General features: G+C 40.1%; 1 long non-coding RNA gene across 1 annotated transcript; it reads left to right on the plus strand.

The window, feature by feature from the left end:
* The first annotated feature begins 5,282 nt into the window (after nucleotides 1-5,282).
* On the plus strand, nucleotides 5,283-59,558 carry LOC307182154. The gene is made up of 3 exons (XR_013827136.1): nucleotides 5,283-5,513; nucleotides 56,918-56,983; nucleotides 59,275-59,558. It is a non-coding gene; the product is annotated as an uncharacterized lncRNA (long non-coding RNA).
* Nucleotides 59,559-72,089: the final 12,531 nt, after the last annotated feature.

The following is a 72,089-nucleotide window of genomic DNA, read 5'->3' on the forward strand; positions in this document are numbered from 1 at the left end:
AAAAACACAGGGGGTTCTGGGCTTTTCTGTAAGGCCCCAGATTCTAGTCCTTTGTTTATCAGTAACTAACTGTGATTTTTGGCAAGTCACGCAACCTGTGTTTTGGTCTCCTTATCTTTAAAATGTGGGGTAATGCTATCTGATGTGCAGACCTCAAAGGTTTATTGGGAGGATCCAGTGAGGTGATGTATGGGGAAGCCTTCTGGAAAGTGCTATCCATATGTGAAGTATTATCATTCTAGGAGAGAAGGGGGACATGAGATGTGAGGGGAAAACAGGGCTTTCAACTCTAGCTGGCCTTGCAGATTAGGCTTGTGCAAACAAATCATGAAAATAAGGCCACAGGAAAGACATTATACTCTCTTTCATGAATAAGGGTAGGGAGAGAGAGAAAAGTGAGGACAGGGAATGCAGCCAGTAAAGACTCAGGGATGATACGGTGGTATGGCTTCATTTTTTCTGTATCACTGTTGTCCCCAAGGCCTGGCAGGGCTGCATCAAATATGAATACGTTGAAGAAGAAGAAATGTTAGGGCTTCCCTGGTGGCGCAGTGGTTAAGAATCTGCCTGCCAGTGCAGGGGACATGGGTTTGAGCCCTGGTCCAGGAAGATCCCACATGCCGCGGAGCAACTAGTAAGCCTGTGTGCCACAACTACTGAGCCTGTGCTCTAGAGCCTGCAAGCTACAACTGCTGAACCCGTGTGCCTAGAGCCCATGTTTCACAAGAGAAGCCACCGCAATGAGAAGCCCGCCCACCGCAATGAAGAGTAGCCCCCACTTGCCGCAACTAGAGAAAGCCTGTGTGCAGCAATGAAGACCCAACGCAGCCAAAAATAAAAATAAATAAAATTTTAAAAAATGAATAAAATCTATCAAAAAAAAAAGAAGAAGAAATGTTAGACAGCTGGGTTCCAAGGCTGTGAGGGTACATTAACTTATTCCTGATTGAAGGGGTTGGTTTTATCTATTGTTCAGTAGGAATCAGAATATCATACTTGCCTTTCTTCTCCTGTTGACTTTTTGTCAAGATTAAACAAAATCATTTACATAAAACTGCTCTATGGAGTATAAATTCCAGTAAAAAATAACTTCAAGGAATGAGTCTGTTGATACTAGTTATTATTATAGTAAGAGTCATATCTTTTTATTCAAAATGATTATCACTTCAAAAAATGTTTCTAAAAGTCACATGTGCTTATACAAACTTAGATATATGGAAAGGTGTAATAAAGGAAAGCCACACGTAATACTGCCACCAAGGGATAACAATTGACAATGTTTTGGTGAATACTCTTTCTGACTTTTTGGTATTTGTGTAAAATTTTTAAGAAATAAAAATGGAGTCTTTAACTTGCCCTTCATTCTTTAATTTGTTCATGATTATTTGAATATTGATAGATAGAAGGCTAGTAAGATAGACACCAGGTCCTTTTTCATGTGGTTTATACTTTCCTGGGGGAATACAGACCCATAAACAGATGATTATAATATAATGTGAAACGTGCCACAAGGAGGAAGCAACAGGTGCTTTGTAGCAGCATCTTCTAGGTTTAGGGAGTTAGGAGAGGCTTCCTGGAGGAAGAGATATTTAGGTCAAGGCTGGAAAGATGACTAGAGTTAACCAGACTGTCATGGATGTTGTGGTGTGTCACCCAGATCCTCCTTAAGGACTGAAACACTCATTCCCCTGCTGGCGGTAGTGTTGCCTTTTGATGATTCTCAGCTGAGGTCTTTCCCCGGGAATCACCCTTTGCTGAAGGAAGCTGCCTTGCTCAAGGTTCTATCTCTAGGGGCAGATGAGGTAAAAGGGCCATCTTCTTACCTTAATTCAGACATCTCTGAAGGGCCATCTCAGTTCCAGAGCTCCTCAGAAGATCAGCTGAGGCTTCAGTTGCACCTGCACTGCAGGTAAGTTTTTCCTTCTGCCCAATCCTGCTTCCCTCCCCATTCACGGGTATTGTTCCTAGGAGCACTGCCCAGTAAAAATCCTGCACGCAAATAAACCATCCTCTCAACATAGGCAAAGAGTGTGAGTGATCGTGGGGAGTGCAGGGAGAGTGTTACTAAAAGATGGAACATTATATCTAAGGCCTAGAGGTGTTGGAGGAGTTAAATGTTTTTTATAAAGTCTGCAGAGTAGTGAGTGTAGTCAGTAGAAGAGACATGATTCCAAGAGGGAGTCAAGCTCTTGTCATCCACGTCAAGAAGATCGAGAGACTGGACTCTATCCCAAGGCCAATGGGAAGCCCTAGGAGGTTATAAATCATGGGTGAGACATGACCTGGTTTTCTAATTTGTATTTTAGAAAGATCATTTTGGCTGCAATATGACACCATTAATTAAAGCTCATTATTGACATCACTGTATTTTTTATTTGAATATTGGAATGATTTGTGACCTCTTTCTGCACTCTACATCTTTACAGAATAAATGGTAAACCATATGTCCTCCAGCAAAGTCACGTAATGATCACCAGTATTGTAGCAGTATTGTGGAACTTTTAAAATTCTGAAGGGATTCAATTATAGTTCTTGAGGGTTTTTTTGGTAAACCTGATTCACACTTTTTAAGTATTTATTGAGCACCAACTACACGTCAGAATGCACTCTGCTATTGCCATGGAGGATCAAAGACAGAGGCTCCAAAAGGAGGCCATGACTGTCTCATTCATCACTCTGCCACTGCAGCGCCTGGTAAATAGTGAGTGCTCAATAAACAAATAAATGGAAGGAGGAGTCTCTGAGACATGGGAGAATAACTTAGTCCTCATGAGCACAAAATGGGGATAATAGTATCTTACCTCCCAAGGTTATTGTGAGAATATGTAGGTAAAACACCTACTCCAGAGGCTTACTATATAGTAAAAATTGTATTTATTGAAATAGTTCAAATACTGCTTGCTATTCTCAGTATTGATAGAAATAAACTAAGACCTTAAACGGTTGCAACCAAACTTCTGATATCTATTTCTCTCTTGTCCTCTTTACCCTGTAATATCACTTCAAAAGAAAAATGTGATTTGCCAACTACGCTAAAAGATTCAGTCACTCGTTAATTTATTCAACAGCTGTTTTTCGAGGTTATCTAAAATGCCAGGCATGGGTTATGCAGTGGTGAACAGAACAGACACAGTTCCCGTTCTTGTGGAGCTTATAATCTAGAAGGGAGACATTAAACAAAGAAAATCTCATGAATTATTACCCAAACAGTCTGTCATTAGAGAGAATATTAATAGAAGCTAATTTAGTAATAGAAAGGTAAGTCTTCTCTGAAGAAGTAATCTTTAAACTGGGAACTAAGAGTAGGAGTTTCATTAAGCATAGGGGATAAAGCAGCCCAGGAAGCAGGAAAATCCCGTGCAAAGGCCCTGCGGTAGGAAAAAAGCTTGGCTTATTGGAAGGATGGAGGGAAAGCCAGCGTGGCAGAGTGAAGGGAGATGAAGCTGGAAAAAAAGGCAAATCCTGAAGGGTCTTGGTTGCCACGTGGTCTTCTTTTATCCAGACCAAAGGATACACAAACTGCCTGAAATCTGACTGTTCTCTGGCTGTATCAGAGAGGTCCATGATGCCTGTGAAACAGGAGGACAGGTAAACTGAAGTCTTAATAGTCACATCTAAGCCTTGGGAAAAGTTGGTTATTTTTTCCCCTCTGGTTATCATGATAAATGAAGAAACATAACAAAGGCACCTAGCTGTTTGTTGACAGTGCTTATCTATTTTTAAAAAAATACATTTTTACCCCTAGGCAAAGTGGAACTATTAGAAAGCCTTTTTTTCTGCTTACCCCTTTTTTTCTTCCATGTGGTTCTTCCAAGGGAAACAACCAGTGGGAGCAGGGGACAATTTAGAACAGAGATGCTGTGGTGGTTCCCCAGGAGACATAGGGCAATTCTGGGTGTCATCAGTGTTTGAGTGGTGGCTTATACACTGGATTTGCTCAGAGAGGCCTCCATTTCCCTCTTAGTGATTAGAACAACCTGTGTTCTGGAACGCAGTATTTAAACAGCAAGATTGGCATTGCTATCTTCCAGGATGGTGAAGGCTTAATTAACATTTGAAAATGCTTCGAGATCTTTGGATAAAAGTGTTCTGGAAGCCTGAAGTGTTATTATCTTTGGAGTGATACAGGTCATGTGACACAGGAAGTGGCTTTGAAGGAAAGGAAAACCTTTCATCAAGCAAACTCCTTGGGGTGGTTTGAGCCTGTTTTGAGTGACTCAACATGCCCGTGTCATCTCTCCCTAGACTGTGAATGAAAGGAATAACTTGCTATAGCTTAGCAACTGCCACCATCGTTAACTGAAAGAATTTGGTGAGCTTATACATGAAACATACTACAAATTTGCAGAATCCTAAAGCATTTAGCACAGTTGTCCCTTATAAGCACTAAGTAAATATTAGCTGTTACTATTACCTTTCTCATCAATATAGTTTAAAATCTCTGGACTTGTTTTTTTCTGATCTTAATGCCTTTTAACCAGAGTTCAATGTTCTTCAGTGATAAACTAGCCTTACTTTCATTTTAAAGACTTGGTAAAGAGCAAAATAAATGAAAACCATTACTGTTGAGGCTCTAATGTGAGAGCTACAGATAAAGAAACTTCAGTGTCTAACACCCTTCCTGGCAGGTAACATTAGCTCAAAGCTGGGTACCTAGTCGTTCCCTTTCCCAACAAGAAGGGCTCAAAATAGAAATTGTGTTTCCTAACTTGTACTTTCCTGATGATTCCTCGGGGTCTTCAGTGGACAGGATTTCAAAAAGAACACTTTAAAGTAGTTCCAATTTCTTTAAGGGCAAAAGTGCAGAAAGATTTCATCCTGTCCCTTCCATTAACTTATACGTCTTCATAATACTTCCTGGAAAAGTAGAAGTCAGGACAGGGGTGGGGAGTGGAGAACAGGACTATGGTTCAGTTGAGAAAAGTATATTTTTGAGCCATATGTATATGTTCTCTCTCTCAAAACAAACCTGAGCATGTGTGTTGTGTTTGTTAAATTAATTTTGCTGGCTGGATGACTAGAAGTTTCTTTTTCTTTTTAAATACACACCTGCCTCAAATATGATATTTTGAGCAAGGGAAAGGTGTTTTGGGAAGTGGTACAGGAGGGAGAGAGAGAACAAGGGAAGGACGTAGGAAAGATATAAACCAAGTAGGAAAGGGGCGAGGGTGGAGGCGAGGACAGCCCTAGGGCATTCTGGGATAGCGAGGCCGCCCAGGGCATGCTGCGATAGCGAGGTCGCCCAGGGCATGCCGGGAAGGGTTCCAGCCCTGTTATCCGCACCTGTGGGTGGGAAGGTTCCTCAGACGCGGGCCCACAGGACCGTGGGGTGAAGCAGCGAGCTGACCTAATTAAAAGCTCGTTACACCAGCACATCCCCATTAACAGGCAGACCCACAAACAAATCCCTCAGCGCAGGAGGCCTTTCCTGCTTCCCAGACGGGATTCCAGCCGCAACCCGGGGGCCTGGAAACTATGGCCAGTTAAGTGACCTCCTCGTCTGTGACCCTCAGGTACAGTTTCTTTCTGGCTTATTTCACATTCCAGTAAATTAGTTTTATTCTCTCTGAACCACTGTAACAAAGAAAGCTCTCTGGTCATCATGGGTAAAATAACAAGGGATAAAAGAACGCGTACTTCACCTAATCAGAAACAAATAACTAAATCTCCCTTGAAAATCAAGCCTTTCCTGTCCCGCCCTTTTCTTTTCATTTATCTTTCACTGGTGGGATTTTGAAATTACCATTCTATAGGCAGACTCTGGTACCGGCCTTCCTCGCATTGTATTTTGTATAACTGTTGCTGACCCTGACAGAAGATCTCAAAACTTGTTTAAGTATGAAGTTCGTAAATGATCCTATTGTTTGGGTGGTGGGGGTGGAGATGGGGTGGGAACAGAGGGTTTATCTAGCCAAAAAAGAAAAAAAAAAAAAAGAAAAAAAAAAAAAGAGGAAAATGCACCTTAACCAGGCTCAAATTAACTGAAATGGATCAAAGTAAACAGAGACATCTAAAAGCTTTTGTAAGTTAAAAGTGGCTATCTGTTGCAGGTCTTGCCTCATTAACTGCTGATTGAAGCTCTGCTTGGCCCTCTGGGATACCTAACACCCCAGGCCTATCACCAGATGAACCCCAGTTAGGCGCTTTTGCCTTTCCCTGCGTTGCTTTGCACAGCTCCTTGACCTCAACCTTCATGCAAATGTTTATCCTTCCTACCAGGCAAAGGGAGTAAAGGGAGAATCTTTCTGGGAATGTCACTTCTAGCCAATGAGGACTTGCTGGAAAAGAGAAATGGAAGGCAGAGTTGTGGTATCTCTGCAGATCTGTATTCTGAAAGGTAGACTTGCAGCTCTGCTGTTTTAAATAGAGCTTCTGCACAAGAATATGTAGGGGAAAGAGAGTCCACCGTTTCTTTTCCCTTAGGTGTTGGCCTCATTTCCATATGTGAATGGTGAAAGGTGACGATTAGGCCATATGCTTTAAGATACAGATATCTCTTGGCTCCCATGGTCCCAGCCCTTCAGCAGGCCATTCAGCTGGGACAGGGAGCTGAAACTGAGAGGGTTGTCTAGGGGAGGAAGAAAAAATCGTGCTGGGGGTGACTTGTGGGGGGAGGGAGGAGCGGGGCTCTTTGAGTAGGACCAGATAGGTCTCTGTGTAGAGTAATATTACAGCTCTTTCTCTCATAAACAAGCTGCATGCCTGCTTCTAAAGACCCATCTGGCATAGCTTTGAGAATGGCAATAATTACAAGCTGATGATGGACATGGAAAAAAAGCCCTGCTGAGCTAACTCATAAGGAAGTACAGGCCAGGACTGCAGGGAAATTACAGGCTGAAAACCTTTCTAGTTTAGGCCTTTTGGTGTTCTTAATCACAGACTTTAAATGTTGTAATAAACACTGTTGCATTTTATTGACCAACTCCCATGACAGGCAAATCTTTTTCATTTTATTTTATTTTTACCATTTGCTCTTTGGAAAGCTGCTCAGCAGTGTCTGTCTAGGCCATGGCAATAGGTCTTTAATTTTTCTGCTTATAGGAAAATTAGGGAAATGGGTTGGCTTTTATTTAGTTAATAGAAATATATAAACTTTTTTCTTAAATTGCTCTCTGCGTTCTGTGGATCAGACTCAGTGCTTGGACTGTAGCTGTATAAGATATGGTTTGGCTGTTTCAATCAAGAAAATTGAAGGGGTAAAAAGAACAAACTTGGGAAGAATAATCTATAATTCTGTACAATCCAATAGTGTTTATGATATAGAAACAAGTAAAAATCCAAGTTAAATAATATACTGTCAGGTTCTGGACTTGTTTGTGGAGATGATCTTTATTTCAGGGATGAATTTGACATGGAAAGGATAATCCTTCTCAAAGTTTTAGAGCCTAATATTTTACAAGTGGATCTAAGACATTTTGTCCTCTCAGACATTTTAGATCATTTGATGGAGCAGATGTTTTCAGGAAATCTTCCTAGGAAGAACAAAATAGAAACACTGGAAATTTCCTTTCCTCAGAAACATGATTAACCTCAAAATCTATAGGTTAAATGTCATGGCAAAATTAGTCTTGAATATAACGTTACCAGTTGCTGTTATAATGAGATTGTGATACCTCATGTGGAGTTTATTCTACCTCAACACGTTACCAGTTTCCATGAAAATAATTTGATCTTCATTTTATACATTTTAAAAGTCTGAGGTTAGAAATGGTGAATAATGGTATGAATTGGGATTTTTTTGTGATCTAATTAACTTACACAAATAAGTCCTTGTTCAAAAGATACCTTTATGGATTTTACAGCAGAGCATGTAAAGTTCATTATTCTTTAAGCACTAGATACTGCTTTTGTAACTTATTTTCAAATCCTTTTCTTCTTTGCTACAATTTCTCATTCATACTCCTTAAAGCCTTGTATTTTATTCTTTGTGTTTTGCATACAGGCTTGGCTATCCCAGATGGATTATTTAGTTCTGTCCTTTTGCATTTGATTACTTGTTCAAGGACATAAAGTTTTGGGGTCTATGAAGTTAAAGCAATGAAATGGTTGTGCAATGGAAATTCACCAATATAAACTCAGTCTCTTGTCCTTTCATAAGCATTGCTTTACCTGAAGCTCCCTTGTCAATGAGAAATTATTTCTTTATATCTAACTGTCTCTTTTCCTATACAGGCTGGAATTGTTCCTAACAAAAGAAGCATGAATTGGTGGAAACTATATATTAAATGCAAGACTATTTGTCTAGTTTTCATTAGGTTGCTGAGTGAAAAGCCTTAATTCCTCTCTTTTCCCAAGGTACTCAGATATCCATGAAGGCCCCCTCATCTCACACTATCATTTCTCTCACTGGGCACAATCCAGCTTTAAAGAATTCAACACTTACTGGTCTTTAGAGAACTGTCAGCAATGACAGCAACCAGGGACACTGACATGTCTTATTGTTTACAAAGGATGAGCACAACAGGGCCTCTCGGATGACTTGATAAAGCCTTGCAACTTCTCTCTCCCTGATTCTGGCCTCTCTGGGCCAGCTGCCTTTTCATGGTCAGCTAAAGACACAAGTATCAAAACTTGATCTAAACACCGACAAGTCAGCAAACACAGCGCCAAAGATAAACTAGGGCTGCTCAAGGTTGCTTTGTAAACAGTGAAAACAGAAAACAAGAATATCTCAGTCCCTGATTCCTTAATGCATACGGTTTTCTTATGTACTTAAAATTTGATGGAAAAAATCCTGAAATAGCAGTAAAGTAAGTTCATGGATTATTATCGTGGTCTTGAATATTTAATCTCTTTTTCTCACTTTAGCATCCCTCCATTCCTCTAGAAATACCAGCCAATGTTGTAGTTAAATTAAGTTCAACTTTTATTTGTTGTTGTTTTGTTTTGTTTTTAGGTATTCTGAACATACTCTTTTCTGTTTAGGGAATCCTGAAATGTCTTAGAAATTGTATAAATGCACTTGCTTTTCTTCATTCCTACTTTGTGAAGTAGAACTTTCTTATCAGGAGGGGGATGACCCCGGGAAGTTGAAACTCCTTTCCTCCTTTCCTTTTGCTGCCATTCAGCATTGAACAAATGGAGGAAGAAAGGAAAGTTTCATGTGTTTATGTTTCCCTCACATCAATGCTTTTGTTAAATGGTATATATCCTAATAACTCCATCAGCTGTGTGGGATTTAGGAGTATTGTCTTCCTTAACTTCTTTGTAACTGATTGGGACAATGCCGTTACCTTCTTTTTTTTTTTTTTTTTTGCTGGATGCGGGCCTCTCACTGTTGTGGTCTCTCCCGTTGTGGAGCACAGGCTCCAGACGCGCGGGCTCAGCGGACATGGCTCACGGGCCCAGCTGCTCTGCAGCATGTGGGACCTTCCCGGACCGGGGCACAAACCCGTGTCCCCTGCATCAGCAGGCGGACTCTCAATCACTGCGCCACCAGGGAAGCCCAATGCTGTTACCTTCTAAAGGTGCTAGGCCATTCCCAGAAATGAGCTCTTCCAAGGTGCTTGGACAAAAGATTTTTATAAGAGGCCTTTTTTCCCCCCTTGTTTCCCCTTTCTTACAGAAATGACATTGTTGAAAATAATGTACACCACAGTCAGTAGAACAGAGCACCTTTCTTAATTTTAGTAATATGAAGGCCACAGCAGTCACAAACACTGTAGCTTGGTGTTGTCACAGAAAGGGATTTAATCTTGATTATGAAGCAGAATCTTCCTGGTCTCTGCTAACAATCTGCTCGGCTATTTCTGAACAGTTCTCATAAAATGTATGCCTAATTTTTACTAAAGCATCTGTCTGTAGAATTGGCTGCTTATATTATAAGTCACTGCTTCATAGCTCTTGAGTCTCAGAGTGCAAGTAAAAGTGGCTATTCCCTTTTTACAGATGGTGAAACTACAGTTCTTGGAACCATCTTGCTCTATGGGATACCATATGAGTGATATCATGAACCCAGGGCTATGTGCTTTCAACTTTGCTGTTTTCTCCTATGAGCCCACTTTGAAGATGGAGGCACAGTTCTAACTGGGACACTCAGAACAGAAGGCCCATTGGTAGAGGCTCTGACAGTGATAAGCAGTGGAATGCAAAACTGCAAGCTTACCACTATTTGCAAGCAATAGCACCATCTGAAAACACTGGAAACAATAGAGCAATGTGGCTAGGAAATGATACAGAAGACTGTTCACTCCAGGTCCGTGTTTGAGCCTATGGAATTATTGAATACTATTGATTCTGATGGTGACTGTACCCTTCTGTACCACCTTGACCTGCTGGGGCAATTTCCATCCTACACAAGTTAAGTGCATTTTTGTAATTTGATAGACTAAAGTGTTAACTCCTGTTGAAATATCTATATTTGGAGTTACTTGTAGATATGGCACAAATACAGTCTTTTCCATACACAAAGATTAACTTTCTTGAAAAATTATCCAAATAATTTATTCTCTCATCAGACCATCATTTTAGAAATAATTTTTCACTGGTACCAGATACAGAGTCGATAGAGATTTGTGCTCATATGGGATGCATTCTGCAGAGGTCTCCATGTATAGATGGAATCTACCAATGCTACTTCTAGCAAAATAATAATGCTACTAGTAATCATCAGAAAGAGGACTTCGTGGTAAATCAAGACTCAGAAAGTGATATGCCACGCAAGGGACGTAGTATTGTATTGTTAGCCTTTCTTCTCAAGCTCAACTATACCAGCTTCCTGTTGCTTCTTCTCTGGTCTGGCTGTGGCATTCAGATATTTGTTCAGTCCCAGGTTTTGTTTGTTTGTGTGTTTTTGGCTTGAGTAATTGTGTAGCTTGAGGTCCTTCAACTCTTAGCTCATCTTGAGTCCTTGTGTCATTTTCAAGACTGGGTTTCTTTCTTTCTCAAATAAATTCATTGGCCTGCCTGCGTAGCTTTAGCACAGTCCAGGCGTCTATCTACAGAGGTACGAGACCGTGAGATCTGCTAACATGCAAAACGAAGATAAAAGCATTAAAAAAAATGTCTTCCTGCGTACGGGCCTGCTTTATAATAAACCAGAACAGTGCATGAATTAAGATGTTGTTGAAATGCCTGAGTGTCTCTGCCCTTTTATTACATCCAGGGTGATGAGGTCATGGCTTACTGTTGGAAAATTATGATTTTCTTTTGGAAGTTTGAGTTCGTTTTTTCATTCCAGGCGAGAATAAGGACTGTAATTAGTCTGTCTCAGATTTCTTAGTAGCAGGGAATTTGATTACTTAATGCCAATAGGCTAAGGAGATGGTTTTACTTCTTGGCTTTTTTTCCCTTTTTGGAATGAAGGCAAAAATGTGAACTAAATATTTGTTTTATTATGACATCATTAGATCTCTGTGTGTAGAGCTATTTAAATGAAACAGTATCTCAGATGCGTGTGTATATATATAACATATATTATACTTATATATTTATTACATTTGTATTTTATATATATATATATATATAATTTTTTATTGTGGTGTTTATCTGTTGAGCCTTGATTGAACCCTTTTAAATGTAGCACTTAAGTCTCTACTGCTGAAAAAGAGGTGGTCTCTCCATTTGGTCAGGATGGTAGTTCTCAATCGGAGTCAAACCCTTCACAAGTATGTGTGAATTTAGAAATGTTGAGAAGCAATGGATTAGGTCATCTCTCTTCTTTTATGAAAGATATATTCCTTGTCCTCAGTTTGGGTGACATTTATTGAGGTTCCCTCCTTCCCACCAAGTCTTCTTGATTGTGATTCTCAACTTAGTCTTTCATCCATGGTTTAGCTTTTAGTGAAAATTCATAATTCCTATACTGGTCAATTCTAGTATAAGAACCATTTATGAAGTACTTGCCTTATTTAAGGCACCATGCTTGGCACCCAGGACCATCTTTAGAGGGATTAACTACTGTCTCTGTTCTTTAGGAAGAGATGGAAAATTCTACAATAGTGAATACAAGTCAGATTGGGACAAACATTATAACAAAGGGGTAAACAAAGTGTTATGTGTGCATTGAGGAGGAAGCAATCTGTTTTGCCTTGGAATCAGATAAGGCTTCCTCGAGATGCGACATTTGAATTAGTCTTTAGAAGAGAAGTAAGATTTGAATAGATGAAGCTAGAAGAAAAATACAAAGTTCTAGAAGTGTGAAAGTCCATGACATGATCTGAGAAAGGAGGTGAGTCTGTTTTGGGTAGAGCATTAGCTGTGTGTGAAGAGAAAATGGCAGGTAAGTTTTGAAGTATAGAACAATTTCAGTTTATTAGTAGCCTTGAATACTATGCTAAGAAATTTGACCTTTATTCTAAAAATACCCCAGAAAGCTAGTAAAAACTTTTGGACTAACAGGGTGTGCCATGATTATGACTGTACCTCGGAAAGGTAACTGTTAGGGATGTGAAAGAAGACTTGGGGCAGAGAGAAAGCAAGTGGTGACAGTGGATACATTGGGGGCTATTACAATAACCCGAGTATAGATGACATGACATAGGGCAGTGACAGTAGAAGCAGAAGTGAGAGTGTAATCCAAGAGATATTCAGAATCTAGAATTGGTTGTGGTGGGATACACAAATGACTCTGAAGTTTCTACTTTAGGTGATTGTAAATGGAGAAATCACGAGCTGAGATAAGCAAATTTAGGAGAAGGTTTGAAGGAGAAAGCAATGAATGCTTAAAGTGATATTTTTAATGCTTTGATTATATACACCATTTCTTTCATTTTTGAAGACAAGCTTGTTACAGTTATTTATTCTAGATTCCATTATTAGAACTATACCCTATTTTGCTTTTGATCTAGGATCTTGACACTTCCTGACTCCTCAGAGGAGGAGAAGAAAAGGTATATTTTCTTTTTGTCACTTCTGAACATATTTCTGTTTTACCCTAATCTCAAGGTATTTCTGAAGAGTATCTTGAGCCTTCCTTGAGATAGACTCTTTGACCTAAATCCCCTTTCTCCGGCTATACTCTTGAGGATGAGGCAATTTGAAATCCTTAAAAATGCTTATAGGATTCTCACAGTTAGACAGAACTGGCCTTTATAAGGCTAAACTTGGAGCCAAAATGGATTCTTGGATCACATATCTCCTGCCAGTTACGAAGCTGCCAGATTCCAATCCAGTGGGTGGAAATGGACACCAGCCCTGGAGGAAGTGATGGCTACACATGGGCATCTGCTACCTCTGCTGCTTCCTCTCCTTGAGAAGGAAGGAAACTGTGTGCTTTCCTAGGCATTTTTCTTGTTCTTTTAACACAGGGGGACTGAAGAGTCTTGGAGTTTGGATAGTGAACCTAAGGCTGGAGGGGTTTCCAGAGAGCAGACGGTTCCCATCTCTGAACTTTTGTGACTTTCTTTCTCCACCGCTTTTCCTGTGCTGTACAACTTACTCCATCTCCAGAATTCTGGTGCACAGTGTTAGAAAGTCTTATCCGAGAGCCTGGAGTTCAAAGACAATGCAAGGCTTCAAGGTGGAGACACCAAAATGGAAGAAAGGGACTATACCACTGTGCTTTCTTCCTGTAAATGAGATGTAACTTATATAAATATTCAAACTCTTTCCTAACTCATTTCTTTTATTATATTTGCATATCACATATCCAATGACTGGTCCTCTTCAAAGGTAGTGAAAAGTGTTACCAAAATTCCACATATCTACTTTTCATCTGCTAAAGCCATTCTGAAGTTTGCCATATGAATTTGGTTTGGTTATAATTCCCCAAATTAAATATTTAAAAATCCCAGGCAGCAAATTCAGCTCTGAATCTCTGGAAAACAGTGTATAATGGGTGGATCTAATTAGATTGTGAACTTAAGGCACCATGTGGTTTATATAAGCATTAACAATTTATTCAGGGCATTTTGGGTCCCATTTCCCACCCAAGAAAATGGAGAATATTATGCTTCCTTTTTTTCCCCAAGTTGTGGCACACAATTGCTTCTCCAGTTTCGATTCCTTTGATTATTTCAGCAGGAATGGGTAAGATAAAATAACTCTTCAAAAAGTACATAAATATGGGTCTTTCCTGCTGATAGTAGCCAAAAAGGATGTATTAAACACCTACCGTATACCCTGTACATTGATGGGTGCTGTGTGGAAAGAAGAAACAGGGCCTGTAGGAGATCATTTCTGAACAGGGGGGAGAGGGCTGGAGCTGAGGAAGGGGGAGAATGGCCCACCATACTTTCTTTGCTAGGCTCTGATCCCTTGAAGACCAAGCGGAGGGGAAAAGCTCAGAAGAAAAGCACATTGTCAGCCACCCTCCCATTTTAGAGATGGGGATAGCAGGGGTGGGGAAAGGATAGACATGGGGTGGCAGACTTTTACTTTCAACAGACTGGCTTTAGTTCTCCACAGTAGTGAGTTTGAGGGCAGCAATGCAAAGGGTGGCTTATTATTTTTTGATGTTAGCTTATAAGCAACTTTGACAGCAAAGTCCTCCTCTTTTCCATCTTTTTAACTCTCCATGGTATCCCCTCTAAAGGCAGCAGTTAAGTGCTGGGGTCCAGCCCTCGAAGAGGCTGATAATCTCCAGACATGTCCACAGACACTTGTAAGTTGAGAGCCGAATCCTCTGTCAGACACATTTTCCTGGTCAAATCATGCCTGTCCCACCTAACTGATACTGATAGTCCTGGGAGCCGGTTCTGATGCCAGCCTGTATTGAACTCCTAGACGTGAGCAAACTTTCTTAAAGGGCAGTTTGGGCTAAAACTTGACCTTTCGGAGCTCTGGAAGGTGGGCAGGGGAGCAGAGGGTTGCTGGGGAGAGAGAGATTTCCTGGTTATTGCTACAGGGAGTCTGTTTACTTGCCTTCAAGGGTCACAGCCATCTGAATGGGCTTTTCTGGCTCTGCTCTTGGGTTTGGTTTCAGAGGACCTGGTCCTGTGGAATTCCGCTCCTGGTTGGCCCTCCCCTTACTCTGTTAGGCATGGGACTTTTATGGTTCAAGCCTTCCCCAGGAACACTGCAGCTTGCTTGCAAGAACAGCAATTGGAAAGGCCGTTTTAAGTGGAGTTTACTGTTGTTGTATAAACCTTCATTTAAAATTGACTATAAAATGTTTCTGAACCTGCCAAACACACATTAAAATATTTTGCTCCATTTATGCCTATGTGTAACATTTGGTTTCTAAAGAGCTTTAATCAAGTAATCTTCAAGTAGGAAGTTATTCATCTTTATTGCCAGTCGGTTCTCAGTGGTGGTCGTGGCAACAATCTTTTTATTGCTTCTGTGTTTAGTTGTTCTTTGACATGATAGAAGTCAGCTGCAGTTCAATGAGCTCACTATTTGTGCAACTTAATTGCTTGCTTCCTTCAATACATACTCAATTTTTCCTTTTATGAGCAGGGCTGTTGGAAAAATTAAGCTTAGGGATATAGCCATCCACTGTTAATTAACCTCCTTCCCAAACACATTAGTAAAATAGGTCAAATAACTGCTGAGCGCTGAGTGTGCTGTTCCCAAGGTCCTCCTCGACTGAGAAGTGAATCCTGTATTAAGTGAACAAATGTTGGAACTTTGAGCATTTTCTGGAAATAGTGATGACGTAAGAGTAATGCTTTATAACACAGCATTCCCTGTTGCACCATCTTCTCGAAGTTGAATATATTGTTTGACTTTGTCTAGTTCTACTGTGAGTTTAGCTTGTTTTGTGTTATATCAACATTAAGAGAAATAAAAGGCAGTGGCAGCCTCCTTTATTGCTTTCTAGGTTATTGCTTGCTTTCAAAGGGGCATCCTAAATTCAGCTTTCCCTTTACATAGTGACCACCACTGTTATTTTGACTCACAATTCCTAGAACAATCTGAATCTTGTGAGGACGTATAAACATTTGTGATGAGTATAAAAATATGCTCAATTGAGGTAACTAATCTATCAAAATAGATTTATATAGAGCTCTTATAATTCCTCTCCATGTCAGGTTATATTCAGATGGAAAAATCACTTTAATTGCAGTGGTGAAGGGCCGACTGGAGCTTTGCCAACTTGACAGAAGACATTTTGAAGTTTATAGACTTAAAAAGAAAAAACAAAAAAAAAGGGAAAATTTGACAGTTCCTGAATTTGTTAGAAGGCAGAAAAACGTCAGGGTTCAGTTTATACTTTTAGAAAGAGGAAAGCAAATACAAATAAAATGGGAGGATGTGCCAGTCAGAGCTCAGAGCTGACGATCACATTTGTGATCTTTATCCTTTCTGTAGTTTCCGTGTTTAGCCTTTAATTGGGAAGGACTGGGGAAAAAGAAAGAAACCTAACCAACTCTCCAAATAAATCCTGAACTGTTAAATACGGAAACTTCTTTTCTTTGAAATTATTACTCAGTTGCAATCTAAATCTTGCAAGTATTTTTTATTTAGGTAGAGAATCTATATTTCTAAAATCATATGCTCTGATAAAATCATTACCAAATAATGGTTGGTTCAATACTCCTCCAAGCTTTTAGTGCCTCCCGACCTGGGCGTGTTTTCTGTTTTGCACTTACAGTCAATGAGAAGCTTCTTGCAGCATCTTTTTTCCAATGTCACTTCAGAATATCAATGACATGGAATTGATGTTGAAATGGGAACCTTTGGGTGTCTTAGTTTGCCTACCAGCTGGAGGGATAATGACCTTTTGCCAGTCTAGACTCCAGGGGCTAGTTAGGAGACTTGATTAGCTAATGCTTGTCAGGAGCCTTGAAGCAAAAATGTTTTCCCTGTGTGCTACTTTGTCCTACAGTAAAGCTTGCAAGAATGACCTCATTCATATTCATTAGTTTTGGGTTTCTAAAGGTTATCCTCTCTTATCTTTTGCCTGGCTGAGGCCTGAGATGCAAATGGCACATTGTTGACACATGGAAAATAGTTGAACCATCTGAAAGGTTGAGAATGGGAGGAGGGGCATTGCATTCACACATGCTTGTAGATGCTTTTGTGACTATCATTTGTGTGCTGGCTCTTAGATTCCAGGTTAAGGGAGGTGGGGCTGTAACTTTTGGTGGAGAAGGAACTGCTATGAATCAAAGTCAAGGGATTGAGTTAAAGCTTTATTCTCATCTAACCAATTATGATGGCAGATTTCGTATCTTTTAAAAGTAGAAGATACTTGTTTAAGAAAGGGAAAAAGTAGAAATCCTGGATTGGTGGGTACAAGAAAATAAAGAAATTTGGAAAATTTTTAATCCTTTATTTAGCCTTGCTCATCATTTTCTTTCTTCCTTTCCTTTCCTTTCCATTCTCCTTCCTTCCTCCCTCCTCCCCGCTCTCCCTTCCTTTCTTCCTTTTGTAAAAAATATTCTCACACAGACCCCTATTGCCAGCCTGCATGAAGCAAATTGCAAATACTCAGTTTAACTTTTAAAATATTGTCTTTAAAATAGCCAGACTTTTGTCTCAGGTGAATATATTGGGTCATATTAAACCTCCATGAATTGGTATCTCTCTCGTCTTAAGCGTATGTTCCTGTGGCTTTTCTAGCAGTCATTGATTGGCTTTAATTAAGTAAATTCCAGAAAGGAGAGCTGGGAGCCATGGAGATACTTCCTATAACCAGCAGGTGGCATTGTGGATACTACAGTGGTAAAGAAACGGATTTAGGAGGCAAAGATGAAAGGGGGAAAACTGGGATAATGAGATAACTTAAGCTTGTCTAAAGATCTTTGGGAGGTTAACAGGGCATCTCAGAAAGCTATAAACCAGTTTCTGAATGTGGAAGGTTGCCATGGATCGGCCTTATAAGAATATTTTCTCTGATTTTTAAAGTCTTCTTTCCAGCTGTATCAATTGATATCTGTTTAAATTCTCTATATATGTTATTGCCCAGACTTGAAAAACAAACTTGAAGGGAAGATTCTTAGGGAATTTTAGAAATCAACATTTACTCATATTCTAAAACTGCAGAATGTATTGAATAAAATGGAACTCAAGCTTTATGTGTTTATAATATAAAACTACATTTCATGCTCATAGAGTATTAACTAGGGAAACAGGTTAATTTGAATTAGTTATATTAAAAAGGCAGTGAGGAGGACATTTTCCTGGCCTCCCATTAGCCTCTGCACTCTCAGTCATCTATGACTCACTTTTCTTTAAAAAAATTATTTGGAAAAGACTTCTGTAAATCAGTTTTTAGAAGATATTTTGCTGTGTGTGGGTAAATTTTTGCTTCTCTGGAAGTTTATATAATGCTGCATTTAGGCAATCAAGTTGAGTAAAGAGATAGCAACAATTATTTACCTCCAGATGAAGCCTTCCTGAAATAGCAGGGATTCTCCAAACTTCCGGGGCTCTCTTGTGAGGGTAGGGGCTTGTCTCTCTTTTCCTGAATCAGAGGGGAACTCCTTCTGTAGCTTAGACCAGAGGCAGATGGAGGGCCTGGGAGGAAAAGTAACTTCTCTCAATGAACATTTCCTAAGCTGAGGCCTCTTGGGAACACCAGCCTTTCTACCAGAAATGTAGACTTCTCTCCCTGATAAGTTTCTGCTCTCTGGGGTTCAGGTTAGGGATATTTGGAATACTTTTTCTCTCTGACCCCAGGGCTAGAACACATGGGTATCCCAATGGTGGTAGAGCCCATCTTCTAAGGGGAGAGCTGAGGGGGTTGTGAACATGAAATCAGTATTGGGCCAGAAATCAGTATTGGGCGGATCATCACATCCTATGTGAGGACAAGGAACCAGGGGTGGAGGTGGCAAGAAGAAGAGTGAAGCTAGATTTAGGACAGGGTGGCAGAAATCAGTACCCAGGAGTGGCAGGATGGGATCTTAGGGGCCAGTTTTAGTGGCTTTGACCTCTCGTCCAAGTCCAGGACCTTACATGTCCAGTCTCCCCAGTCCAGCGGGAGCTGAGGCAGGCAGCTGGCTGAGTTGCTGAGGGAGGATGTCATGAGTGGTCTCTCCACATGACTGGAAAGTCTGACCAACGGAGGGGACCTGGGAATGGAAACCAGTTTACTGTATAGTCAGAAACAGGGATATTTCTGATTCACCAGGGCAGGCTCCTCTCTTATTTCTTGGAACAGATTGCTCTCTTCTGAGCCTGGAGCCTGGGCAGTGCTTGAGCGGCAACGAGGAGCATAAGTTTCCTGTCACTTCCTCTTTGGCAGGTTGTGTCTGCAGACACTGGCTCCCATACCCCATAATTACTTTTTCACATTTTTTAATATAGTAACACATGGTTGGGCTTGTGGTAGGGGAACCGAGTGATGCCTCCAGGCCATGAACACTATAAATAACTTCAGGGATCCGTTTTATATGGTTAGGGAAGGAAGCAGCTTCTTTCTTAAGAAATAGCTCCAAGCAAAGAAGCAGGGCTTAGGAACAAATAACTTTTATTTTCAGGAGCCCCTTTGCCTTTTTCTCTATAGATTAGAAATCTTATTGGTATTAATTTTTTTTTCTCACCATCTGTTATACCACTTTTTATCTTAGAGTGGTTATTGCAGCCATCTTGTCATGTAGAGAAAAGTACACATGTTTTGTTTATGAATGTGAAACGTAAAGCTATCAAGTCCATTATCCAGGGTTAGCTTCTGACTGTGAACTCCTTAACAGGCAGCCATCTGCTAGTGTATGTGTTGACTGAAGACCCATATTGTCGGACGGGACTACAGTAAGCAATCTAAAATCGTTCCTTATGACTCTGACAAAATTTTTAAACCATCTAAGACAGCCCAAACTTAGAGCTTCCTGGGGATAGAAATTTAGGACATTTGTTGTAGAGTCTAGTATTTACCATTCTACGTTGCCAAGAATTCTTCCTTTCGTCTAAACTTCCAATGTATTTAAAATTTTTTGCTTCTTATTTATTGACTGGGAGGTTGACAACAGCTGATTAAGATTACCTTTCAATAATTGCCTTTTATATATTTCAATGGCCTGGTCTCTAAAATTGCACATAACTTAATAATTAACACTTAAATAAAATAAACACTATTTTCTATTAAGTAGAAATCTAATAGAAAAATTTCTGTATATAGCAGAAATATTGTAAAAACACTTTGTAGGTTTCACTATAGTCTATCTGCTTTAGCTTAACTCATACTTGTACAAATCTAATTCTCACAATTCTCTTCTGAAGCAGAGCAGGTAGTTTGGATTTTCTTTGCATTGTGTATGATGTCTTTATATAATCTGTTTACATTACAGAAAGGCAAAGACACTAGCTCAATAAAGGAGATATAAAAGTGACCACCACTGTCCTGGGCATTAAAATGCTTTGTTTCACTCTTAGCAACATTAAGTCGCTGAAATAAAACTATGTCTGTAGGTAAATGAGGCCCATTTTACCTCTTGGAGCCTTTGTAAGTATTGCATAGTCAATTTGGGACCAGGGACTCAAATTGTGGTGAGAGTCAAGTCTGTGGGACTGGGCAAGGGGCAGTGGGACCATTCCCAGGGGAAAAGTAGGAGGAAAACCAAACTTCGTAGTGCTTCGTTGTTCTGGGTCAGTATTTGCTAAACTCACAGGGCACCTGGCACTGTGTTCCAGGTTTCCAATCTGACAGGCAAAGATGGAAATTTCTCTCTGTTGCAAAAGGAAACTTCATTTTACTTCTCTCCTGGAAATGTGTCTTGTAGACAGGAGAGGGCTTAACCTGCAGGGCCCCTAGCTCACGTGTACAACCAGTGCTGCGGTGTTTGTGTGCGTGATGAGTCCCAAAGTGACTGTGGTTGGATTGTCATCCTCAATAAATGATGCCGTTTGATAATTTTATTTTAGAGACTTCTCTAGTGCTGAGACTCTGATAGAGCATATGTTTTGATGTGGTGCGCTGACAGCCACAATATCTGTCAAAAGGAACTATGATGGATTAAATAGCAGAGTGCTTTTCTCTGATGATGTAGCAGCACGTATAAGGAAAAAATGCCTGTATTGTTTCTTGGGCCCTGTCCCCTGAACCCCTGCACAAGGCCCTATTGGATCAACAGAACTGCAAGTTCTTGTTAATCGTACATGCCCAAAAGATCCTAACACAAACAATACCTATTATAAAGTCTGCCCTTTACAAACATATTTCCAGAAAATGCTTGTACCTGTTCTCTGCCATGCTACATTTTTTGAGATGATTACATGCTTATGCTAGGGAATGGCATTTCGCCAAAAAAAGAGTCGGCTTGCTGGAGTTTCAATAGTGCTCATTATGAAGGAGAAGAAGTTTCTATTCCTACCCCTGGAAGGAAAAAGCCACTCACAGATAAAGTGTATGATATGATTACCGTTGCTTTAGATAACCACAAGTATTACTTCCGACATGATAAGGGATTGTTTTCTGTCTCGATCATTACAGAGCTTGGCTCAGCCCTTTTAAAAAGTAGAGGCATTTTTGAAGGCCACTTGATCAGTTTGGAAGCTGTGGGAGTGTGAGGTTGCCATGCAGATAAAAATCAACCCTGGTTTCGGCTACCACAGCAATTGCAGTGAGGGGCGGCGGGCAGGGGGGCTTAGGAGGTTTGGAAACGGGAGCAGAAGGCCCTAGTGCCTCTGGCAAAGTGATTTAGAGGCCTTGTGAGCAAACATCACGCAGATCAGGTTCTGTTAGATGGTTCCTTTCATTGTGCTAACATCATTCAGATTAAGTTCATCGCTGGAATGGTCAGCTTCTCAGAAAGGTGTATCAATGAGGCAAATTTACTTTTAAATAGTCAAGCAGGAGTGTTAGCTCTCAGTGCTTGATTTGGTGGAGGGGATATGAACATGGAAGTTATAGGACTGATGAGAATTTAATGCATTAAGTTGCAGCAAGGGAGTTACGGGTATGTTCCTGACAGCTGGGGTGCTATGCAAGCACAAGTATTGTTTCCCTCTTTCAGTAGCCTTTGGTGGGAAAACCAGACTAGAGGATAAAACTCTAAGTTGAAGAACATTGTAATTATCAAAAGGTAAGAAATGGTAGTTACTCCTTCCTGATACTTTGACAAGTAGCTAATGGATGGATTGTTGACTACAACTTAGTATTCAGAGGGGGAAGATCAGAGTAAAATCTGAGGGTTTAAGTTAAGTCCAAAGGCTGGGATGGTGTTTGTACGTATACACGTAAGCATGTATGTATGTGTGCATGTAGTCAAACAGAAAGGCTCCAATTTGAATATTTAGTCATTTCCAAGAAGCATCCAGAGATCAAAAGAGGCCAGATGTATAGAAGAGGCTCCTTAAAATGGAATGGGATGGGTACTTTGATGCATTTTGTAAGTATAAGAAAAGTTTAAGCATAAGTATGCCTACACAGTATACTTATACAGTGTAAGTATAAGAAAAGAGAACAAGGGATTTTAAATTTCTCCAGCTTTTCCACTTTTGTTCCCTATGGTTGCTGATACTACACCCTGCGGAATTGCATTTTTATGATCTCCTGGTATTACCATTGGTAGACAAGGGTGGAGAAGCAGGGGAATTTTGCCTATATGAACACTTGTTCTGGCTCATCTTTAATACTCAGAATGGCACTCAAGATACTAGTTCTCCAAGAGGAGAAACCTCTGTTTTGGGGAAAGCTATGCATCCCTGTAACCTGGTATCTTCAATTTTCTGTCCTTTATGGGAGATACAATTAAGTTTGGGAACTTTTCTTTTTGATAAGTAGGGATGTGATTATTTCACTTTTGGCAAAGTGCTTGGGGATTATCCAGGTGGAACTGCTATTTAAGGGCCAGGTATTAGGGTTTAGCCTTTTAAAAATGAAAATATCCGCAAATGAGCTTTAGTTGTGTTTCTCTTACAGTCCTTGGTATAGGAGTTGCCAGTGGTGGAAATATGGGTTCAGAGGTTTCTGGGTATGGGCCAGAAACCATGGGTAGCAGAATCTCCAGTCAAGGGCTTGGCCAACAAAGCTGCTATATACCTTTTTTCATTGTTAGCCCTCTCTTTGGTGCCTAGACTGAAGCCTGTATTCCTAGGTTTGTATTGGAATTAGGGCTCCCCCAGCATCCTACCTGCCTGTCACATGCCGAGTTTCCTGAGGGTTTTTGTATTGGGAGACCCTCTGACCTTAGGGAATCAGGAATTTGAGAAGACCCTTGGTTGTGTGGCTACCTACATGCCATTATGAACTGTGTATAACCCCCATGGAGTTAGTCTTAACTAGTCAGCTCTCAAGTTCTTTGTAAATTATATTTCATCTGTCTATTTTTAAAAAGGGATCTTGCTGGACATCATTCTTGTCACTTTCCATTCTATCTTTAAACTTCAGCTCCTGGAGTTTTCCCAGCTAGAGACAGGGACTCCCTCCCTTTCTTGGGAGGGGTTCAAGAGCTCACCCTACTCCAGGGTTAAGGCAGATTTGCTGTTGTTGCCGTTGCTGCTTTCTTTTCAAAGTACCGCAGGTCACATGATGACTTCCAGGCCCAGATGGGGAGATGATGTGGATAAAAGTATTTAGCAAGAGATCAAAAACTGGGCTGCACTTCTAAATGGCTTCCCTTTTAGAAAAAGCACATTAGCCTCTCACCCAGATGCGGTTGTGGGTAACTGTCAATACGGCACACAGGTGGCACAGTTATCTGGCCATTTACTGCCTGATGCCTTGGCGACTGCTGCCAGCCCTTCAGAAATAGGAAATGACTAATGATGTGGTGGAAATTATGAACCAGGATTAATAAAACTTGAAAAGAAACAGCCTTCAGTTTTTGATCCCCCTTAGAGGAAGTTAAGTCTGAGCCCTAGATTCTTTTCCCTGAGGTGTTCTTCTGATTTCTTCTGATTACTTGGCTGTAGTGGGAGTCTAGGCTAGAGCTGGGAACAATGAGCCAGATGGTGCAGGAAGCAAAGCACTGCTCCCCATCACTGAAGGTCCAGACACATGCACGGCTCTGCACCCCATCTGTGAAGAGTTCAGTTAAAGCAGCCGCAGAATCAAGCACAGAATAAAGATTTAATTTTTAAGCATTGAAATTTTGTGCCTGCTCACGAAGAACATTCTGGAAGAAACTTCATTCACTACCTGAGTGATTTCTATACTTTGTCATTAAAGATAGTTGTGGGAGTCTGACAAGGTTTCAGGGATTTGACATTTTTCTTTTTAGTTTGGGAATCAGAATGCCTTTTCCTTATGACCCATGGTCAGGCGTTGTCAGCAATACTCTAGGCCTGTGTTCTATCCCTCTTCCTTCTTCCCCTCACATTCTCAGGCTCCTCTGTTCCACGTGGGAAAATGCCAAGTAGGCAAAGGGAGAAGTGTACACTTTTTGTTTTATAGATGATGAAGTAGGTTAAGCTGGTGTGAGGTATAGTGAAAAGAAAACCAAACTCTGGATAAGGAGACCTCAGCTGTAAGCCCCTTTTGGTTGCATGACCTCTGGGAAGCCCCTTCAAGCTCTCTGAGCCCAAAGGTGTCACTTTTATGATGATGGGTCTTAACCAGGTATCTGCTAAGGTCTCCTGCCGCTCTCATTAAAACACATCTGTGTGTGCTCTTCTGCTCTGAACCAGTCTGAGTTCCCTTGTCTGAAAATACTGCAGTTTTCCCAAGAGCCTACCCTCTCAGCACCCCATGAGGAGCATCATGGGCAGGGCTGAGGGTAGGGCTCAAACACGACCATTTGCTGCAACAGAGTGTTAACACTTGGGTGATTCCTGTAATAGAAAGTTAATATTGCTGCAGGTCAGCTGGTTAATAAGAAAACCCCCAGAGGGGGCTTCACTGGTGGCGCAGTGGTTGAGAGTCCGCCTGCCGATGCAGGGGACACGGGTTCGTGCCCCGGCCTGGGAGGATCCCACATGCTGCGGAGCGGCTGGGTCCGTGAGCCATGGCCGCCGAGCCTGCGCGTCCGGAGCCTGTGCTCCACAACGGGAGAGGCCACAACAGTGAGAGGCCCGTGTACCACAAAAAAAAAAAAAGAAAAAGAAAACCCCCAGAAAATATTTCTAAGACCTCTAAAGTCAAAATATCTCTAGAATTTGCTCATTAAGGCCAACCGGGCCACAAAAAAATCAAGCTAAACTGGCCACCAAAAGTTTTTGGTGAATCAAAGCATCCTTAAATCTCAAGCTATGTCAGGGTTGCCAGGATGTCTCTTGTGGCTTGGCAGGATATTGGGCAAATGTGGTGAACCTGAGTGCATGTGGATGAGAAAGTATGTGTGTGTGTGCGTGCGTGTTTGTGTGCCTGACAAATAAGAGAGAGACTTAGTAAAGAAGGTGCTGGTTTATAGCAAATTCGTGTGAGAACTGGGAACTAAGGAATGAAGCTAAAAAGAGAAAAATAGCCTATGATCTTGCTTTATCCACCCAGCATCTCCTTCTGACCTGCTTAAGGTTTTATGAACTCCTTAATGCTAATAACAATAACTAGCATTTCTTGAGTACTTACTACGTGCCAGGCAATCTTATAATGAGGTACTTAATTTCTTTGTGTCTCAGTTTCCCCATCTGTAAAATGGGAATAACCATAGAACCTACCTCCTCTGGTTGTTGTAAGGATCAAATGGGTTAATATGGGTAAGAGGCTTACAGTTGTTAACAAAGACTAATGAGTTATAATAGGGAAAGTGTCAAAACAGAGCCTGGTGCATAGTACGTGCTCAGTAAGTGGTAACTTATTATCTCCATTTATGCACAGGGAAGTGGAAGCTTAGAGGGGTTAAGTAACTTCCCTGAAGTCCACAGCTGGAGGGAGTTGAACTCAGCGGCCTGACTCTGGAGGTTGACCCTCCATGTTCCTATTCTGGCCTTCATCAGCAATACTGGCCCTTGTTGCTAAACTTTGTCAAGTTAATGCTAGCTGGATCTTTGAGGGCCTTTGGAAAACAAGTTCCTTTAGAACCTGGTCCTCTAGGAGGATGAATTAAAAATACTTTCTCACACTCTATTGCTATCTCAAGGCCTTTTCTCTGGTGCCACCCTAGACTGCACTGGACCTGTGGCAGTTGTCCATCTCCAGGTCCTTGGGCCTGGTGTGAGAGAAGGGCTATATGTTTAAAATAAAACCTTAAGCTTCTTCTGGCTCTTGCTCCCAACTTCACATTCCTGTCAGTCAGCTTTGTGTAATAATAATGAAAACAAACGCTTTTAAGCAGATTTAATGGATATACAGTAGTTAAAATAAAGAGTATATTTTCCTCTTGCCTTATCTTAGTGATGCCATTACAAAATCAGAAGGTTAAAAAAAAAGTGGAACAAGAGGTGAGTACCCAGATGTCAGTGAAAATACATTTCTTTGAACACATGCTTTATTTTGTTCTCTAATGGCTGAGTCTTTGCATTAGAAAGGCAAATGGATAGACCTGTAAGAGTTTTCTCAAATTGAAGACCTCCCTCCCTGGTTCCTGGGAAACTGCTGGCCATGAGGCTAGTGCTTCCTGCATTGATCAAGGCAATGAGAGATGGGAAAAGAGCAAGGGCAGATCTTTAAGCTTCCCTCATACTGTATGTCAGCTTACAAATGGTGGATGTTGCTCGGAGGGAAGATTGGGTCTCATGTAGCTGCTCAGAAGGGGAGTCCAGGCACCCTTCCCGGGCTGAGGGGGCACCGTGCCTAAGGTGGGGGGCCAAGTGGGAGTGAGGTGCCGAACAGCAGGGAAATTACACTGTGGTCAGTCTCTCCTTTTCTCCCTCTTCTCGTCTCTCCAGGAAGTCTTGAGAAATTTTACTCAGGGGAGATAGGATCAAGTGGGCTCTGAGGACAGCCTTGAAAGAGAAAGGATATACAGGATGGAAGAGAGAGCTCAGATGGCCAGTCGTTGCTAGACAGCCAGATCTTTGCCTTACGCTACGCTGGGTGTGTGCACACAAACCACAGGTCTTCTTCAAGACCTCCTGGCAGTGCTTGCTGCCTCTAGTTCTCTGATGCCTGCCAAGAATTCTGATTTCCTCAGTAGCCCCAAATCCAGCTCTGGGCACAACTGGCTCACTTGCTGAACCTTCTGCCCAGTTCTGTGCTGAGGCCGTGTGCTACTCTGGCTCTGCCGTTGGGTGCCTGTCCGTCCTGCACTTGGTTCTGGAATCCTGCTTCAGCATTTAGCTAAAAGGCCAGCCACCAGGTCTGTGGAGCTGGACCTGCAGTGGCCCTGGTCTGCTGCTTTGCAGAGGTTCGCTTTTTTCCTGTTTGCCATCCCGGAGACATCCATGGTTGTCTCCAGGCTGGCACTTGAAGGAGCCCAACAGGCCATTACAGTCACACAGGCAAACAAAGATCTTTCAAGAGAACAATCGTCGTTTGTTTCCCAGTTGGCATTTCTGGAGATTTAGCAGGATAATCTTGGATGTACGTCAGCAAGCATGAGCAGGAATCATCTTAATCCTTAACAAGGCATACAAATGAATTGGGAACTCGTGAAAGTGTACAAAGACTTTCTCTTTCTCCTCCTGAGTTCCAGCTGTATGGGTGTTGGGGGAGGGGCACTTTTCCTTTGATGGAGTTACCTGCTGCAGAGAGGGGGGTTCCGCTTTAGGGATGTTCTGGCCAAATGTACATGCCCTTTTCCTGAAGAGAGCCTCTGTCCCAACCCCCTGTCACATGCACATCCCCTGAGGTCTTAGCTGGAAAGCATAGCTTAGACTCTTCCAGCTCTTCTTGTAAAGTCCTGACTGGAGTTAGCCTCAAAGAAGTGACTCCTGGATTCCTGATCCCGTTTGGTTTCACAGAGACAGAAAAATCCCCAAACCCAACAACAACAACAGCAACAACACCCCACAAAAACCTCTACAAGTAGAAGGACACCTTCAGCTTTTTCTTCCAAAAGGAAAGAGAATAGTAAGGGTGTTCAAGAGTGTCCTCTCCAGAGCTCCTCCCTTTTCCAGCACCACCAGCACCTTCCAGTTGAGTCAGACCTGTCTGTGGAGAGCCCAGTTGGTGGGGGGAGTGAGTATCTATTACCTCGTCCACCCCCAGAGTGAGACTCCACCGTGCCCGTGATGCCAACAGATCCTTCCTTGAGGAGGTTGGGCCAGAGAAGAACGGAGTATGTGGAGCCAGTATTTTTCTCTCAATAGTGCAAGAGTTGTTGGGAACCTTTCCTTTTATTTGTTATATGATACACTGTGCTTGTTGTGGTTATTGTTAGACTCAGTTTCCCTAATTTTATCCAAGTGGAAAATTTCTATCAAATTTGCATTCTCCAGGGGTTTTTTTCCTCCCATATTTAGGCAAATTATTTTATCAAATAAAAGGAAAACTTTTGTTTAAGTGACACTTGCCTCTAAGCAGTTATCCTTTGATGACTTGCTTTTTTTCTTTTGTTTTCAAAGAATTAAATGGACATTAAATCTGAACATTTATGTGATTACCAAAACCTGGGATATAATCATTTTTTAATTCTTAGATTTGAAATCACCTTAGGTTTCATTATGCATTCTGTGGACCCCTAACCCATGCACTCCCTCAGGTGGCAAACCTGTGGTATTTTCTGTGGATGAGGTAAAGACCCTAGAGAGTCCTCGTTTTGTAATTCTTCCTCTGTGCTATTGTTGAGTGGAAAGTGAGAAACTCTGTAAACTGCACTTCCTTCTACATGTCCCTCTAACTCTTCTCAACTCCTAGTACAACTCCTACTACTCCTAACACTAGTTGAAAAAAGTTAATGAATTAACAACTTTTTTTCTAAAACTTCATTTAATCACCAGTTATAACTTTGAGACTTAGCAAACTTCTATTGTAATTGTTTCCAATTAGCTATAATAACTTATCTAATTTTTTACTGCATCTTCTAACATCTAACCAGAATCACATAAAATATTAGAATTGAAAGGCACTCTAACATCTAGTCCTAGGATGTCAAACGCGTTTCAACTTGTTAACTCCAATCTTTTGGTCAGGGCTATCTGTCTAAAGTGCTATCTGAGGATGACTCTGAGGCCAGGTCTGGACTTGGTAGGAAAGGTCTCTGTGAGGAGTTAAGACAATAGTCAATAATGCCTAAAACATATAAATCAAGAAATATTAGCATAAGCCTTTTATTTAGAAATATGGAATTGAACATCCATTTTATAGCCATGATGTAATAACAGGGATCAGATTTACCCTCCTGCTAACACAAAAAAACAGACACAGTATATGAAAAAATATGTTTCAGAACACTGAGAATCAGGCAGAGAAGGACAGTGATCTGTGAGAAACAGGAATCAAATGAGATGAGTCCTACCTATGGTTGCCCCACCTTACTGACTTGAGAGGGTTGTGAGGTCATGGTGTGGGGAGGGGGAACCCAAGTGGAGCCTGGTGGACTCTCTGAGTTTAGAAAATGTTGCTGGGGAGGGAGAATAACTTCTCCAGAATTCTCAGGACGAGGTACTACAGAGAAGAAAGCAGCACAGAAAGAGAGCTCCAGAGATCTGCAGAGGGTCCGCCTTGACTCTTCATCTTGGTACCGATGAGAATTTTCATGTGAGAAAACTAATCAAGTTTGGGGATAGAACCATCGGAGTGGATTAGAGGGAGCCATATTCAGAGCCCATGCAGGGCCAGGAGTAGTTCCTGTTTCTACCAGCCAAGGTGGGGAACCTCATAATTCACAGAACATTAGGTAGACGATTCAGAAGTGTTTTGCCTTCGTAGCGGAGAAACCATTAGCTCTAGACCAAATATTGCTCCTAACAAAGCTTAAAAGCAAGACCTGAAAAGATTAAATTGTTTTTGGGTATGAAACTTAACCATAGTCCAGAACAAAACTTAAGAATATTATAGGAATATAAAAATATCCAACATCCAGCAATGCAATATTCACAAAATTTGGAATCCATTTAGAAATTACCAGGCATGCAAAGAAGTGAGAAAATGTGACCCATAATGAAGAGAAAAGTGAGTAAAAACCAGTCCAGAAATGACACAGATGATCTAATTCGTAGACCAGAATATGAAAATAGTTATTATAACTGGATTCCCTTTGTTCAAGAAGCTAGAGGGAAAATTGAGCATGTTAGACAAATGTAAGATACGGAAGACTGAAATTGAACTTCCAAAGATGAAAACTATAAAGTCTGAGATGACGAATGCACTGGATAGGATAAACAGAAGTTTAAACATTACAGAATAAAAAATTAGTGAACCTGAAGACATAGAGATCAAACTATCCAAAATGAAACACAGAGAAAACAGACTGAAAAAAAAAACCCAAATGAACAGTGTGTCTGCTAGCTGTGGAAAACCTCAAGCAAGCTTGTGTAAGTGTAATTATAGTCTCTGAAGGTGGGGGAAAAATATGTGAAGATATAATGGCCAAAATGTTTCCAGTTTGGTTGAAAACTATAAACTCATAGCTCCAAGAAGCTCAATAAACCCCAAGCACAAAAAAACATGAAAAAACTGTAGCAAGGCACAGCATAATCAAATTATGTAAAACCTGTGATTAAGAGAAAATTTTAGAAATAAGGAGTAAAGTACTAGAAGAAACAACTAAAATAGTAAACAGCGGTTGTCTGTGGAGAGTGGGACTGGGGTACATGGAGGGGGAGAGTGGAGAGTGCTGATATTCTTCATTATAAACCTGTTAATGCTATTAGCTTAGTTTTAAAAATATGTGCACACATTATTTGTGAAAATAAAAATCAGTAACAGTGGACAAGCAAGCAAAACACTCCTGTCATTGAAATTCTACCAACAAGAGTCAAACTGAAAGACAGAGATGCAGCCAAAAGGCCTGGTCGTCAACCACGAGCATTACTACTGCAGAACAGGGTACAAATGGAATAGGGATTTTCATCAGCTGTTTGAGGAGTGAGCAGTATGAACTTCGCACTTGTGCTTTTTGATGGACATCTTTTAGCACTGTCACAACTCATTTTCCCTTCTATTGCCCTTTTACAGGACTGTGGGGGAGTGAAGAGGTGGAGAAGAGGCCAAGCATGGCATCAAGGAGAAGTTTGAGGCCCTGTCCTGGCAATGATTTCAGGACCATTGTTTCTGAATAGAGGTTATAGAAGTAGTAAGCAACAGAGTCATCATCATTGTTTTCTTCATATCTTTTGCCTGGATACTGTCAGTAGTGTCTAAGTGTACTCTTTGGCTAGAGACTTGCCCTCCTACAGTCCATCCTCCCAAGTGATCTTTCTGAAGTGAATCTGATTGTGTCACTCCCCTGCTTAAGACCCATTATCTTTGGAACAGGTCTGTACTGGCTGATCAGCCTTGTTGCTTATCTCCCATCCCTTCCCACTGGACTCTTTGATCCAAACTTACTGAGCTATTTTCGTACTCTAATTGTGTGTGTGTGTATCTCTATGCGACTATTCATCCATCCATCCATCCATATTTTGAGGCAGAGTCACATTCTCTTCTATCCCATGGACTACTGATTCTCAAGGGAAAACTATATCCAAGCTCCACAAAGTATTCAGTGGATGGTTGGAGTGAAATGTGGAATCTTAGCTATTTGGGTTGCTTCCCAGTCAACCTCGTCATACTAGTTATCTATTTCTGTGTAACAAACAAGTTACCATAAACTTTAGCAGCTTCAAACAACAGCCATTCATTATCCCATAGTTCCTGTAGATCGGAAGTCCAGGCATGGCTTAGCTGGGTTCTCTGCTTAGGATCTCACAAGGCTAAAATCAAGATGTCAACCAGGCTGTGTTCTTATCTGGGGACTTGACTGGGGAAGAATCTGCTTCCAAGCTCATTCAGTTTGTTTGCGGTATTCATTTCCTTGCAGCTGTATAGTTGAGGTCCCTGTTTTCTTGCTACCTGTTGGCCAAGGAGCACTTTCAACTCCTAGAGGCTGCCCTCAGGTCCTTGCCATGTGGCCCTATCACAAATCCTCTCACCACATGGGAGCTTACTTCTTCCAAGCCAGAAAGAGGATCTTTCTTGCTTGTGTTGTCCAACTCTAGACCCTCTTTTAAAGGGCTCACCTGATTAGTTTAGGTTCACTCCCACTCTAGGTGATCTCCTTTTATTAACTTAAAGTCAACTGATCTGGAATCTTAATTACATCTGAAAATTTCTTTACCTTTGCCATATAGCATAATATAATCATGGAAGTGATATCCCATCATCTTTGCCATATTCTATTGATTAGTTCCATGTGCTTTCAGAAGAGGGAATTATACAAGGAAGTGAGTCATTGGAGTGCCTACCACACCCCTTCACACTGGTTTGTGCAGTGCTTATCTCCCTGCCCTTGTTGGCCACTTGGACAGCAGAGCTTTTGTGAAGATGAATGAATGAGAGGGTGATAGATTCTAAGCTCTTTGGAAATAGAAGCCATACAGCAATGTGGTAAATATTACAAAGTAGCCTCATGGTTACCTTGCTTGTACTAAAGTCCTGAGTAGATTGAGAAGATTTCTGCCTCTCTACAGGTAGTTGTGTAGATGTTGCTGCCTATGGGTAAGAGGAGATCTTGAGATACAGCATTGGAGATCAAAACTCTTTATCTAGTTGAACTAACTAATTCTCATTGACTGCTTACTACTTTTGAAAGCTTTTCAGGAATCTTGGGGAAAATCCCTAATTTTAAAAGACACCATTGTTCAAATGTAGGCTGTCTGAATTTCTGCTCTAGTTCACAAGACTCCTTGAAGTTTTCTCTAGGTCCACATTGAGAGGAGCCTCTTACTAAGCCCCATGAAGTGTGTGCTTGTGTGTATGTGTAGAGCGAGAGTGGGGATGAGAGGAGAGAGAGGGCTTGCTTTTCTCAGCAACAGATTCTATTCTCTATTACTTCAGAGTTTTAAGAGAGAGGACCCTGATGGAGAGAAAGAAACATGTAAAGAAATTACTTAAAATGAAGTATAGATTTGTCAGTACAACTTCAAAAAAATACCAAGGACTTGGTTTTTTCTTCTACTCCCTACCTCTAGGTATTTCTTTATACAAGAACTTCTGGGGTTTTATATTCCAAGATTGCCTCCAGATGGTTTGAAGTGTTCTCTCTCAGCCATTACCTAGTGGCATTTCTTTTCTTACCTGGGGAGAGGTACCACAGAGATCAATGCCAGAGGGCATTATTGAAAACATTGACCCAGAAGGCACACTCCAGGCCACTGGAAGCATCTGCTTCACAAATGTCAGGCTGGGGGACATCACCAGATGTTAGTGTTGAAATACCGTTTAGAAGACAAACATTGACTCCAGGGGCCAAAGGTCACCTAAACAAAGAGCCAGACCGGCAATGAGGCTCAAAGTGAGGGTACAAAAACTAGATTCATGTGGCCATGACTCTTTCTGTGTTCTAGCTCACAGCTCATCAGACTTGCCAGGAGCGTAGAAACTTTCTGCGTTGTTTTCTGAGGCTTGGATTATGAGTCCTATCTGGTATAATATTGGCTGGGAGGAGAGACAGGGGATAGGGTAGGCACAAATTTAACATGCAGATAGACATGAAAATAGTTTCTTTTTCATGTGGGATCTGGGGGGTGGGCGTCCATGATGCATGATTTAAAAACCACTACACTAGAGGATTTTTAGGGTGTCTCACCCGTGCCATAGGGTTAAACGAGGTCATTCCTTTTCTTTGTGTTGAGGAGGATTCTCAAATAGCCTTTCTGAGATAGAAAGAATGAGCCTTCCTTTGCCCTTTTCATCTACTGCTCTTGTCCATATTCTTAGTTCTATCCCGTTTGGAGGCCAGGGGATTATGAGCAGGTAGGCAGAATATGTTTCTCACTGATCCGTCTTTTTATTCTGCTCCAGTCACACATTCTTTTATGCTTATGCGTTTGAGACATGTTCAAAAATCATAACACCATGTAATAGTTATCTTGTTGGATTCAGATTGAGAGTGGGAGTTGGGTCAAAATGGAGACTAGGATAGAAAGAGAAGAATGAAGAAAGGACTGGCTTCCCCCTTCTTCAACTAAATACATTAAGACAGTATGAGAAACCAACAAGATTCTAGCTTGACTATGAAATACCTTGACCACCATGCTGGGAATTTGGAGGCTTTTATTCATAACATCCCCAAATACATTATTATACCAGGAACAGTGAAGATCAATCAAACTATCGCAATTCAAGCATTCTGTTCTGTATCTGGGCAACATCCTCCCCCAAAACAATCTTTGATGTAGAGCAGATTTGTAGAGAATTATAAAAAAAATTACTCACCCGTTAAATATTTTTCACAGACCTGAAAAGAATATGAGGTGGTAAGATCAATAAAGTTGGCGTTCTTCTTTTTCACTCATCTGGCGCACATTGTTTCTTAGCCCAGGTGAGAAGACTCGTAAGAGTGATGACAGTATCTTTGAAATGTTTTTCATTTCAATAGAATGTCTTTTTGAAGAATTTTGGACTTTCAGTCTTTTTTTTTTTTTTTCTTTCTTTTTTACTTGAGAGAAAGCTGAAGGATTTAACAGTTGTTTAACCTTCTAGGCACATAGTAACAAGCCAGCGAAAGAGCTCAAAGAGCTGAGACCAAGACTCCTCACGTTTCGACTGACTGACTTCATCAGAAGAGAAAAGTTAGAGTTGGGCTGCTCTGTTCTGGGACTTTAAAGATGAGGCTGACTGAGTATCAATGACTCCAGTCACCTTTGGGATGACTAGTGGGTACTGGAGAAAGAGCAAGAACTGTTTACCACGCAGGCTACAGAGCTGGCATCTGTGGGCCATCAGGCATGCAAGGCCTGCAAGATCACTACTTCAAAACACAGAACTGCCTCTTTAAATGAATGAGTTGTTCTCCTGGAGGCCCAATTCTCTGCTTTCAGCCAGAGAATTTACCTGGACAGCATCCATTCACCCGCTTCTGGAAAAAATACTCTGAGTTTTCGTGGGAAGCTGCCCCTCCTCCACTGTCAGACCATATTACTTGGGTAAAACTAGACTCCACTTCATGCTCCAGGGTTGGCCACCCCAGGAGATTACGTTCTTCTAGCCACTGTGACTGGCTGAAGATGCGCATGGGACTCAATTATTGTGAAGGAGACTCAGTTCTTGGAAATAGTTGGAAAAAGAGAAACTTTCCATAGAGGGTTGTTGAGAGGATAGAAAAATGGCCTGGAGCTCCTGGCTTCTGTCTTGACACTGTAGTGGGGGATCTTGCCAGAGAATGGAGCCAGCATAGAGGAAGGCTGAGTCAAGGCACAAAGAGGCAGCTTCATGAAAAATTGTTTGAGCACCTGGATCTGCCCATGGCTGAGGCCAGAATATCCTTCGACTTTTGTTTTAATGAGCCAATAACTCCCCATCTATGTTTAAGGTAGTTTGAGTCGTTTTCATTTACTTGCAGCAAAGAGAGCCTTGAATAACACGTGTCCAAGCAGGGAGGAGAAATGAGATACCCTTTTACTCTTTCCTATGTTTTCAAATATATTAATCTATTTTATTTTTAAGGAAATCCTTTACCTCCCTTAATAAAGCCAAACCCAGATTGTCTAAAATTATCATTGGGGAAAGGTCTTCACATTGGGAGGGAACCTTGATCCCCAAGATTCACCTTCCCTTTGGAGATTTCTTGCTCACCCTACTGCTACAATCCACATAAAAACCTTTCTCTTCTCTTAATAAACATATGTCCAGGTTCTGCAAGATTGGCAATGGGGGGAGAATTTCCCTGTTGGAGGAACCAGCTGGACCTCATAGCCTCAATGCCTGTTCCCCTGATGTTTGTCTTTCATTGATATTATTAAAACAGTCAGCATGTTTCCTCACAGGCTTATGTTGAGCAGATGAGGAAAATGGGCCACCCCCGCCTCTTGCTTCCCCTGACCTGCCTCATCCTCACCCAGGATTTATATATACAGTTGCACAACCTCTCTCTTTCCTCTGACCATAATGAAGCCAGGGCAGACAGAAGGAGCAATTGTTGCAACGACACACTCCAAGCTGCCTTGCTTCCTCTCCTCTCTCCTCTCCTCTCTCCTCCCCTCCCCTCCCCTCCCCTCCCCTCCTATTAGGAAACCTGTCTCTTCAACTTCTTATTTGAGATTTATGTGCTCAGTTTGACCTTGAAAACTTCTTAGTGATTAAAGTATATAGAGTTGACATTTTTTTTTCCAACAAAGGTTTGGAAACATATTCCACCACTGCTTCATTTTTCTTATAGAGTCCCTGAGCACTGCATTTTTTAAAAATTAATTACTTTATTTAATTTTGGCTGTGTTGGGTCTTTGTTGCTGCATGTAGGCTTTCTCTGGTTGCAGCGAACAGGGGCTACTCTTCGTTGTGGTGCGCGGGCTTCTCATTGTGGTGGCTTCTCTTGTTGTGGAGCATGAGCTCTAGGTGCGTGGACTTCAGTAGTTGTGGCATGTGGGCTCAGTAATTTTGGCTCATGGGCTCTAGAACGCAGGCTCAGTAGTTGTGGCACACCAGCTTTGTTGCTCTGTGGCATGTGGGATCTTCCTGGACCAGGGATCGAACCTGTATCCCCTGCATTGGCAGGCGGATTCTTAACCACTGTGCCACCAGGGAAGTCCCCTGAGCACTGTATTGCTCCATAAAATAGACTGATTACAACAGATTCTTAATGAGATGCCATTCTCTGTGTTGAGTTGCATGTAAGCTTCTATGTGATATTGTCCATTTTGAAACAACTGGCCATGTCAGTACAGACGCTTCTGACAGTTCTAACACTGGTGTTCTAACACAGCCATGGAGCCTTTTACACAGAAGTTGCCTTTTCTACAGACTATTCTAGAATCAGAATTTCTGTGGTGAGCCCAGTTATGTGCACTTTGAAAAGGCTCTGAAGGTAGTTGTGGGGCACAACCAGGTTAAAAATCACTAGACCACATACTCAGGTCTTGAAGGATTCAGAGTCAAAATTATTTGAAGCTGGTTTTGAATTCATTAAATAAAATATAGTGTCTTGCTTTCAGTTTCTACTTGTTTTGGTTGCCCATTGATGCATGACAAACAACCCCAGTGGCTTTAAACAACAGTGATTTATAATTTCTCAAGAGTCTACAGAATGTCTGGCAGTTCTGCTCTACAGGGTATCTATAGGGACGCTGCAGCAGGTGGAAGGTGCCGAAGGGCCTATGGCCATGGCTGGCGTTTCCTACTGGCCTCTAGCTGGGAGTTCAGTGTGGCCTGTGAACTAGGGTTCTTGAGCCTCTTCCATGTGGGCCTCTTCCCATGGTGGCTGGGTTCCCACAAGGTGCATTCTAGGAGGATAAGAATAAATGTGCAGGGACTAATCAAGCTTCGCTAAAACTCATCACATGGCCAAGCCTAGAGTCAGTGTCAGATGGAATGACGCAGGGGCATGGATTCTGGAAGTTTGGTCGTTAGGGGCACCGCATTTCAGCCTGCCACACCACCTTCCCATGACTTCATGGAAAGATTCTGATAGAACCTAGTAGAATGCCTTGCACATAGTAATTCTCAAAGGTGCTGAGTGAATTAACACACTTTTCCAGCTGTATAGTCCCTTTCCTCCCTTTTTAACTCTATGATCCAATCAAAATGTGTGTGTGAATGCATATGTGGTGTGTATGTGTGTATTTATTTATGTGTATATATTTTTATTGAGGTATAGTTGATTTGTATTAGTTTCATGTGAACAACATAGTGATTCAAAATTTTTATAGATTATACTTCATTTATACTTATTATAAAATATTGACTATATTCTCTGTGCTGTACAATATATCTTTATAACTTATTTATTTTATACATAGTAGTTTGTACCTCTTAGTTGCCTGCCCCTCTCTTGGCCCTCCCCTCTTCCTTCTCCAACTGGTAACCACTAGTTTGTTCTCCGTATCTGTGAGTCTGCTTCTTTTTTGTTATATTCACTAGTTTGTTGTATTTTTTAGATTCCATATATAAGTGATATCACACAGTATTTGTCTGACATATTTCATTAAGCATAATACCCTCCAGGTCCATCAATGTTGTTGCAAATGGAAAAATTTCATTCTTTTTGATGGCTGAGTAGTATTTCATTGTGTGTGTGTATGTATATGTATGTATGTATATGTATGTGTGTGTGTATATCTCTGTGTGTGTGTATACACACACACACACACACACACACACACATACACCTATCACATCTTCTTTATTCTTATTCATTTATCTGTTGATGGACACTTAGCTTGCTTCCATATCTTGGCTATTATAAATGCTGCTATGAACATTGTGGTGCATGTATCTTTTTGAATTAGTGTTTTCATTTTCTCCAGATATATACCCAGGAGTGGAATTGCTGGATCATATATATGGTAGTCCTATTTTTAGTTTTTTTGAGGAGACTCCATACTGTTTTCCACAGTGGCTGCACCAACTTGCATTCTCACCAACAGTGTACAGGGGTTTCCTTTTCTCCACATCCTCACCAACATTTATGGTTTGTGGTCTTTTTGATGATAGTCATTCTTCCAGGTGTGAGGTGATATCTCATTATAGTTTTGATTTGCATTTCTCTGATGATTAGTAGTGTTGAGCATCTTTTCATGTGCTTGTTGGCCACCTGTATGTCTTATTTGGAAAAGTGTCTATTCAGGTGTTCTGCCCATTTTAAAATTGGGTCTTTTTTTGATATTGAATTGTATGGGCTGTTTATATATTTTGGATATTACCCCATTATTGGCCATGTCATTTGCAAATAGGCTTGTCTTTTTGTCAGTGGTTTCCTTTGCCGTGCAAAAGTTTTTAAGTTTAGTTAGGTCCCATTTGTTTATTTTTGCTTTTATTTCCTTTGCTTTAGGAGACAGATCCAAAAAAATATTGCTACTATTTATGTCAGAGTGTTCTGCCTATGTTTTCTTCTAGGAGTTTAATGGTTTCCAGTCTTACATTTAGGCCTTTAATCCATTTTGACTTGATTTTTACATGTGGTGTGAGGAAATTTCCTAATTTTATTCTTTTGCAAGTATCTGTCTAGTTTTTTTCAGCACCACTTATTGCAGAGACTGTCTCTTCTCCATTGTATTTTCTTGCCTTCTTTGTCATAGATTAATTGACCATAAGTACATGGGTTTATTTCTGGGCTCTCTATTCTATTCCATTGATCTATGTGTCTGTTTTTATGCCAGTACCATACTGTTTTGTTACTCTAGCTTTGTATGGATAGTATCATCTGAAGTCAGGGGGTGTGATTCCTCCTCTGTTCTTCTTTCCCAAGATTGTTTCGGCTATTTGGAGTCTCTTGTGATTCCATACAAATTTTAAAATTATTTGCTCTAGTTCTATGGAAAATACCCTTGGTATTTTGATAGGGATTGCATTGAATACTTAGATTGCCTTGGGTAGTATGATCATTAACAGTATTAATTCTTTCAATCCAAGAACATGGTATATCTTTCCATCTGTTTGTGTCGTCTTCAGTTTCTTTGATTAGTGTCATATAGTTTTCTGAGTACAGGTCTTCTACCTCCTTAGGTAGGTTTATTCCTAGGTATTTTATTCTTTTTGATGTGATGGTAAATGGGATTATTTCCTTAATTTGTTTCTGATAGTTTCTTGTTAGTGTATAGAAATGCAACAGATTTCTGTGTATTAATTTTGTATCCTGCAACTTTATCTAATTCATTGATGAGCTCTAGTAGTTTTCTGGTAGAGTCTTTAGGATTTTCTATGTATAGATCATGTTATCTGAAAACTGTGATACTTTTACTACTTCTTTCCCGATTTGAATTCTTTTATTACTTTCTCTTCTCTGATTGCTGTGTCTAGGACTTCCAAAAGCATGTTGAATAAAAGTGGTGAGAGTGGGCATCCTTGTCTTGTTCCTGATCTTAGAGGAAATGCTTTCAGCTTTTCACCATTGAGTATGATGTTAGCTGTGAGTTTGTTATATATGACCTTTATTATGTTGAGGTATGTTCCCTTTGTGCCCACTTTCTGGAGAGTTTTTATCATAAATGGATGTTAAATTTTATGAAAAGCTTTTTCTGCATCTCTTGAGATGATCATATGGTTTTTATTCTTCAGTTTGTTAATGTGATATATCACATTGATTGATTTGCAGATATTGAACCATCCTTGTATCCCTGGGATAAATCCCACTTGATCATGGTGTATGATCCTTTTAATGTCTCATTAGATTCAATTTGCTAATATTTTGCTGAGGAGTTTTGCATCTTTATTCATCAGTGATATTAGCCTATAATTTTCTTTTTTTGTGTGATATATTTGTCTGTTTTGGGTATCAGGGTGATGCTGGCCCCATAGAATGAGTTCAGAAGTGTTGCTTCCTCTGCAATTTTGGGGACTAGTTTAAGAAGGAAAGGTATTAACTCTCCTCTTTTAGGTAGAACTCACCTGTGAAGCCATCTGATCCTGGACTTTTGTTGGTTGGGAGGTTTTTTTTTCTATTACTGATTTAACTTCATTACTGGTAATTGGTCTGTCCATATTCTCTATTTCTTCCTGTTTCAGTCTTGGGAAGTTGTACATTTCTTGGAATTTGTTCATTTCTTCTAGATTGTCCATTTTATTGCCATAGAGTTGTAGTAGTAGTAGTAATAGTAATAGTAACAGTAATAGTAATCTCTTATGATCCTTTGTATTTCTGTGGTGTCAGTTGTAACTTCTTGTTTTTCATTTCTGATTTTATTGATTTGGGCCCTCTTTATTTCTTGATGAGTGTGGCTAAAGGTTTATAAATTTTGTTTATCTTTTCAAAGAACCAGCTCTTAGTTTCATTGATCTTTTCTATTGTTTTTTTTTTAAGTCTTTGTTTCATTTATTTCTGCTCTGATCTTTATGATTTCTTTCCTTCTACTATCTTTGGCTTTTTCTTGTTTTTCTTTTTTTAGTATTTTTAGGTGTAAGGTTAGTTTGTTTATTTGAGACTTTTCTTGTTTACTGAGGTAAGCTTGTATTGCTATAGACTTTTCTCTTAGAACTGCTTTTGCTGCATCCCATAGGTTTTGGATCATTGTGTTTTTGTTTTCATGTCTCCAGTTATTTTCTGATTTCTTCTTTGATTTCTTCAGTGGTCCATTGGTTGTTTAGTAGTATATTAGCCTCTATGTGTTTTTGTTTTTTGCAGTTTTCTTCTTGTAGTTGATTTCTAATCTCATAGCATTATAGTCAGAAAAGATGCTTGATATGATTTCAGTTTTCTTAAATTTAATGAAGATTGTTTTGTGGCCTAGCATGTGATCTATTGTGGGGAATGTTCCATATGCACTTGAAAAAAATGTGTATTCTGCTGCTTTCAGGTGGAATATTCTATATATCTATACATATCTATGAAATTCATCTGGTCTGATGTGTCGTATAAGGCCAATGTTGTCTTATTGATTTTCTGTCTGGATGATCTGTCCATTGATGTAAGTAGGGTGTTAAAGTCCCCTACTATTATTGTGTTACTGTCAGTTTCTCCCTTTGTGTCTGTTAATGTTTTCTTTTTGTATTTAGGTGGTCTTAGGTTGGGTGCATATATATTTACAACTTCTTCTTGGATTGATCCCTTGATCATTATGCAGTGCCCTTCTTTGTCTCTTATAACAGTCATTGTTGTAAAGCCTATTTTGTCTGATATAAGTATTGCTACCCCAGCTTTATTTTTATTTCCATTTGCATGGAATACCTTTTTCTATCCCCTCACTTTCAGTGTGTGTGTCTTTAGAACTGAAGTGAGTCTCTTGTAGGCAGCATATTTATGGGTCTTGATTTTGTATGCATACAGCTGCTCTATGTCTTTTGATTGGAGCATTTAATCCATTTATTTTTAAAGTAATTATTGATATGTATGTACTTATTGTCATTTTGTTAATCATTTTGTGGTGTTTTTATAGTTTTTTATTGTTGTTGTTCCCTTTTTCTTCTTTTATTCTCTTCCCTAGTGATTTGATGACTATCTTTAGTGTTATGTTTGGATTCATTTCTCTTTTTCCTGTATCTATTATAGATTTTTGGTTTGTGGTTACCATGAGGTTTATATATGGCAAACTATATATATATGAGATTATTTAAGTTGCTGATCTCTTAATATCAAATGCATTTTAACAACTTTGCGTTTTTATTCCCCTCCCCTCATAATTACTGGTTTTGACATCATATTTTACATCTGTCTCTTCTATGTATCCCTTAACTGCTTATTGCGGATATAGATGATTTTACTACTTCTGTTTTTTGACCTTCCTACTGACTTAGTACATGGTTGATTTACTACCTTTACTGTATATTTGCCTTTACTGATGAGCTTTTTCCTTTCATAATTTTCATGTTTGTTGTGGCCTTTTCTTTTTCGCTTAGAGAAGTCCCTTTAACAATTCTTGTAAAGCTAGTTTGGTGGTGCTGAACTCTTTTAGCTTTTGTTTGTCTGTAAAACTTTGGATGTTTTCATAAAATCTGAATGAGAGTCTTGCTGGTAAAGTATTCTTGGTTGTAGGTTTTTCCCTTTCATCACTTTAAATATATCATGCCACTCCCTTCTTGCCCACAGGGTTTCTGCTGAAAAATCAGCTAATAGCCTTATAGGAGTTCCCTTGTATGTTATGTCACTTTTCCCTTGCTGCTTTTAATATTGTCTCTTTATCTTTAATTTTGCCATTTTAATTACAGTGTTTATTGGTGTGGTCCTCTTTGGGTTGATCCTGTTTGGGACTCTCTGTGCTTCCTGGACGTAGATGTCTGTTTCCTTTCCCAGGTTAGGGAGGTTTTCAGCAATTATGTTTTCAAATATGTTCCCGGCTCATTTCTCTCTCTCTTCTCTTTCTGGAACCCCTATAACGTGAATATTAGTGCACTTGATGTTGTCCCAGAAGTCTCTTGAACTGTCCTCATTTCATTTTTTTTCTTTTTTCTGTTCAGCATCAGTGATTTCCACTACTTTGTCTTCCAGCTCACTGATCCCTTCCGCTGTATCATTTAGTCTACTATTGATTCCTTCTAGTAGGTTTTTCATTTCAGTTATTGTATTCTTCATCTCTGTTTAGTTGTTCTTTTTATTTTCTAACTCTTTGTTAAAAACTTCTGACTTCTCGCTCTGTTCATCCATTCTTCTCCTGAGTTCTTTGGTCATCTTTATGATCATTACCTTGAACTCTTTGTTGGGTAGATTGCCTGTCTCCACTTCACTTAGTTCTTCTTTTGGGGTTTTATCTTGTTCCTTACTTTGGAATACATTCTTCTGTTGCCTCATTTTGCCTTACTTACTGTTTTTATTTCTACGTATCTGATAGATTGGTTATATTTCCCAACCTTGGAGAACTGGTCTTTTGTAGTAGACATCCTGAGTGTCCCAAGGGCACACTCCCCTCTGGTTACCAGAGCTATATGCTCTAGGGATGCCCCGCTGTGGGCTGCATGGATCCTTCTGTTGTGACGGGCTGACTACAGTAGGGTCTCTGCTAGGTGTGGCTAGGGTCTGGTCTGGTTCGTTGCCAGGCCCTGCCTTATGTGGAGGCTGCTGGCTGCTGGTTGGTGGGGCCAGGTCACAAGGTGAGTGGCTGCAGAACCCCTGGGGGCCATGGGTCAAGTGCTTTCTTGCTGTTGTGTGGAGTTGGGGGTCTAAGAGATCCCAGGATTAGTGCCTTCCCACCAGTGGGTAAAACCATGTCCTGGGGCTAGTGCCTGCCCCATGGCCAACAGAGCCAGGCCCTGGCGTCTGGCTGCAGGGCCCAGGGGTCCCAGAGCTGTGGTTGTCTGGGGCTGGTGTCTGCCTGCTGGTGGATAATGCTGGTCCTGAGGCTAGAGTAGGCTCACTGGTGGGTGGGGCTGGAGCCCTGGGGATTCTGGGGCTGGTGCCTGAGCACTTGTGGGTGGAGCCATGTCCAGGGGAGGCTGTGAGCTCAAGGGGCTTAAGGCAGCCAGTCTGCTGGTAGGTGTGGCTGTGTCCCTGCCCAGTTAGTTGCTTGGCCTGAGGCATCTCAGTACTGGTGCCTACAGGTGGGGGAGGGGAGCTAGTTCCTGAGGCTAATAAACTAAAGGGAGGATTTCAAAATGGCTCTTGCCAGCACCAGAGTCCACATGGTAGACAGAGCTCCCCAAAATGGCTGCTGTCAGTGTCTGTGTCCCCAGGGTGAACTTCAGTTGCCTCCTGCCTCTCCAGGAGACTCTCCAAGATCAGCAGGTAGGTCTGACCCAGGCTCCTTTCAAATTGCTGCTGCCCTGCGTCCTGGAGTGTGTGAGATTTTATGTGAGCCCTTTAAGAGTGGAGTCTCTATTTCCCATAGTCCTTTGAGTCTCCCAAAAGTAATCCCCACTGGCTTTCAAAGCCAAACATCCCAGGGGCTTGTCTTCCTGGTGCAGGACCCCCAGGGCTAGGGAGCCTGATATAGGGCTCAGACCCCTTGCTCCTTGGGGAAAACCTCTGCAATTGTAATTATTCTCCCATTTGTGGGTCACCCACTCAGGGGTATGGGTCTTGACTATACCACAACTGTGTCCCTCCTACCTGTCTCATTGTGGTTCCTTCTTTACATCATTAGTTGTAGTAGATCTTTGCTGGTGGATTCCAGTCTTTTTTATTGATAATTGTCCTGTAAATAGTTGTAATTTTGTTGTGCCTGTGAGAGGAAGTGAGCTCAGGGCCTTACTACTCTGCCATCTTGGGGACTCAATGTGTATGTGTGTGTGTGTGTGTGTGTTTAAAACCACCATCTCTGCTAGCTTCAAGGTCTGTCCAAATGCAGTCTTCTCTATAATGTCATCTTTGGTCTTTTCCTGTTCCTAAACTGCAAGCTATCCCCCTTTCTTAAGTACTCCCATAGTATTTTAATTTGTACCTTTCTCTTTGGCATTTATCATTATTATTTTTGTATTTATAATTAGTAATTCTCCGTATTTACTTCTATTTTTGATAACAAAATTCTTATCTAAGCCATCTTTCTCTCTTCTTAATATGATATCCTACATATAGTAGGACCTTAATTGACATTGGGCGAATGGATGACTGAATGGGTGGATGGATGTATGAGTTGGCACACTGTTAACTGTGTCCCCAGATCCTTCTCAGTTCCTTACTGCTGCCCTGTCTGAAGTTCTCAGGAAGATAAGACACAGGCCACTCCAAGCAAATGGGTGTTATTTATTCCTAGCTGGAAATTTTGCCTAAATTCTTCTTAGGTTTTCTACTCTATTGAGGTAAGATAGACAAAATAGAGACCTCAAGGATTCTCTTCATCATTCTCCCCTAATGCCAAAGACAGAACAGGCTGAATGCAGTCCCTCTCCATGTTCTCTTTCTTATTCTGGCCCCTCACTCAGAGCTCTCTCCCTAAAGCAGTAGGCGACTTTAATCTCTATTTTAGTGAGCCTCAGCCAGAGCAAAGAGAACTCACCTTGATAAAGAAACTATCACTCTGTTGTTTATAACAAATATCTCACCAACCTTGATGAGATATTTCTTGACTTTGGGGACATGTGTATATTTGTGTGTGTGTATTTGTGTGTGTGTGTGTGTGTGTGTGTGTGTATTTGCATGTGTTTTGACATGGAGAGCGATACAATGTAGTTCTAGACTTCTTTAGCACATCATTTATGGTTTTCAAAGAACAGTAGTATACCTCTTTTATATGCATTATACATATGTATAAGCCACAGGAACTCCTTTGGATGGTTGCCTGAGCTGCCCATTGCCCAATCTTATTCTTAGTATAAAACAACCTTCAGGGTAAAAGCTGTCATCTGTTTCAGTGGACATGTGGGAATATTGTGATGCCTGAAGCTTTTTAGCTGAAGGAGACTTTGGGCCAAATCCATTCCTGGGGCATTCATGTGTAGATCTTATGTACATGGTCCATAGTGAGTAACCTGTTTACAATTTCTTTGTAAAAATCACGTGGCAGCCAGTCGTCTTTTGCCTTTTTCAGTTGGAAAGGTACATGGTAACTAGCTCTTTGGATTTACTGATGTAGGTTAGCTGAAATAGTAATGTACAAATGTGGTGTCTTCCTATATATGCTGGTGCGTGGTAGTTCTGCTCATGGCCAGTGCTGTTTTTTTGTGTTTTTTTTAACTTTACTCACATTAATTACTATTATTTGTATATTATTTATTCAGAGCAAAGGTCTAAAGAGGCTATTTTGTAAAATGACTTTGATGTACAATTTATTAATAGTATTAAGGGAACTTTGTTTTAGGACATTAAATGAGTAATTCTAATTCTCATTCAAGGAAAACCTGGTAACTGAGAAACTCATCCATTTGCTTAAAGCATAATGAGGGGCCAATTAACTGTGAACTTAATTATCTCAAGAAACATTACTAGTTGCTAGTTACAGGCCTTCAATAGCAAGTTAGCTGTTCCAGAACCAATATCTGGGTAGTGGGTCAATCAAAAGTTGGCAGTCTTGATTGTAATCTAGTGGTTTAGTCTTTCTAATGGCTGGCATTCAGGTAGTACTAATTCCCATTATGTAACTCATCAAATACTTCTCTATCAGACTGATGAATCAGTCACAGGGTATCAAAATATCTTTAAAGATACTGAGTTTTTAAAAAAGAGAGGCTTGTGAAGTAATGCAGGATCTAAAGCAATAGTCAAGTCATAGGAATTGGGTTAGGGCCTGCTATTTTATTGCCCCCTTTTGAAGAAAAGAGCAAATCTAATGACAAAGAGTGAATTGGAAGAACATGAAACTTATATTCTTACAGGTTTGTGTCTGCTAATAGCCAATCTAGGGGAAAGTTATTTTCTGGGCTTTAATTATTCCATTTATAAATAACATTTAATCAATGAAAGAAAAAGTAAACAACTAGGGTGATATGTAATCATTAAACTCTGTCCCAAAGATAATCAACTTGGTTTCTTTGTCCTGAATAAACCAAATGTCAGAATAGTATTTTGGGCTACCTCAGAATAGGAAACGGGTCTTCAACATGAAAGCAGTTAAACTAATTTCTGCAAGTATTCGATAATACAACTGTGTTAAACAGATACGGTTATTGCTGTCTAAATGTTGTTTACCTAAAATGAATAACACAGATGCAAACAAGCAATGGAACAGAAACAGCAGCAGGCAAGTTGAAGAGAGTTTTATATGAAGAGAGTTTAAGAATGAAAATGAGTCTGATTTATAGACAAGTACTGAAATGCAAAAATAAGGAGTTGAGAAAACCACCCCCTCACTAATTGGATAAAGAAAGCTGGACTTTTATACACTTACTCTGGAAAAAAACATTTTCAGGGTCCTCTTATTGCACAACTTTCATTTTGTTTTATGGGAAGAGGGGTGTGTGTGTGTGTGTGTGTGTGTGTACACACACACAATTATATGTCTTAAATATATAATACAATTTCTGTATGTTTATATTATATATAAATATATCTTCAAACTAGACTATTGAACTAGACTATGTTGCACAGATCCCCTGCCTTTACTTATGTTTATATACAAATATGTATGTTCTGCTGAAACTATAGACATTTCTTTGGTGAAAATCTCCTTCATTCTTTACTCATCTGGTACTTTTTCTTCACTCTGACAACTGCCACTTGGGGTGAGAATAGAGCCTGATCTAATACAGCGGAGGGGAATAGCAGATTTTATCTCATTCCAATTTTTCAGAGGCTGCAGAAGGTTAGCAAAAGACAGTAACCTGAAGTATGGTGTCAGAATTCATTAATTCATTTAGGAACTGGCCCTTCGATAATAATCCGTGTTGACTGTACCTGGAAACAAAGTGATCATTCTGTAGAACACTGGGAAATGATCCAGTGGTCTGGCAGACTTCCAGAACAATCCTTCAAGGACAGAGCTTGGTTCTCCTTATCACTCTGGTGATATGGAACACCCAGATTCTAGGGTGCAAAGAAGGTGATGGATGAATGGGCATTTGCTACCTGAGAAAAGAAATGTAGGAAACCACTTTCTGGGCAATCCTTACCCTTCCAAAGGAAGACAGTACCTGCCGATGGAGATTGTTCTCGTCTGCACTTTATTATGAAGAAGTCCCTTTCCAGAACATTTACTTAGAAGCTCACTATTGTAGTCTTGCATTCTTTCTCAGAGATAAAAATGAAATTTATACCTCAGCTAATGGTTTGGCATATCATTTGACTGTATTTGGGACCAGAGTTGTCTTTTTCCTTAATGATGGAAAGCCTGGGCCTTCTTGACTCATCTCCTTTCACTTTCCCCTTGTTCACTGTAGTCCAGCCACTTGGGCATTCTTTCAGTTGTTTGAACAAACTGAGCTTGTTTCTATGTCAGGTCCTTGGTACTTGCTATTTTCTCTTTCTGAAACACTCTGACCTAGATCTACAGAAGGCGGCTCTTCCTTGGCATTCTTGCCTTTGTTCACATATCACCTTCACATATCACTCACTCTAAATTAGCCTCCTCCCCATCTTCCACCAGTCATTTTCTGTCGTATCACCCTATTTTTAAAATCACTTTCTATAATTAACTTGCTTACCTCTTTCGTTACATGTTTGTTGTCTGTCTCTACTAATACGGGGTGCCCACCATGCACGTGTCTGTATCCACAGTGCCTAGAATAGTGAATGGCATACAGTGGTCATCAGTAAATATCAACGACTAGACTGAATTTGAATTTGCTTTTTCTTCTAGCTTTATTGAGTTATAATTGACATAAAACATTGTGTAAGACTAAACTGGGTTTTAGATTCGTCTCCAGCTCCCAGAGTTCATCTCTTGCTGAGGAAACTTGCTTTCTTATAGCTAGAGACTGCCTTTTAAGCATTCCAGATTAAAATATTGGTGGTGGAGCAAATAAAACAGTGTTTGGGCTGTTTTTCAGTAATTTGAGGATGGTTGTTGAAAGGGTAGGAGAGGGGTAAAAGAAAGAAAAATGTGTTTAAGTATGAGGTACTATGGATTTTCTCATTCCTACCTTCCTGGCTGGCTTAGGACAGATGTTTGTTGGAACTGAAATTGCTTTTTATATTCCCAAGATGTTTGGTCTTCTCTTTTATCATGAGTGGGCCTTTGTGTTGGGAGGGAACTGTAAGACTTCCTGCTTACTCCAGCATAGACATCTGTTAGTCAAACAGACATCTCTACATAGACTTCAAATATCTACTTTCTTCTTGTATGAACGGAAATATACTGACTCTAAGAGGGCCAAGGACAAAAAAATTTTCCATCGGATATCCTTATAAGGAAAACGTGAGACGTGCTCATAATGTGCAAACAGCTATTACTCTGAAAAAGAATTATTAACATGTATTAACTTTGATAAAAATAAAAACTAAATCATTTCCATTGATACAAACCATTTGTTTTTCAACTGGGATATTCATAAAGTTCAATTATAAAATTAATGACAGATGCACAAGAAGTAATATATCTGGTTTCCACATGCATGCTCTGGAGTTAGCTTTTAAATGCCCATTTTAAAACTCTTTTTTAAGGACTGAAGTAATTAAAATGATAAGCTTATTCTTTTTACCTGTGCTATTTAATAATAATGTAGATAGCTCATTTAATCTGAACTGTTTGACCTTTGCATTTTCACTTGTTCATCTTATACCTGTCCCAAAGTATTTAATTTTCCTAGTGATGCCAGGGCTGGGATTATGAAGCACCCTTTTGTAAAAAATCAAGGAGGGGCTTCTCCTCCTCCAAGATCATGTCTTCATAAGCATTGAAATTTCCTGAAGATGTGTATAGTGAAATAAGAACAATACTCACATTTAGTTTTTTAGACTTTTTTGTTAGAAAAAAACTTCAATTTACCTTTAAAATAATGTGAAACAGCTTTCAACTATCTCTTCATTAATCAAGTTAAATAGGACTTGTTCTGGAAAGAACCTTAAAATTGAGTGAGAGTCCAACTGAGGGAAGATAATCAAAGGCAGCAGGAGTCCTGCCTTCTTTTAGATGGTACAAACCAAAGGATGGCACTAAGGTATATCCAGGAGAACTGTGTAAAACTCACACATGCAATGCAATAAGGAATATTTGTGCCTCTACCTTATGAGTCTTTGGGGGATGTATGAATTAAGAGAAAACTATTTAGAAAATTAGGTTATCTAGGATAGGGATTTATCACCTGAAAATTTCCAGGAAAACCTGAAAATTCCATGGACAAGTCAGCATATTCTATGACCCCCTGAAGTTATGTGCAAAGTTTGGTGTGCATGTATGCATTTTTCATTGTTGGTGAGGGGAGTGGTCAGTAGCTTTTGTTTGGTTCTCAAAAGGGTGTGTGACTCAAAAAAAGTGAAGAAGCGTGGCAACAGAGCTAGGCCAGCATGTCTCAAATTCTGTTTCATGGAACTTAATGGACTAGGTGATGTTGTTAAGTCCTCATGTGGTCAGATAGGCTTGGGAAACATTGTTTAATATATCTCACCTGTTGGAGATTCATAAAACCTTAACTTATTAAAGACTCTGAGATATCCTGCAGTAAATAAGCTTGTTTTGCTTTATTTAAACTAGCATTTTATTTGACATGGAAGCCCTGTTTTTGTAAAATACATGTAAACATCCCATGTGCACTAGAGTTCCATGCAAACAAGTTTGAGAAATGTTGAAACAACATGTGTTGCCCAGATTCCCTGCCTCTCAATATTAAGACCTCTTCTTCAGGGCCTGTTGTTGAAAAATTCTTTATTGTGTATTCTAAGATAGGACTCAGCAGATTAGAGCAATCATACAATTTGAGGGTTGGGAGGCCACCTAATTGCAGGTCTCCATGTAAATATAGATCATCTAATTAATCCTCCATTGGGTGCTTAAATTATCTCCATGAACATCGCATAAATGGTGTTTCCATGATTTTGCAATCCCTTCCCTAATAGAGAATTCACTAACTCTAAGGCCATCACACCATATCTAGGCTGTCCCATCTCTGGTCTGGTTCTTTCTCCTGGAGATGCATCTGTCTTCAAAATGATAGCCCATCTGGCATTTGAAAAGAGGCAGCAGCAACCGATGTTCTTTAAGTGTGCTTCTCTAAAAGAGCAGCTGCAGCTTCTTCCATTGTTCCTTATGGCTTGGGGTGACTCACACCCTTGGCACTGATGCTCAGTTTCTCCTTTACTGAGCCTCACACGAGGCATTCTGCCCACCCAGATGCTTTGCCAAGGCGATTGGAACATTTCTTTGAAAGGGTGTATCCTCTTCAGTCCCCTTTTCAGGAAAATTCACACATGCATGTTTCCACCTAGTGTCTGTTGCCACAGTCACGTGTTCTCTGAAAATGAGCCCACGCACCCACAGCTGGGTCGTAGAGCCGCTTTTGCATTACCTAACCCTGCCCGGCCATGGTTGATGGACTGGGGCCGGAGATCTGACCTCATCTGTGCCAACTGAATGATCTGTCCTGATGATTGGAATTGGGTTATGTTGATGCTACCTACTCCCTCCCGGGACGAGAGGTTTGTACGATCAGGAACTGTTGGGGCAACCAAATGTATAGAGAAACTGAGAAACAATGGTAAGAGAGAAGGATGAGTCAGATGGGCAGGGAGAAGCGGAGGTGTGTGTGGAGGGGGTGGTGAGGGTGGCAGGGGTGGGTGTGGAGAAGAGCCATTTCCCACTCTTTGTTTCTTATGAGGACCTCCTGCTTTTAGGTTCACTGAAAACTCCTGCTTCTTTATAAAAATCTCCTTTTTTGCTTGAGCAAAAATGTAGATATCTATTGATTATAATTAAAAGATCCTTGACAAAAGGAAACTCCAAGATCTTGGAAGAAATGAATAGCCTCTGGGGAGGAATTGGATTATTGCAGAGTTCTCACCTGTCTCCTTCCATTCAGCACCTTACCCCACCTTCACCCAATTTACTAATTTGTCCTATTTCCATGCCTCTGCTTATGCTACTCTCTCTCCTACTGTGCCATCCCCTGTCCTGTCAGTCTACCTAAATTCTACCTCTCCTTTAAGGATGCAATTATTCCTCTTCTCTGAAGCTTTCCCTGACCACTCTGTTAATATTTGTTGAATAAGAAGAGCTAATCTGATTAAAGGAATAAGAGAATGGTCTCAAAAGTAAAGACGGAAGTATTACAGACTTTTTTTACCTAGATAAGAAGGAGAATTGGTAATTCAATGGCAACAAGTAAACAGAGGATTGTCCTACAAATTGTGCTGAAGCTCATTCTCCATCTTCACTCAAGCCAAGGAGGTCACTGTTCTTGCATCAAGAACAATTTGGGACCATAGAAAGAATTTCTCAGTCTTTTGGGGATTCACTTCCAGAGCAGTTTTTCAAGAGATTGTGGATTTTCTTGTAAAGATTTAAAACAGCAAACATTTTTGGGGGGCCCTTCTAAAGAAGTGACTTCTTAGGGCTCTATCTAGCTTTTGGAATCTCTTCATTAGCACCTGGTGCGTAGAAGATGTTTAGTAAATATTTGTTGGATAAGGAAGGGAATGAATGGACACAGCTTTCATCCCTGAAGTTCAACCACTAGACAAACCAAAGGCTGGCAATTTGTTTTGAAGAAATGCTTTGTCTAGTGGTTAGAAAAGGAACCAATATAATCGGACACATACAGAAATGCACAAAGTTCTTTAATTTCCAGACTTAGGCAACTACAGTAGTTTTAGAGTTGATATAGGGACAAGCAGGCCTGATGCTTAAATGCATGAGCCACTAAGAACAGCCACCACATTCCTGAATTCTTGTGCTCCTTGGCTAGGGAGCCAGCATTCCAAAATCCCCAGAACACATCTCCACCATTGTCCAGGGAGCCAGAGTCTCTGCTATCCACTGCGGTATTATATCATACTGAATACTTGAAAGGGGGAGTGGAGCAACTACCTATTTATCTTTCTAGCTCATTTGGGGCCACCGACACAGTTCAAAGAGCAGGCCCATCTGAGATTAGCAAGAATCCAGCCCTGTCGCCAAATCTCTTACGAGAGTCTAACAGAAGGAAATGGAAGCTCACTTCCATTCACCAGTTTAGAGATGCTTTATCGACAGAAAATGAGAGGAAGATGATGCCAACAACAACAAAACCCCCTTTGGAGTGTGAAGTGTTGCGTACCCCAGAGTTGAGGGGAAAATGCTAGTCTAGAACCCTAGCCCAGGCTCCTCAGATCCCCCACCCCAACCACGTGGGCAGGAGAGGACCAGTACTGCTGGACTCTGTGTTCAGGTCATCAGGTGGGAGCAGGATGCCAAAGAGTGTGGGCGTCTACCCACCCCACTTCTTTTCTTATGGGTGCTGAGATTGAGAGTCGTGCTTTTATTAAGTTCTCAATCGCTGAACATCCTGTAGTGAGAAAAGCAACAAATTCAGACAGTTAGACCAGCAGACTAAGTTGATTTTTATGAGAGAAAAGATTTTTTTCCATCTCAATTGGTGTTTACGCTTAGTTGTTTGAACTAAGTTAAATCCTGGCAAAGCAATTGGGATACACAGTTGAATGATTTATATGTGACTTGGGAAAGGAGATGATTGAAAAGCTATTTCTAATCTTCAGTTACAAAATAAACTTTATTACTTTTTTTTATTGGAGTATAATTGCTTTACAATGTTGTGTTAGATTCTGCTGTACAGTGAAGTGAATCAGCTATATGTATACATATATCCCCTCCCTCTTGGGCCTCCCCACCCACCCACCCATCCCACCCATTTAGGTCATCACAGAGCACTGAGCTGAACTCCCTGTGCTATACAGCAGCTTCCCATTTGCTATCTATTTTACACATGGTAGTGTATATATGTCAATCCCAATCTCCCAATTCATCCCACCCTCTCCTTCCCCACTGTGTCCACATGTCCAATATCTGTGTCTCTATTCCTGCCCTGGAAATAGGTTCATCTGTACTGTTTTTCTAGATTCCACATACATGCATTAATATATGATATTTGTTTTTCTCTTTCTGACTTACTTCACTCTGTACGACAGACTCTAGGTCCATCCACATCTCTACAAATGACCCAATTTAGTTCCTTTTTATGGCTGAGTAATATTCCATTGTATATATGTACCATATCATCTTTATCCATTTATCTGTTGATGGACATTTAGGTTGTTTCCATGACCTGGCTATTGTAAATAGAGCTGCAATGAACATTGGGTACATGTGTCTTTTTGAATTATGGTTTTCTCAGGGTATATGCCCAGTAGTGGAATCACTGGGTCATATGGTAGTTCTATTTTAGTTTTTTAAGGAACCTCCATACTGTTCTCCATAGTGGCTATATCAATTTACATTCCCACCAACAGTGCAAGAGGGTTCCCTTTTCTCCACACCCTCTCCAGCATTTATTGTTGTAGATTTTTTTTGATGGTGGCCATTCTGACCGGTGTGAGGTGATACCTCATTGTAGTATTGATTTGCATTTCTCTAATAATTAGTGATATTGAGCATCTTTTCATGTGCCTCCTGGCCATCTGTATGTCTTCTTTGGTGAATTGTCTATTTAGGTATTCCCCATTTTTTGATTGGGTTGTTTGTTTTTTTAATATTGAGATGCGTGAACTGCTTGTATATTTTGGAGATTAATCCTTTGTCAGTTGCTTTGTTTGCAAATATTTTGTCCCATTCTGAGGGTTGTCTTTTCGTCTTGTTTATGATTTCCTTTGCTGTGCAAAAGCTTTTAAGTTTCATTAGGTCCTATTTGCTTATTTTGTTTTTATTTTCATTACTCTAGGAGGTGGGTCAAAAAAGATCTTGCTGTGGTTTTGTCAAAGAGTGTTTTTCCTATGTTTTCCTCTAAGAGTTTTATAGTGTCTGGTCTTACATTTAGGTCTTTAATCCATTTTGAGTTTATTTTTGTGTATGGTGTTAGGTAGTGTTTTAATTTCATTCTTTTACTTGTAGTTGTCCAGTTTTCCCAGCACCACTTACTGAAGAGGCTGTCTTTTCTCCATTGTATATTCTTGCCTCCTCTGTCATAGATTAGGTGACCATAGGTGTGTGTCTAGGACTGTGTCTAGGACTTCCAATACTATGTTGAGAGTGGACATCCTTGTCTTGTTCCTGATCTTAGAGGAAATGCTTTCAGTTTTTCACCATTGAGAATGATGTTTGCTGTGGGTTTGTCACATATGGCCCTTATTATGTTGAGGTAGGTTCCCTCTATGCCCACTTTCTGGAGAGTTTTTATCAAAAATGGGTGGTGAATTTTGTTGATAGCTTTTTCTGCATCTATTGAGATGATCATATGGTTTTTATTCTTTATTTTGTTAATATGTCACATTGATTGATTTGCATATATTGAAGAATCCTTGTATCCCTGGGATAAATCATGGTGTATGATCTTTTTAATGTGTTGTTGGATTCTGTTTGCTAGTATTTTGTTGAGGATTTTTGTGTCTATGTTCATCAGTGATATTGGTCTGTAATTTTCTTTTTTTGTGATATATTTGTCTGGTTTTGGGATCAGGATGATGGTGGTCTCGTTGAAGGAGTATGGGAGTGTTCCTCCCTCTGCAATTTTTTGGAAGAATTTGAGAAGGATAGGTGTTAGCTCTTCTCTAAATGTTTGATGGAATTCACCTGTGAAGCCATTTGGTCCTGGACTTTTGCTTGTTGGAAGATTTTTAATTACTGTTTCAATGTCATTACTTGTGATTGCTCTATTTACATTTTCTAATTCTTCTTGGTTCAGTCTTAGAAAGTTGTACCTTTCCAAGAATTTGTCCATTTCTTCCAGGTTGTCCATTTTATTGGCATAGAGTTGCTTGTAGTAGTCTTATGATCCTTTGTATTTCTGTGGTGTCTGTTGTAATTTCTCCTTTTTCATTTCTAATTTTACTGATTTGAGTCCTCTCCCTTTTTTCTTGATGAGTCTGGCTAAAGGTTTATCAATTATATTTATCTTCTCAAAGAACCAACTTTTAGTTTTATTGATCTTTGCTGTTGTGTTCTTCATTTCTATTGCATTTACTTCTGCTCTGATCTTTATGACTTCTTTCCTTCTACTGACTTTGGCTTTTCTTTGTTCTTCTTTTTCTAGTTGCTTTAGGTATAAGGTTAGATTGTTTATTTGAGATTTTTCTTGTTTCTTCAGGTAAGATTGAATTGCTATAAACTTCCCTCTTAGAACTGCTTTTGTTGCCTCCCATAGGTTTTGGGTCATCATGTTTTTGTTGTCATTTGTTTCTAGGTGTTTTTTAATTTTCTCTTTGATTTCTTCAGTGATCTCTTGGTTATTTAGAAGCACACTGTTTAGCCTCCATGAGTTTGTGTTTTTTTACAGCTTTTTTCCTGTAATTGATTTCTAATCTCATAGTGTTGTTGTTGGAAAAGATACTTGATATGATTTCAATTTTTAAAAATTTTCCGAGGCTTATTTTGTGACCCAAGATGTGATCTATCCTGGAGAATGTTCTGTGTGCACTTGAGAAGAAAGTATATTCTTCCACTCTCAGGTGGAATGTCCTATAAATATCAATTAAATCTATCTGGTCTATTGTGTCATTTAAAGCTTGTGTTTCTTTATTTTCTGTTTGGATGATCTGTCCATTGGTGTAAGTGAGGTGTTAAAGTTAACACTTACTGTGTTACTGTAGATTTTCCCTTTTATGGCTGTTAGCATTTGCCTTATGTATTGAGGTGCTCCTATGTTGGGTGCATAAATATTTATAATTGTTATGTTTTCTTCTTGGATTGATCCCTTGACCATTATGTAGTGTCCTTCCTTATCTCTTGTAACAGTATTTATTTTAAAGTCTATTTTATCTGATATGAGTATTGCTATTCCAGCTCTCTTGTGATTTCCATTTGCATGGAGTATCTTTTTCCATCCCCTCCCTTTCAGTCTGTATGTGTCCCAGGTGTTAATTGGGTCTCTTGTAGACAGCATATATACAGGTCTTGTTTTTGTATCCATTCAGCTAGTCTGTGTCTTTTGGTTGGAGCATTTAATCCATTTACATTCAAGGTTCCTATTACCATTTTCTTAACTGATTTGGGTTTGTTTTTGTGGGTCTTTTTCTTCTTTTGTGTTTCCCACCTAGAGAAGTTCCTTTAGCATTTGTTGTAAACCTCGTTTGGTTATGCTGAATTCTCTTAGCTTTTGCTTGTCTGTAAAGCTTTTGATTTCTCCATTGAATCTGAATGAGATCCTTGCTGGGTGGGTAGAGTAATTTTGGTTGTAGGTTTTTCCCCTTCATCACTTCAAATATATCCTGCCACTCCCTTCTGGCCTGCAGAGTTTCTGCTGAAAAATCAGCTGATAACCTAATGGGGATTCCCTTGTATGTTATTTGTTGCTTTTTGCTTGCTGCTTTTAATATTTTTTCTTTGAATTTAATTTTTTTTAGTTTGATTAATATGTGTTTTGCTGTGTTTCTCCTAGGGTTTATCCTGTATGGGACTCTCCACGCTTCCTGGACTTGGGTGGCTATTTCCTTTCCCATGTTAGGTAAGTTTTTGATTATAATCTCTTCAAATATTTTCTCAGACCCTTTTCTTTCTCTTATTCTTCTTGGACCCCTAAAATTTGAATGTTGGTGCATTTAGTGTTGTCCCAGAAGTCTCTGAGACTGTCTTTAGTTCTTTTCATTCTTTTTTCTTTATTCTACTGCTTGGCAGTTATTTCCACCATTCTGTCTTCCAGCTCACTTATTTGGTCTTTTGCCTCAGTTATTCTGCTGTTGATTCCTTCTAGTGTATTTTTCATTTCAGTTATTGTGCTGTGCATCACTGTTTGTTCTTTAGTTCTTCTAGGTCTTTGTTAAACATTTCTTGTATTTTCTTGTTCTGTGCCTTCATTCTATTTCCAAGATTTTGGATCATCTTTACTATCATTACTCTGATTTCTTTTTCAGGTAGGTTGCCTATTTCCTCTTCATTTATTTGGTCTTGTACATTTTTACCTTGCTCCCTTGTCTGTAACATATTTTTTTGTCATTTCATTTTTTTTTTTTGATGGGCGGGGCTGTGTTCCTATCTTACTGGTTGTTTGGCCTGAGGTGTCCAGGACTGGAGTTTGCAGGCAGTTGGGTAGAGCCAGGTCTTGGTGCCAAGATGAGGACCTCTGGGAGACCTCACTCCGATGAATATTTCCTGGGGTCTGAGGTTCTCTGTTAGTTCAGCAGTTTGGACTCGGCACTCCCACCACAGGAGCTCAGGCCTGACCCCCGGCCTGGGAACCAAGATCCCACAAGCTGCATGGCACAGCAAAAGAAAAGAAAAGAAAAAAAAAGGATCAGTACAATAACAAAGAATAAAAAATAAAATAAAATTAGAAAAATAAAAAATATATTAGGAAAAATAAAAATATAAGTGAAACAACTACAAGTTAAAACAGAACCACAACAGAAAAAAAAGGGGGTGGAGGTGGGGAACAAGCCAAAAGTAGCAGAACAATAACAAAGTATAGAAAATAAAATAAAATTAGAAAAATAAAAAAATTATTAGAAAAAATAAAAATGTAAGTGAAACAATAACAACAAGGTAAAACAGAACTAACAGCCTAAAAAAAAAAAGGCCAGAAAAAGCCTGGCTGTGGGGTTGGAACTTAGTGGGGGGGGGGGCAGGGCTTAGGCAGGGTGGGGTTTAGGGTGAGGAAGGGCCTAGGCTCAGGGTCCCTGTGGCTGGAAAAGGCAGCACAGCTGGAGGGGGCCTGGGAGGTAAGGCCCTGGGTGGGAGTTCAGGGGTGGGGCTTAGGCTCAGCACAGCTGGAGGAAGCCTCAGAGGGTGGAGGATCAGGCCCAGAACCTCAGCAGGCTCTCTGGGGTCCAAGCAGGCAATGGAAACGCTGGCCACGTTCCTGTTCAATCCTCCGCTCTCCCGAGGGTCTCACCCTGTCCTGTTGATCCCCTAACTGTGGGTGGGTCCCTCAGGGTGTGGGAACTACTCCCCTCCTCCAGTAGACCCCTCAGGGGCCCCAGTCCCGTCCTGCCTCCACTTCTCTTCCCGCCTCCCTTCCCCCCACGTCTTACCCAGTCACTCAGGGTTTCCTCCCATCCCCTTAGGTGTCTGTAGTCCCCCGCCAGTGCCTGGTAGGTGCCCTAGTTGTGAGGAGATGCAAACTCCGTGTCCTCCTAATCTGCCATCTTGACTCCTAAACTTTATTTCTTTTATTCCTCTCACTCAAAGGTACTCTGGTCTGAGCAGTGATGCCAACTTCCAAAGTAGTGGTGATAGGGAGCCAGGATGATTAAAAGCTTTCCCTTTAGAATTCTCTGCAGGCCCAGCTCAGATCCTGCAGGCCTTTCTTTGTATGAATTCAGTCTTCAACCTCTCTTCAGTTTGCACTGTGGTCTTTACTGTTATCATCCTAGGACTTCTTGTTCTGCTTCCTATTTGAAGAAAAATCTGAATTTCCATTAATGCTAATGAGGAACTTTGGCTTTAATGGTATAGAAACATGATTCTTATGCTTCTCTGGTTAGAGTTGTATTTAATTTTAATTGTTAACTGAAATACATTCAAAGTACAATCTGGCTTCTTAGTTAGGTCAAGTGCATAAAATTAATGAAATACCGATGAGGAGGTTGATGCCCAGACACAGCAGGAATGCTGCTGACAATTGAGAAAGAAAAAACCCATTCCCAGGGATGATTTATCAAAGGAACATAATGGGGAGTAGAGACAGGTGAGGGGTAAGGGAGGATTGAATTTTAAAGATGATGTCATTTACACTACAGGAAAATGTGAATGATAAAGTTTTGTTTGTTTGTTTGTTTTGTTCCACTTCTTTGTTTGAAGAGTGAGGACTTCTTCCTATGGATCATCTCTCTGGTGTCATGAAAACCTCATGTATAAAGCTGTAAGTAATGTCTCCATTTTGAAGAAACAAAATTGAGAATTTCTAAGCATGAGAGTTATAGGTGACTTTCAGAGTCACCTGATTGGTGGCTTTCTCTTTCTTTAAAAAAGATGTTATTTTGTGGTTATTTTTATGGAGGCAAAATTGAAAAAGAATTTTTTTTGCTTACAACCTGCAGAATTCCTAGTCCTATGAAGGCAGAGAGATTGTTTTGTTTGGAATTATACCATCAGGGCCTAGTATAATGCCTGGCCCATAGCATATCTTCAAAATATATTTATTAAAAATAATGTCTGAATTCATGTTTCATAAAGCTATAAGCACTTCCAGATTAAAGACATCACAGCAGATTTTTTATGGCTGGTTACTAATAGGTATTTGGTAGATTCATTCCTATTTAGTGAATATATGTGGTATCCACATTGGTTTTAGCATATATTCCTGAGAATTCATTGCACAAATACCAGGAGAACCTAACCAACAGCTGCTTTTGTCATTTCAGAAGATTCTCTTTATTGTATAGTACTATTTCTTTGAAATGTGAATTTAATTTGTTTCTACCTATGATAATTTTAAGGATCAGTCTGTAAACTCTGGTTACATGAAATGAAGAGAGTTTGGATGTTGATCAAAAAGTAAATAATGCGAAGGCTAGTAGAATTTACCTCCAGTTTTATAATAACCTTCATGGAGTCTATGTCGAGACCAAGTTTGAGAAAAATAAGCCTTTTTATTTCTAATAGGTCAGAGCTCCATTGTGTGAAGTGCAAACATTGTCTTTCTAACAAGGTTTTATAAGTAGATCTTGATTTTGAATAATTCCTTGAAAATGTTTCTGGATAGTAGATATATCTTATATATTTACTGAATGACTGCATGGATACATGAATATAAAACACTTCTGCGAATCAGAGAATGCACTGATTGGCTCCTCAGTGCTATCAGAAGGCAAGGAGCTTTTCAACCAAATTCATAAATCAAATTTATATACTTAATATAAATGGCAAAGAAAAAATCCTGCTTCTTTTAAGTCTCATTAACTTCTAAAGTTGAGGCTAGTCACTTCTGTTAATTTTCAGTAGCAGTAAATACCAAGAAGTAGTAATATTAGGCACCAAAGACAACCTGGATATGTTTAGCAAAGTAATTCCTAAAAGGAAAGTTGAATGACAAATTGAAGTGCCGCACTAAGCCTCAAATGAAATCCATAAGCCTTGGCCAATACTTTAGCTCACTGTTACTCATAACTCTTATTATTAATGTCATTGCAATTGTAAGTGTGGACCCACTTGCTGGATACAGGGGTTTGCAAAAGGGACTGACCTTCAGGAGTGCAATGCACTAATAAGAGAACAACATCTCACAGTTCTCTGAAGATAGAGCTGTAATGCAAGACTATTATATAAGGGACAGATTTTTCTTTCAAAAGAAAGATAAACCAGCTCAAAGCCATACCCTGGCACACGGGAGAACAACACTGCATGCTGATGGCACCATGCCAGCTCTTAACAGTACCCCCAGGATTGCCCCACATCCCAACTCAGGTTTGCATTCAGGTTTAGGTGGAAGAAGTAGTATTCAGCGATGATAAGGGGTCAGACAAAATAGGCATGAACCATCATTCCACTTGCTCACTTCTGGAAGAGATATAGCCACATGCACTGTAGGCAAAAGGAAGTGAACATAGCGCTGTTAAGCTCTCAAGTCAGGTTTTTATAATTCATTTCCATTACTGGCAATTACTGAGATACTTACTTAGAAATATTCCCCTTTGAAATAGATTTCTTAACAGCAAATGTCAGAAATCAGTAATGCTAGATTTTTTTTTTTTTTTAATGAGGTGGTTTGGTGATGTGGAGTGTTGATTTCTTGATGTTTTACATTTTTAAGCACCTTTTTCTACCTGTGATTCCAAGTTGGACTTTCACTGAGAAATGGGTCATATGTAGGGCCCCTGATTTCTTGTGATTCCCTGACCACAAAAGTGTACTCTGCAGGGCTAGAACCCATAGCCATGGCCTTTTCTTCCAAAGCCACCCTCTCCCAAATAGGGGCAGCTCTTGTTTATTTCGAAATAGCAGTCAAACTGTAAAATGACACACATTTTGACAAAGGCATGGGATTTGGTACCTAGGATTCATTACTTTTCCTATTAATGGGATTTGTATGAAACACTTGCCCTACCCTCTCTTACCCCTGCAGCACTACCTCTGCCTAGGACAGCTTTGAACACTTTCATTAGTCTGAGACTGATAATCAAAACTCAAAGCCAGTTTCCTTTGAGCACATAGGCATGGCAAGAATGGCTTTCCCAAGCAATAGCTTAGGAAAACAAATGCTTATAATATTTAAATTGTTTCTGTTTTTCATAATTTATTTGTTTTTCCTCCCACTCTAGCCAGACTTGCTACCCCAGCATTTCTACTTTCCCGTAACAGACAATCATAAATTTCTAGAAAAGTAAGGGTCCATGGGTCTGAAGCACTGTGACGTTGTTTGTTCAAGATATTTGGAGACATTGCCAAATGCATAACAAAACACAGTTTATGGACTTCATTTGGCATTGATTTGTGCTGCAAAGCTCGGAGTATCATTTCCTCCAGAAGGTTTTGCCTTTTTAATGAGAGAAAATATTATCAACAACAGAGTTCTTGAAGAACTTTAAAATGTTTAATTTTTGAAAACCAAAACACTTCAAAATAAAGCAGCTTTAAAATGTTCTTATTTTAAATTCTTACTTTTAAATGGTGCCTTCAAAGTGATCTTTCTAAGGAGTGTTCCTTACCAACAGTCACTGGTGTTGTATCCTGGGGGACATAAACCGACTTGAAGCACCGGCCATGTTGTTACCAGTACATACATTACAAGAAACTGGCAGCAAGAAACTACTTTCCAGCGTGTACCCTGCAACTGGGCAGAGTTCTGCCCAGTTCTGAGTCAGAGTTCTGAGTCAGAACTCTTCCGGTGACCTTAGAGCCTCAAAATGGATGGAGAGGGATGAATAATCCAGATTCCCAACAAAGATAGCTTCACTCAAGTGTGAGCAGACCAGCAGACTCATTATGTCCAATAAAAAGGTGGTATAATGTTTCAGGAAATCCACTGCAAATGAATTAGAATGAAAAATAAATAAAAAAGCAAGTCAGTTTCTCAGATAAGAATAGAAATGCCTGTTACCCACTGGAATAGAAAGGGTGAAACAAAGGGGAAAACTGGAGGGGCCTAACAACCCCCAGAAGGTCACATGTCCTCCATAATGTCGACTTCCCTTACTCAGATCCTTCCTTTGCTAGGAAAAACAAAACAAAGCTAAGGAACAAAACTATTAGGTAGGCCCAGCACAAATGTCAGTCAACTTTGAAAGAAAAAGCATTGTTATAGGTGATGCTAGGCCCAGTCTGTCACTGGCTTGTCTGCAGGCTCCATAAACCAGATTCCTGGTCACACCCCCAGAGTTTCTCATTCTATAAGTTTAGGGTGGTGGGGGTATTTCCAGAGTTGGCAATTTTGACAAATTCCCAGGTGATATGATACTGCTTATGTGGTATCACACTTTGAGAATCATTGTTCTAGCATAAATCGTTAGCTTTGTGATCCAAGGAAATTGAAGCACATGAATTTAAGGTAACCTTGTGATAGTTTGGATTTATTCTCATGTAGGTGTCTGCCTCTGCAAATTACAATACAGAAGGCCTTTACTTGGATAATTCAGGCTCAAAAACTGCATTAAGATATTTTCATTGAAATATTTTAAGTATAAGGTGTTTTTTTTTTCCCCAGGGGAGTAGAAGGGGAATGTTTCTAAATCACCCTGTGACTTGCTTTATTGCCCTTTCTTGTTTTGCATAGGGATAACAAGGTAGTGTTTGCTCTAGGAAGCATCTATTGACCTGTTCTCTAATAATGGCTTTAGTCTGATTTCCTGTTTTTACAAGGTCTGGAAAAAACTGTGTTAGGAAGTGGAGCAAGTGAATGGGCATGGAGTTTTCTAGATAAGCTAGTTGCAAGATACATTCTTTTCGTATCATGTCAGTGGGAAAGGTCACTGGCAGTCTGATGGTGAGTTTATGATGTGTCGTTACATCATAACTGGATGAACCAAAGAAGTGCCTCCTGTTTTCCTTCAGGCCAGGCTCTAACTAGGAAGACCCTGAAAGAGGTCATGGAAGAACCTCAGAATCTCTAGGAGCGATGTTGGGGCAATTGATAAGTATTTTATCCCACAAAACTGCAAAATGACAAGGGATCAGAATAATCTTAGTGTTAACTTAAACCAACTCTTGGTTTAAGTTAATGCCAGTATAAAGTTCGTAACTCCTAATCTATTTTGCCTGCATTTCCAACCTTTGTTTTTGTAGGCCTACCTAAGTTTCTCCATGTGGATATCACTTGTGTTTGTCTTAGTTATAGTGCCAATGAGATTATGATCAATTAACCCCAAACTTTTAGAATATATAATAATTCTTTAAAGACAACTGCTCATCTGCAAAATAAAAGCCCTGGTGAACGCTCTTTAAAACTCACAGCTTAGGCTTCTCTGGTGGCGCAGTGGTTGAGAGTCCGCCTGCCGATGCAGGGGATACTGGTTCGTGCCCCGGTCTGGGAAGATTCCACGTGCTGCGGAGCAGCTGGGCCTGTGAGCCATGGCCGCTGAACCTGCGCGTCTGGAGCCTGTGCTCCGCAACGGGAGAGGCCACAACAGTGAGAGGCCCGCGTACCACAAAAAAAAAAAAACCTCGCAGCTCAACATAAAAGTCTGGGTCTCATACTGGTGGCAAAGGGCAGCTTTTAGAGTCATCTCTTACATCTCCTAAAACAGACTTCCAAAGAAGGTACTTCAGGTGGAGTGTCAGGTGTTCAGTTTAATCACATGGAAAGCCACCTTCATTGTGGGCAAGAAACATCTTTGCAGTGATCATTGTTATTCTGATGCTTTTTGAGTCGAGTTTCTGACACTTGTATCTAAGAGTCCTATGATCACAGGACCTTTTGGATTGTAGAAATGGGGGCAGAACCCAGAATCACTGAGACTTCTCCAAACAGAAATAATACTCAGTCAGAATGAAGGCTTTGGACACAACCAGCACTGACCCTACTTGTCCTCTCGTCATATCTAGATGTATCTGATGAACTTCACAATTCCAGGCCTTAGACACACACCACCTCATCTTTGGGGTCTCTCCCTATGAGTCTGACTAAGTAAGAATCCACTGTTCTCTTCTGCATTATTTTGCTGCTGGAAAACTTAGGTCTGCCACTTGGGCGTCTACATTAAGAAGCAGAAGTTCCTCTTTGCCTCTGGGAAATCTAGATGAGAGGACAATCAAAGGCAACCAGAGGACACATATGGAAGTAGCTCCAAAGGTGGACTCTTGTAAATTCAGGAAGTAGGAAAAACTTATCTATTGGCACTTGCCCAGTTTCCCTTTTGGTGTACTCCTCTCTGTCTAAGATGTACCTAGCGCCCTTAAGCTGTGGTCTGGCTCTCCAGTGGGCCTTTGGGCCTTGTAGGTTTGCCTACAGTGGCAAGTAGGAGTGTGCTAAGAGGACCATGAGGGAGAGTATGTAAAATTGAAACGGTCCCAGAGAACCACACTAGAAGATAGGATCTATGAGGGGAGGGATCTTGTCTGTCCAGTTCACCCCACAGTCCTTAGCACCTGGCCCAGTGTGTGGCACATAGTAGGTGCTGCACAAATACTTGTGGACTAACTTAGTGAACGAACATACAAAGTCAGGATGTATGGTTCAGTATGGATGCCATTCGGTTACGTACCTGCTCTTATCCCAGTGGGCTATGAGTTAGAAAAGAGTAGATCATCTAATGTAGATGACTTCGGTGACTGATGAGAACTGAAGTGCCTCAGGCCAGACTGGGAGGTACTCAGGAGACAGCCACTGATGGAAAAGGAGGTGACTTAGGACCTAAGGAAAGGAAAACACATGTTTATTGAATGCCTGTGTTGCTAGGTGCTTTACACACATTATCACTTTTGCTTCTTGCAATAGCCTTGAGTAGTAAGTCTTAGTCTGTGTGATTTATTGATGGGGAAACTAAGACCAGACAGGCAAACTTGCAAGCTAGGATTTGTACCCAGGTCTTTTGGATCCAAAGCTAATCTGGATTAGATAAGTTGGTAATGGAGAAAGGGTTGCGGGGGCTCTTTCCCCGAAAGTTTGATTGGAACATGACATGAATTTGGTATTACATCTCCAGTGCCCCCACTGTGACTCCACAAGACATTACCCCCAGCTATTCACAGCTCCCTGACTCAGCTTTTCAGTGAGTCTTAGTTCAGAATTCCTAATGAGAACCAACTGACCCAGCTTGGAGAGAATATAAAACAACCAGGTACAAATGTAGCTTCATGTACTCATCTCCTCATTAGGTATGAAAGTGGTACAAGATTGTTTTAGAAGAGGGTGGTGTGAGAAGACAATGATCAGCATTTCGAGGACAGACAGGTGTAGCCAATATTCACCTGCAACCCACTTCCTTCTTTTGTTCTTCGATGAACATCCATCCCTATTTCCTTGCCAAGATGAAATGCTTCTACTCTTCTTACTTCTTGCCCGAGTACATTGGACACATTATATTTGAGTCTGTTGTCAGCTGAGTCATAGGTGACCGATGCATGTTAAATATTATATATATATATATATATATTGTGCTAACATCTGCTGCCAAAGTAAAGAAATGATGCCTTGTGGCAGTTACTGACAAAACAGGACAAAGTCTTTCGGCCTTCACTTTTACTATAGCTGTGCTGGATCAGTCATTGCAAGGAACATGATAAAGGTAAAGGATGTGAGGGAGAGCCCCACTCAGATTTCCCTTCAACAGAGAAGCTGCTGTGAGGATCCTAGTGAGCCAACAGCCTCCAGCTGCCACACCTTTGTGACCCACTCTAGCACCTGCTCACGCCAAATCCATGATGTCGCCAAGCTGCTTCCAGCCAATGGCCAAACGTGCTGAGGGTATTCGAGCTGGGCTCCTTCTGCCCAGCATTGACTCTTCTCAGTCTTTGCTCTGGGTCTTCTCACTGGCCTAAGATATCTCAGAGTTGTGTTACATACAGTCTTAGGCTTTTCCTACCCAATTCTCCTTCATTCCTTCTTTCCTTTCGTAGTGTCCCACCTACTCCATGGTTTGAAGTTGTCCCCTGCCTGCTTCTTCTCACTCTCCCTTCTATCTTTCATAGGCATTTCTCTCAATAAATCTCTTGCGTGTCTAATTTTGTCTTGACATCTTCTTCTTAGAGGATCTGAACTGACAGAGGATGTTAACATTCAGGGGAATTTCATGGCGCCCAATTGTAGGAAGTAGAGCTGGGACTCCTGGGGAAAGACATTTTCTTCAAACAGCAGTAGAGATGGTTTCTCAGATTCATCCTAGTCCCTGAACTTGAACTGTCATTAGTACAGGCTAAGTGACTCTAATTTGTAGAGGTTAGAATGACTCCAATCTATACAGTAGAGTTTTAGAATTCCTGTCTAGTCAAACAATTATGGGACTAATTACGTTATACATGAAAGAGTTAATGAAACTTCAAAGGTGCCTAGATGTAAAATGGAGTAACCAAGATGCTGAGAGAACAAGACACTTAAAAATTAGGTCTCCATATTCTTGACTTAATAAGTTCCTCCAGTCTTGAATGAAAAGCCCCTTTCTAGTAATTTCTGAGGAATTTCTTCTGTTGTGGGGAAAAAAGTCCTTGGGATGTTTAGGCCCAATACAAAACTTTGCAAAGTGAGCCCTAAGCAGCTTTGCCATACCTTCTCCCAAGAGACTGAAAATTTCTTCTATTTTTTGCCCACTCATAGTTAAGATAGAGGTTGAAGGAAAGTCAGTATGCTATCAACTTGCGGATTTTAGTATAGGATGATCTGACTTTCATTAGGGAACACCCAACTGTCAGAATTTCCTCTTGGGATGGTGTTTTCATGTGTTCATGGCATTGTAGGCTTTTTCTAGTATGCACATTCTTTCAGCCTCTACCCGTACCCAGTTCCAAAGCTACTTCACATTTATACGTATTCGTTATAGCAGCACCCTACTTCTTAGTTCCAATTTCTGTCTTAGTCTGTTGGATCTGCTACAACAAAAATAGCATAGACTGGGTGGCTTATAAACAACAGAAATTTATTTCTCACAGTTCTGGAGGCTGGGATTCCAAGACTGAGGTGCTGGCAGATTCTGTATTTAGTGAAGGCCCACTTCCCACTTCCTGGTTCATAAATGGTTGACTTCTCACTGTACTCTCACATGGGGAAAGGGGCAAGGGAACTCTTTTTGTCTTTTTGATAAGGGCACTAATCCCATTCATGCCCTCATGACCTAATCAACTCCCAAATGTCCCACCTACAAATACCATCTCACTGGGTTTAGAATTTGAATTATGGAGGGACACAAACATTCAGTCTATAGCAGATGTTCTATCTTCCCAAAGATGAATCTCAGATCTTTTTACTGGGGCATATTCTGAGAGTCCTGTGGGGAGAGGTTGTATGTTTGGGTATGTGGAGGTGGGGGGAAATTTTCTCATTTCAGTAGTTAGACTTTCACTTAATCCCCTGTTTTCAATACCAGGCACCCTCTCTCAGCTTTGTCTGACATTCCTGATTCTGTGTCTGACATTCCTGTTCATTTTCTCTAATAAAGTGTAGAGAAGAAAGTTCTCTGTTCTAGTTTGCTGCTCAGATAGGGAAGAGACTGACGCTTGTAGTAAAGAATGGAAGAAGAGGACCTGTGAGTCTAATTTCGCGTTAGAGAAACTTTCAGTGAATTCTCTTTTCAAGTCCACTGTCCACCTCCAATTTCAGAGACATTGAGATCTCCCATTCCTTCTAAAATTTTGTTGCAGTTAAATCCCCTCTTATTCTCTGTCTATGTTTATGCCTTCTCTCTCCCCTCACGCCCATTTTATTTGAGGTTTGAGATGGAACAGGAGGTAAACGCACGTGTTCAGTCTTTCACGTTTAACTGGAAGACGCCTGCAGAGGAGCTCTGGAGGGTGTGCGCGGCAGCAGTTATTCCTTTTGGCAGGGAGGGGGAGTTATAGAGAGGAGTGAGCTTTTAAACTTTATAAACTATGGTAGGCTTGGGAGATCATACCTAACTCTATGATTTGACCCTGAAGAGAATGGAGAACCTATGGAATCTGCTGAGTATGAGTAGAATAAGCTCCAGACAGCTTAGACTTCAAAGCAGTTAACCTTTTGTACTGTCACTGAGTTAATTTTCTGAGTTGCCTAAGATGAGATTACATGGGATATACTGTGGTAAAATGATCAAGAAGCCACCAAAAAATTGGTTTTCTTTGGGTGTACAGAAATCTGAAAATTCAGTTATCCTTTAATAATTAGTAACTTATTGATCTGGTTGAGCTGGAAGATTGGCTACATGCAGGGGATTAATCAAATAAGTAACAAATATTGAGAATTATGAAAGGAGTTGTGAATATAGAGAGGAAGAAAGCTAGATTGAATCTTGTGATGTTGGATTGGAATTGGAGGTACAGGCGTTAATTCATCATTATCAATATATAGAGCTAAATATAGATATATAGATGCAAATCTGTGCACATTGCAGTAATATAAATAGAGAACTAAATTTAGATGTAATTCTATGGTGTGTGTGCATGTGTGTGTGTATATATATACATATATTTACTAGCTCTGTCTAATGAAAGGGCCTGGGAGCAGCAACAGCCCAGTAGCAAGGGATACATCTTGGGGACATAGATCTTGGCTTTTAAATACCATTCTCTATTAAAAGCAACCAAGTCTCTGAGTAAATGGTTGATTACTCATCAGGGCAGAGGAAGTAAAAAAGTAGCCTGGAACATTTTTTGACATCAGAAAGTAAAGAATGCTCAAGAAATACTGGGACTTATAGAAAGGACATGGAAGCCAGCTTGAAAGGGCTCTCACTGGCCAACTCTGGGACAATTTGAGCATCAAAATAATAATGGATTATAACCAATTAAGTAAAACATGAATCTGCATGTTACACTAATGAATAATGTATATATAGATAGGGAGAAGAGAAAATTCTTACAGTAGAATGGCAACTAATAAATGTAGAAGGAATGACAGAATTAGAAAAACACCATTTGGCACTATCATAATAATAGTCAGTTCAGGCAAGAAACATTAGTGGATGCTCGGACTAGTGGATAAAAATTTGATATGAGAGAGGATGTTTACTTAGTGTCAGAGTATCTCTCCACAAAATAATTTTTAATTACAAAAGGAAAAAGAATAACTTTAAGTGAAGAATCCTGGCAAAGACCACCTTAATTAAGTAATCAGTTAATATCACCAGTAATGAGACAATTTAAATTATGTACCACCCAATAGGATACAACAAGATGAACATTTTTGTGATACATTCCTGCTAAAAGTCATAACCTGAATCTGATCACGAAGAAACATGGGGAAAACCCATATGGATGGATGGTCTATAGAATAACTGGCCTGTACTCTTCTAAAATTTCAAGATCATGTAAATCAAGGAACAGCTAAAAAGTAGTCTCTATATTAAAGAAGACTAAACAGACATGATAATTAAATACTACATATGATCTTAGATTGTATATTTTTTACTATAAAGCAGTGGTTCTCAAAGTGTGATCCCAGGACCAGACCTTCAGCACCACCTGGGAACATGGTTAGAAATACAAAACTTTGGACCCCATGCCAAACCCACTGAATCAGAAACCTTGGGTTTGGGAGCCAGTAATCTGTGTTTAATGAGACTTTCCACTGATTCTGATGCACACTAAAAGTTTGAGATCCATTGCTATAAATCAGATTGTTGGGGCAATTGTTAAAACTGTAGAGTAGTTGGAAATAATAAATCAGTGTTAATTTCCTGCTTTCATGTCACTGTAGGGAATACATGACTAAATTTACTCTTATATGGTTCAAGAATAAAAAGTTCTTGATAATATATATGCAACTTTTCTGTATGTTTTTAAAAATCTCAAAATTTAAAAAAATGGGAGGGGCTAAGCTATGTATTTATCATATTAGGAAAAAAGTCTGACTCATATTCATTCCAACTGCCTTTATGTAATCAAATGTGGCACTAAATACAAAGGATGTATATTCCATTACATGTATGGTTAAATCTGCTATGGAAAATAGTTTGTTCTCCCAAGAACCATCTGTGTTTATTTTCAGGTTGAACCAGCCCTAAGGTTGCTAACATTCTTTAAAACCATGTTGATGAATGACACAATCTCTGAATCACATCAAAGCCAATATGGTTTCTTTGGGGATTCCATATCAGTGGAAAAACATTTCTGCTGAATAGCATCTGCCTATCCATATGTAGAAAGAGTCAATACACTGAACTGAAAAATAATTGTTTTCAAATAATTGGCTAATGACATACACAGCCCCTTTTTCTCAGCTGCATTACTAATTGCCCGAATATGATCCATGATCTGATTTTTTTCCCTTGGTGTAGTTCTTTGCAAGACTTTTCCATTGTACACAACTAAAATACAGCAAGAGCAAAATATAGCCTGAGACAAGTACGTATGTTGGATTAGATTCAAATATGCAGGGTTTTATCTAGAAGGAAAAATCCTTTTAGAGTTAGAAAGGAAGTGAATCAGGCCCATGGACCTTGGCTAACTGACCAATACACAAACATTGGTGGTTGGTGGTTGTTTTTCTACTTTTGGTTGTCTACTTTGAAGCCATTGTTCAACATCCAAATCCCCAGCTCTGTTCTTCCTGGCATTTTGGTGGTTATGCATTTGTTCTGAGACTGTAAATGGAGAGTTCTCTTCCAACTGAAAAGTGTTCCTTCCCCAGCCATAATCCTTCAGAAGAACTGAATCTGATCAGTTATGTCACAAGTGAAGAAGACTACATTTGTTTTAACGGAGTTTATTTAGAACATCCTGCTGCTAATGTCAGCACACAGATTGGGCAAGTTCCACCGAAATAACTTTCAGACTATTTGTACTCAATTAAATGTTTATTTAAAATTTCCTTTGGTTTTTACTGCCGAAAATGTATTGTTCATTTTTCACATACCAGGCACTGTTGTTTAGTCTCAAGGGCATTACTTGTTACAAATTTAACAACTGTGACATATTAAAAACAACATTTAGGGAAGAAATTAGGGCTGAGAGGATGTGACCAGATGTTTCCGTGGTGTTTCGCCAAAATGTCACTTAAATGCCAACAAGATTTTAAAAGGAATTTTTTCCCAAAGTCTCTCTACCCACTTGACTGACCCCAAAAGATGTTGCTATCATAGTTGTATTAGAAAACCCATTTAATTTTCTTTTTAATCACAGTTTTATAGAAGATACTTAAAGTCTTTTCACTGTCATTTTTTTTCTTTTATGATTTTGCTATGGCAATAAAGATAATCCTGGCTATGCCACATGCTACCTTTGTGACCCAAATTTTCTTATGACCAAAATAGGGATGCTGGTGCCTACCTATGATTATTATGGAAATTAAGTGAGATAATGTATGTGACACTCTTAGCCCAGTACTTGGCACATAATAATGGCACATTAGTTTGTTATTATTATTACAAACAGTGCTAATTATTGATACAAGCAAAAACCCCCACTAAGTGCCCTGCTGCTGAATTTCTTTAAAAGAAAGGCAGTCTTTCCTGCAAGTATCCCTTAAGTTCCAGTCTTCTTTTGAGATTGTCAAATCACACTAGGAAAAACATCCTGCCAAGAGGCAACTTCAAAAGAAAGTCATTATTTTTTAG

Source organism: Stenella coeruleoalba (assembly GCF_951394435.1).
Source record: "Stenella coeruleoalba genome assembly, chromosome: 2".
NCBI lineage: Eukaryota > Metazoa > Chordata > Mammalia > Artiodactyla > Delphinidae > Stenella > Stenella coeruleoalba.